General features: G+C 37.1%; 4 protein-coding genes and 1 non-coding gene across 6 annotated transcripts; 1 reads left to right on the top strand and 4 right to left on the bottom strand.

Moving 5' to 3' along the window:
• Positions 1 to 20879: 20879 nt before the first annotated feature.
• LOC115969977 lies at positions 20880 to 22309 on the bottom strand. Its single transcript, XM_031089619.1, has 2 exons — positions 21713 to 22309; positions 20880 to 21119 (listed from the first exon to the last, which is right to left on the bottom strand). Exons 1-2 carry the CDS (start codon positions 22184 to 22186, stop codon positions 21072 to 21074), a joined length of 522 nt encoding a protein of 173 aa, XP_030945479.1. The 5' UTR covers positions 22187 to 22309; the 3' UTR covers positions 20880 to 21071.
• Positions 22310 to 29567: 7258 nt separating this feature from the next.
• Positions 29568 to 31055, bottom strand: LOC115970552. The gene is made up of 2 exons (XM_031090170.1): positions 30228 to 31055; positions 29568 to 30068 (listed from the first exon to the last, which is right to left on the bottom strand). The coding sequence occupies exons 1-2, from the start codon at positions 31053 to 31055 to the stop codon at positions 29568 to 29570; spliced, it is 1329 nt and encodes a 442-aa protein (XP_030946030.1).
• Positions 31056 to 36915: 5860 nt separating this feature from the next.
• TRNAV-CAC lies at positions 36916 to 36989 on the bottom strand. The gene has a single exon. It is a non-coding gene; the product is annotated as a tRNA-Val (tRNA).
• A 1797-nt stretch (positions 36990 to 38786) lies between these two features.
• LOC115970958 (kinesin-like protein KIN-14J) lies at positions 38787 to 49206 on the bottom strand. 2 transcript variants are annotated; one of them, XM_031090599.1, is made up of 22 exons: positions 48860 to 49206; positions 47804 to 47951; positions 47546 to 47703; positions 47314 to 47412; positions 46708 to 46951; positions 46163 to 46290; positions 45970 to 46053; positions 45775 to 45852; positions 45559 to 45651; positions 45451 to 45480; positions 44427 to 44768; positions 44266 to 44347; positions 44072 to 44167; positions 43753 to 43929; positions 43519 to 43625; positions 43251 to 43429; positions 42918 to 43082; positions 42573 to 42826; positions 42289 to 42452; positions 40646 to 41205; positions 39820 to 39944; positions 38787 to 39095 (listed from the first exon to the last, which is right to left on the bottom strand). In XM_031090599.1, the coding sequence occupies exons 2-22, from the start codon at positions 47898 to 47900 to the stop codon at positions 39034 to 39036; spliced, it is 3324 nt and encodes a 1107-aa protein (XP_030946459.1). In that variant the 5' UTR covers positions 47901 to 47951; positions 48860 to 49206; the 3' UTR covers positions 38787 to 39033. The 2 variants fall into 2 exon arrangements, with proteins under 2 accessions (XP_030946459.1, XP_030946460.1); XM_031090600.1 differs by lacking the exon at positions 48860 to 49206 and having other exon boundaries at positions 47546 to 47582; positions 47668 to 47703; positions 47804 to 47826.
• A 17601-nt stretch (positions 49207 to 66807) lies between these two features.
• LOC115971851 (tyrosine--tRNA ligase 1, cytoplasmic-like) lies at positions 66808 to 71412 on the top strand. Its single transcript, XM_031091929.1, has 10 exons — positions 66808 to 67277; positions 67379 to 67526; positions 67914 to 68203; positions 68291 to 68387; positions 69395 to 69500; positions 69612 to 69694; positions 69832 to 69977; positions 70192 to 70297; positions 70633 to 70692; positions 70888 to 71412. Exons 1-10 carry the CDS (start codon positions 67150 to 67152, stop codon positions 70906 to 70908), a joined length of 1185 nt encoding a protein of 394 aa, XP_030947789.1. The 5' UTR covers positions 66808 to 67149; the 3' UTR covers positions 70909 to 71412.
• The last annotated feature ends 245 nt before the right edge of the window (positions 71413 to 71657 follow it).

Below are 71657 nucleotides of genomic sequence, written 5' to 3'. Positions count from 1 at the left end.
TCTCTTCATCAAGTTAACTTCTGTTGGAAAATAATTGAACATGCCCTCCACAAGAAGTGTTTGATCTTACCAGGCACCTTAAGCTTCCATATCCTAGACCACAAGCCCGCCACCCCAATTCTGGTTGAACCCGAGGCTTTTTCAATTCTTGCCTCTTCACAAATAAGCTTATAACCCGATTTCACCAAATAAACTCCATTCTTTTCCAAAGCCCAGTAAAGAAAATCCGGTTGAGACAAAGCACATAGAGGTATTGCTTTTATTTGCTGAGCTTCAAAAGGGAGGAAAGAGTTGTCAATCACTTGCACCTTCCAACTACACGTGTCTTGTGCAATCAAATCTGCCACACACGTCTCACTACCCAGACCCGAGGAGCAAGAAGCAATTTTGCCACCCAAAAGTCCTGGTAGCTAGCTATCTTTGAAGACCTTAATGGACCTTCCATCCCCCGCTCTCCACTTTGCACCCATTGTAACAACTCTTCTTGCCCTTAATATACCTTTCCCAGCAAAGGAACCCGACTTTTGCTTAGCATAAAAAATGGAGCCACTGGGAAAGTATTTTGTATCATGAATAAGTTGCCATACCTGCTTTGCCAACATTGTATCATTGAACTTTGCCAGCTTCTTAGAACCCACCCTCCCTCATTTTTTGGTTTGCAAAGTGTTTTCCAATTCTTCCAATGAATCTTCCTTCGTTCCCCATGTTGTCCCCACCAAAATTTCCTAACTAACATCTCAATATCCCTACAAAGGCCAAGTGAGAGTTTGAAACATCCCATTACAAAAAGTGGGTATAGCCTGGACAACCGGCTTCAAAAGCACTTCTTTTCTTGCTTGTGATAAAAGTTTCTCTTTCCACCCTTGTAATTTGTCCCATACTCTATCTTTTATATAGTTCAAGCTTGCTCTCATAATTTTTCCAACCACTGCAGGTAGCCCCAAATACTTCTCATATTGTTTTATTTCTGGCACACCGAGTAGTACTTTGATGGAATTTTTAGTATCCTCTCTAACTGATTTGCCAAAGAAGAGAGTAGTCTTCTCGGAATTTATTTGTTGACCCGAGGCTTTTTCATACACCTTTAAAATGGCTTGTATGGTGTTAACCTCCTCCAATTTTTCTCGACAAAAGAGGAGACTATCATCTACAAAAAAATAAGTGAGAGATTTTTGGGCCTCCCCTACATAGAGAGTATCCTTGAATTTTTTTCATCATTTACAGTGATGAGTCAGAAATTTACGATCGTCATTAAGATGATACCGTCATTAACCAAGGGATGATGTCAGGCATTTATTACACTCATTAATGACAACACGTAACGAACAGAGCAACGGTCACAGAATGAGCTATGAACTTTAGACAAAGATTTTGTAACGCACTAACCGTTGAACATAAATACAGCAATTTATTGCCCCTTGATTAGGCACTCAACTATAAACGAGAAGGTAACAGAAGTAAAAGGTACACACAAATACGCTACCAAAAATCACTCTCCAATTTATTTCTCTCTAAAATCTTTGTCCCTTACTAACTTAAGCCTTGAGGTGGTTTGGCTAACACCACACCAACGTGTTATTCTTCCACCCAACTCATTTTGCAGGTTTTCCTCCAGTAAAGACAACCCTAATCATAACATTGTCCATCCGCTACGACGAGAAGCTCAACTGCTGATTTTTTTGCATCATCATACAGCATGTTGTATCAGACCATTTAAACCTTCAGAGCATAATAAAAACAAATAAGGAGATAGAGCATCCCCTTGCCTCAAACCCCTAATTGGAACAATATGACCCATTGGCTCCCCCATTGACCATAATAGAAAAAGATACTAAACTTATACACTCATAAATCCACCCACTCCATTTAGAATGGAATCCCATCCTCTCCATAACTTTCATCAAAAAGCCACTCCACCCTTTCATGGGTTTTGCTCATATCTAGCTTCATAGCCATAAAGCCCATCTTTATGGTTTTCTTCGTTTTCATATGATGTAAGATTTCAAAAGCCACTAAAATATTATCTGAGATGGATTTATCAGTCTAAAAAGCACTTTGAAACTCAGAAATAATATGTGGCATAATTTTTTTTAACCTATTTGCTAAAACCTTTGAAATAATTTTAAACAAAATATTATAAAGAGCTATAGGTCTAAAATCTGACACTTTTACCGGACTCTTCATTTTAGGAATGAGTGTAAGATAAGCATGATTCAAACCTGTTGGGATCTATCCAGTATTTAAATAGGACAACACAGCTTCTGCGACATCATCTCCAATATTCTGCTAGTAATGTTGGTAAAAAATTGGAGGCATGCCATCCGGTCTTGGTGCTTTCAGTGGTGCCATCTGATTCAGTTCCATCTCTATCTCAACCCGTGTAAAGTCTCCAATCAGCTCCCTATTCATATCATCAGTGACTAACCGGCTTGTATGTTGTGTAACTTCTTCTAAATCACACGGATTTGATGAAGTAAAAAGATGCTGATAATAGTTTTCCAATAGGCCGGCCACATTATCATCGCCTATACACCAAGCCCCCCTCGAATCCTCAAGACCCAAAATCCGCTTTCTCCTAAAACTTTGCGAAGCTTTATTGTGAAAAAACTTCAACTTTTTATTGCCTGATTTCATCCAATGGGTTTTTGATCATGGCTACCACATATGTTCCTCCTTCACTATCAACCTCGCCAATTCATTTTTTAGTTTCACCAAAATTTCCACATTGTTTCCTTGCAAGGTCAAATCTTCTTCCTCCCTCATTCTTTTCTTTTTTTCAGCAATTTCCCAAGTAATATTTCCAAAGCATTGTTTACTCCACCATTTTAAATTTGCTTAGAACTTTCCCACTTTATTCACCACCCTACACATTGGTGAGCTACCCTTACCCTCTCTTAAAGCTATAGCCATAGTATCATGACAACCCTGCTCCTCCAACCACATCTGCTCAAAATGCCAAGGTTTGTTTTGCCTCACCAAAACCCCACAAGGATGAATTATCAATGGTTTATGATCCAACATCCCACATTCCAAAATCACCACCTTAGTAGCCGGATAATTTTCAAACCAATTCGTAGTTCACAGTGCCCTATCCAATCGTTCCCAAACTGTAACTCCATTAGCAAGGTTTTTGAACCAAGTAAATTTACTACCCACATACCCCAAGTCCATAAGCCCACACTCATCCAACACATCTCGAAAATTTTTCATTTGCATGTATGGTCTCAAACTTCCACCTTTTTTTTCATAAGTCTTTATAATCTCATTAAACTCATCCGCACACAACCAAGGTACCGAAAATCTGCCCTGTAAATTCCTCAAAAGATTCCATGAATCCATCCTCCTCTGAGTCACTGGTTCACCATAAAAACCGGTGAACTCCACCCATCCTCCTTATTTTTATTTATTTGCACATCAATAATGATTTAGAGATGATGATTCAACATCTATCTTAACCCCTTTCTTCCAAAAAAGAGCAAAGCCACCACCCAAATTGACCTTTGAAACACCAAATAATTTCTCATCCGCAATCTGTCTCTAATTTCACCTAGCCTTGCTTCTACCAGCCATGTTTTGGCTAAAAACACCATTGTGGGATCTTAATCCCAGACCAAATCCTTGAACTCTTGAACTGTCTACTGGTTCCCAAGCCCCCGACAGTTCCAACATAAGATACTCATGAGGACTAGTAAGGTTGGGATCTAGCCTCCACCAATTCAAAATTTTTTCTTTCACCACTCTTCAAAACCCTAACCTTTTTTGGTGGTAACTATGAGTATCTTTCCTCCATTGACGTACCCTGTTTCTGCTGGACTTTAATCTCCAAAGATTCAACAGAGACTGACCTGATAGTTTGCAATCCAACTTTGAAGCTTAGGATTTCATCTAAAGCCTCCGTTGTCCCTTGTGAAGAGAGTGGAGGTTCAAACCTTGATGCTATCACCTTAGGAGTGGAGTTTCTATCTGCTTGTATCGTGTTTTTGTGTATTGCACCACCCTTTTGATCCACATCCAGCCCCTCACTCACGAAGGTGTCATATTTTTGTAATTCACAATCAATCTCCTCAATGCATCAACGAAACAAAACATTTGGGCATGCACGTGTTTTCTCCATGATTGACTCCAGCCCAAACTCTTATGTGTGTTTCACTCCCCCTTACAGCGCCTATGGTTGATGATGTGCCCTATTAAAATTTGAATACTAGCTATGCTTAATAACTCCTTTCCCCAATACATGCTCCTGCTTAGCAAAATTTTAAACAGGATTAATGGAATCCTGATTTTTCTCCAAAATATTTACGGCCCCATTAATTGTAGAATGCATTTCTGAGTTGGCAACTAATGATGCTAAGATCATCAGCAGTTGGGTTCAAACAGAGAAACCAATACAGGCTCGTCCAAGTTCCTACAAGGTTAGTGAAAAGAAAAGGGATCCTCTCAGGTGGTCACCGGTGTGGTTCCAGCCACGAAATCTTTGGTGGTAAGTCAGTGAATAGAGCTCAGGAAATAGAGAGAATTTGGTAATGAGAGTGAAAAATGATCAGTGTGTCTGTACCTTGTTTAGGATTTGGTAGGTCCTATAAATAGTCTTTTCTTACTAGCCATTGTCCTTCTTAAATGGTGACTTGAAAGCTTATTTGGTAATGCCTCAGGCCTACTTAATTCAGCGTTAAGGGAGATTCCAACGGTTCATCCCTAATATGTGACCGTCGAGGCATTAAATAGCTGTCTTTATGGCACTCTATCCTCGTCCAAGCTGGCTCCTCTGGACGAGGGTAGTTACCTGACCTATCAGTTGCCCCCCTATTCTGAGATCGTCCTTGCGTGTGATGACAATCTTGAGAATATGAAAGGTCATTTGCTCATATGTGACTCTTAATATTTTTGTTGTGTCTACATTCAATGCGGAGTGGCAAAGCCGTACATGTCGTAGCCATATGGCGCACTCTGTGTGATAAATAGAAGCATTTTGTTCGAGGGACTTTTGCGTTTCCCACCGGTTTTCAGTATTCCAAGTCTAGCTTTTTAAACCCCTTAGCTTTTCCTCTCCTTCTTTACTTTCTCTCTCTCTTTCTCTCTCTCTCTCTCTCTTTCTCTCTCTCTTTCTTGCCATTGTTGCTCTGTGCTTTTCCTCTTTGAACTTTTTGAACTCCATCAACTTTTTCCTTTCTAAGCTTGGTTTTTTCGAGGTATGGTTTCTCTCCCTTTTCTTTTTTCCTTTTATAGCAAAATCTATCTGCCTTTCCTTTTTCGTTTAAGGATAAAAATTCGTACCTTTTTCTTTTGAAGTCTATGATTGAAAGCTCTGAGGTGAGGCAACTTTGTCCCTCTATTTCGTTTTTCTTTGCTCGTCTAGGGGCATCTCTAGGTTCCTTTAGCACTCATTGCCCCCTAATTAAGGGTTTTGTATCTAGTGGTAGTAGTTTAGGTTTTGTGTTGGCTTATTTGCACCCTTTGCTTCATCAGTCTCTAAATTGGTTTAAGGAAATGGTGGGTGAGATGGAAGTGGTGTCTGAGGTGAGGTCCAGTGAGCTTGAGATGGGGTTATCGTCTAGTGATAACCCCATCAAGGCGGGGGGAGATACTACTGCATCTAGCCCTTTGTCATCTGGACAGAGGGAGATTAGGCCCTTCCATGCCCTTAGGGAAGAGTGTGCTCTAGACACTGATACCCTTTTTAGGTTTAAAGATAGTTTTGAATTCCCTGAGGAGGTCAGGATTCTACTTCTTCGTGAAAGGGAAAAAGCTTGTGCTTTCTCACCTAGGGAAGCTTGCTTCTATGAGGTTGCTTTTCGGTGTGGCCTTAGATTCCTCGTCCATCCATTCATCATGGAACTCTTGAATCACTTCAACATCACTCCAGGAAAACTTATGTCAAACTCGTGGAGGATAGTGATTAGATGTATGGAGATTTGGATGGTTGTCACTGAAGGTAATATAATTAGGTTGGACGAGTATGTTCACCTGTATTGTTTGAAGGAGTCCAAGGAGTATAGGTACTACGAGCTTGTGCCCTGGGTTAGGAAAGCGAGGATCATCACAAATCTTCCTTCCTCTTTTTGGTATTGGAAGTACAAATACTTCTTCATGTCTGGAGATGGATGGGAGACCCTTTCTGATGACTTCTGGGGTAAGGTTCCTAAATGGCTTCGTCGGTGAAGGTCCCCGAGGCTAAATGCTTTGTCCTTTGCTTATTTCTTAACAGTTCTTTCTCTTTTCAATTTGATTCGTCACTAACCTTTGCTTGTTATGCATTTGCAGTTAAGGAGCACCCTAGGCTCAAAAGTAGATATAAGGAGCATGTCTAGGTGGCCACTAAGTATGCGAAGAAAATCGACGATTTTGATGACCTTGTCGATCCTCGAACTTTAGCTCGTCATTTCCTTGGTCCAGAGTCTTCTCCCTTCGTCCTGCATGCTATCGAGATTGAAGAAAAAAGTGAGTTTAGTTTTGAGTTTTCTCCGTCTTTTCCTTCTTCTTTTTTTATTTTATATATATCTCCTTTTTGTCGTGCAGAGATGACGACCAAGTTTAATCAAGAGATGTATGCTAGGATGAAGGCCAAAAAGAACGAGCCTTTTTCAAGCTTGGGAAAGAAGGTGGTGCGGGTCGTTGAGAAGGGAACCCCAATCACTCCAGCTACCTCCGTCGTTAAGGCCATGAAGACGGCCTCTCCCACTCCTCATCCAAAGAGGCAAAGGACATTGGCAAAAGGGAAGGAGAAGGTGGGCTCCCAAACATCCAGTGTTTAGGACGATGCTGGTCTTGCCTTGGCAAGGGCTCATTCTGCCATTACTGCTGAAGACTTCAAGGCACTTTTAGGCATCCCTTCTCATGAGGTTGTGAACCGCCATATTCACAAGCTTGTCCAGGTAGACTTCGTTTCATTTGGTTGCATAACTCATGAGTTGGGATGGTTCCTGACGCTTATAACTCTTCTTTTGATTTTTAGGTGCTAGGAAAGACAATTCACATAACTTCTGAGTACCTGAGTCACGAGGAGAAGGTTGTGGTGGTTGGGTTCAAGGTGGAGGCTCTGAAGGTTGAGACTGGGAAGATGAAGAGGGACCTCATTACTGTCATGGATGAAGCCAACTTAGCCAAAGAGAAGGCCAAGGCTCTAGCTAACGAGCTTAGGGTCGAGAAGTAGTTGACAGTGCAGAAAGACGAACAGCTTCAGGCTACAAACCAAAAAGCTAAATCCATCGCTGCCAAGGCTGTTCAAGCCTTTCAACTGACTGAAGAGTACAACACCATGCTCTTTAATTGGTATTACAAAGGCTTCAAGCTCCTTAGGTGGTATCTGGTCAAGCACCCCTTAGGAGTAAACTTGGAGGATCTGGACTTAGAGGAGGTGGACAAAGAGATGGAGGCCGACGAGGCCGCCCAAGCTACTGCTGCTCCCAAAGAGAATGCTCCAGAGGACGATATTACTGATCCGACGATGCTCCTGATGGCGCAGCTGGAGGGGACAATGCCACAACTTGAAGTGCTTTTCTCTTCTACTTTTGAATTTTATAGTTATATACATACATATATATATATATATATATATATGTATATATATATATATATATATATCATGTGCTTGTTTATTTTACCAATGATGGTTGTCTTTCCTTGCTGCACGAGCTTTCTCATATTTTTTTGTTTGCCCTTTGCCATGAGGTTTACTTCCTTTTGCCTTGTCTGGATGATTCATATCTATGTTAGGGGTTGCATCATTTGCTTTGCTTCTCTGGTAGCTTGCATATCTGCCACTTATCTTCGTCAATGATTTATGTGCAATTAAGGAATCTTATAACTTAGCCATTTTTAGGTGATTTACATTCATTCAAGGAATTTTATCACTTGGCTTCATCAGTTATTTACATCCATCTAAGGAATCTTGTCACTTAGTTTCGACAGTGATTTACATCCAGTTAAGGAATTTTATCACTTAGTTATTTTTAGGTGATTTACATCAATTTAAGGAATTTTATCACTTAGCCATTTTAGGTGATTTACATCCATTTAAAGAATTTTATCACTTGGTTTCATCAATGATTTACATCCATTTAAGGAATTTTATCACTTAGCCATTTTAGGTGATTTACATCCATTTAAGGAATTTTATCACTTGGCGCCAAAGTAATGACGCTAAGATCGTCAGTAGTTTATTTGTACATGATTTTCGAGAATGTTTGCTGAATAATAATTTTATTGCTTTATTTTCATCAACAAAGGATTTCTTTCACAATTACAATGGTGATTTGTCTCTAGTGATGATATCTCTGCAAATGCTCAATGTTCCACAGACGTGGCAATCTTTTCCCATCCATCGATTCCAGGCGATAGCTCCCTTGTCTTGAGTAATGGACGATCTTGTAAGGCCCTTCCCAAGTTAGTCTGAGCTTTCCTTATGCTGAGTCCTTTGTTGCTAGTGTGATTCTGCATAAAACAAGATCTCCTATGTTTAGTCTTCTGAGCTTTACTCTTTTGTTGTAGTATTCAGTCATCTTTTGTTAGTACTTGGTTATTTTCTTGGATGCTTCCTCCCTCGTTTCATCCAGGTAGTCCAGGTTGACCTTCAGCTAATCGTCGTTGCTATCTCCTTGAAAGAATTCTCTTCTCACGCTGGTGATTCCCACTTCGACTAGTATTACTTCAGTACTATAGGTGAGCCTGAACAGTGTCTCTCTAGTTGGGTTCTAGCGATGGTTCTGTAAGCCCACAAGGCATTTGGTAACTTTTCTAGGTTGGCTTATATTTCTCGCTGAAACACCTTAAACCCAAGGAATTTTCCTGACAGTACACCAAAGGCACATTTGCTAGGGTTTAACCTCTTTTGGTATTGCCTGAGAGTCGCAAAGGTCTCTTCCAAATAGGGGTGTGTATGGGTCGGGTTGGGTCGGGTTGAGGGGATTTTTTGACCCAACCCACCATGATGGGTCAAAAAAAATCCAACCCAACCCAACCCATCACATAAGTCCAACCCAACCCACATGGGTCGGGTTGGGTCGAGTTGAACCCATGGGTTTGAAATTTTTTATTATTATTATTAAATTGAGTAAAAAAAAAATTAAAATATTAAGAAAACCTAAAAATTAGTATCAATGTAACTCCTTAAAGGCAAACAACACTAATGACTAAACAACAATAGTAATTTATTAGGATTTGTGTGAACTAATTGGCTTTTATATATGATAGGAAGAACTAACTATTTTAAAAAATTTATTAATTATATAATATATTATATATATATATATAAAAGTTCCCTACAATTGATTTAAAAAAATTATTAAATATAAAAATATATTTTAAATATATATTAAATATGGGTGGGTCGGGTTGGGTTTGGCGGGTTTGTAATTTTATGACCCAGACCCAACCCAACCCACCATAAAAAATTTTTTGGTAACCCAACCCAACCCACCAAGCCTTAAAAACCGACCCAACCCAGTGGGTCGGGTTGGGTTGGGTCGGTGGGTTTTCTGCACACCCCTACTTCCAAATGTGTGTCCTCTTCTTTGCTCTTGATGAGCATATCGTCAACATACACCTCCATGTTTCTCCTGATCTGTCTACTGAAGATCTTGTTAACCAACCTTAAGTAAGTGGCTCTTGTATTCTTCAGCTCAAAGGGCCTCACTTTGTAGCAGTAAAGCCCTTGACTGATGATGAAGGCAGTTTTCTCCTGGTCTTCTTCTAATATTTTGATTTGGTTATAGCCTGAAAAGGCAACCATAAAAGTGAGGAGCTTATGCCCAGCGATGAAGTCCACAAGCTGGTCAATTCTTAGCAACGAGAAGCTATCTTTAGGGCAGGCACTGTTTAGGTCGTTGAAGTCGATGCACATCCTCCATTTCCCATTTACTTTCTTCACTAAAATGACAATGGCTAGCCAGTCGGGGTAGTATATCTCTCGGATGAAACCAGCTGCAAGTAGCTTATCCACTTCATCTATGATAGCCTTATTACGTTTGGGGGCAAAGACTCGTCGTCTTTGTTGGACAGGCTTCCTTTCAAGATTGACATTCAGACTATGCTAAATAACTTCCGTAGCTATGCCGAGCATATCCTCGTGACTTCATGCGAAAATATCCAGATTCTCCTTAAGAAATTGTACTAGCTCCCTCTTCCTTTGATTATTCAGGTTCATCCCTATTTTCGTCGTCTTCTCTAGTTCTCCGTCTACTAATTCTACCGTTTCCAAGGCTTCCATCTTCTCCTTCTCTTTTTCCTCGATCATCAAAGTATGGTTCTCCTTGGTGGCTAAAACAGCTTGGTAGCATTCTCTAGCTAACACCTAGTCTCCTTTGACTTCGCCTATGCCGTATTCTGTTGGGAATTTTACCTTCAGGCAGTACATAGACATTGTTGCTTTCCAACAATTGAGTCTCGGTCTCCCGATGATCACATTGTACGATGACAGGCAATCCATAACTAGGAAGTCAAGCTGTTTGGTGAGTTGCAGGGGGGAAGAGCCTGCCATAATCGTCAATGTCACTATTCCTTTGAGGTATACCCAGTCTCCGCCGAAACTAACGAGGGGAGATTTGAATGGTCACAATTTCTTGAGATCCACTTTCAGCTGCTGGAAAGCCAAGAGGTAAATAATGTCAGCAGAGCTGCCATTGTCAATAAGGATCTATCTGATGTTGAATCCTTCTATCATAAGCATAATGACCAGGGGGTTGTCATATGGCTACTTCACACCTCTAGCATCTTTTTCCGAGAATAAGATATCTATACTTGTTCGTCTTCTTTGCTTCAAATGAGGTATCCTGTGAACGATGTTCACAAGTCTCTGTTGGGATTTCCTAAGGGATTTGAAAGATCCACCAATGGATGGTCCTCTAGCGATCGTCTTTATCTCTCCAATCGCGCTTTACAGACAGTTGTATGAATTATCTTCATCTACAGGATGGTTTTCAGATTTCTCTCTACGATCATCCCTAGATCGGATGGACTCGCCCTTTTTCACAAGTTTTTGTAACTTTCCTTTCCGAATCAGTTCTTCTATCTGCTCCTTCAACTCTCTACAATCCTCAGTGTAATGGTCGCGGTCTTAGTGGAAACGGCAATATTTCCTCTTATCTCATACATAGGGCGAGGAATGAAGTGGTTTTGGCCATTTAAGATGATGACCGTCCTTAATTTACACTAAAATTTTGTCGACATGCATTACCAAAGAAGTGAATTTTACCGTCCGCGAAATTTTATCGCCTCTTTATTTATTGCCGTCGGAACTGGTCTGACGATCTTTCCTTTCTCTCTTACGTCCCCTTTGGTCTTCCCTTGCACTTTCTTTTCCTTCAGGCATGCTTTCTTCTTCTATCGTAGCTAAGGCATCTTCTGCATTTATGTACTTCTAGGCTTTCAATAGCATCTCAGCCATTGTCTTCGGTGGGCTCGTCACGAGGGTGACTATGAACTCCTTGGATTTTAACCCTGCTTTGAAAGTGGTTAATTGTACCTTGTCATCCGCTTTATCAACTTCTAGGACTTCTTTGGTAAAACGCTTCACGTATGACCTCGGGGGCTCTTTTTCTCCTTGCTTGATGGCGAGCAGATGGTCCACTGGTCTCTTCTAACGTTGCCCACTGATGAAATGACGCACGAAGGAGTTGCCTAGTTGCTCGAAATTATCAATGGACGTTGTTGCTAGCTTACTGAACCACACTCGCACTGCTCCCCTAAGGGTGGTAGGAAAGAAGCGGCACAAGATTTCATCTAGGGCCTATTGTAGACTCAGAGTCGTCTTAAAGGTAGTGATATGGTCCAGTGGATCTTTCAGGCCATCAAATGATTCTAGATGTGGACGACGAAACTTTGGGGGCAAAGAACACTCTAAGACCTTCGTAGTAAAGGGTGAGTCCGCCCTTCTGACCATCCCGTCCAGATTCCAGTCTGTCTTTTCCTTCATCGCGTTTCTCAGCTCATCCATCTCCTTCCTTATATCTCTGAGGAGATCTGAATTCGCTTCGTCCGAAGAGTTTGGTCGTCGATAGTCATCTCTCTTATGGCTATCTTCGTCATTATTCCTGTTAGTCCTAATCCTTGTGGGTGAACGATTTTCTTCCTGTTGCAGTTGTACCCTCATCTCCTGGTTTTGCCTAGTGAATTCTTCCACGTTGGCTGTTAGTGTCTAAATTTGCAAAGCTAACGTCGCAAAGTCTTATGGTGTATTGGACTCCATCTAGATGTTGGAACCAAACGAGACTACAATTTCAAACAAAGGTCTAAATTTGTCATTCCCACAGACGGCGCCAAACTGATGATGCTAAGATCTTCAGCAGTTGTGTTCGTCTAGAGAAACCAATACGGGCTCGTCCAAGTTCCTACAAGGTTAGTGAAAAGAAAGGGGATCCTCTTAAGTGGTCACCAGTGTGGTACTGACCATGGAGTCTCCAATGGTAAAGTCAGTGAACAGAGCTCAAGAAATAGAGAGAATTTGGTAATGAGAGTGAAAAATGATTAGTGTGTCTGTACCTTGTCTGGGATTTGGTAGGTTCTATAAATAGGCTCTTCTTACTAGCCATTGTCCTTCTTAAATGGTAACTTGAAAGCTTATTTGGTAACACCTCAAGCCTACTTAATTCGCTTAATAGAGGTTCCAACAGTCTCATACCTGATATGTAACTGTTGAGCCATTGAATAGCTGTCTTTATGGTGCTCTATCCTCGTCCAGGCTGGCTCTTTTGGACGAGAGTAGTTACCTGGCCTATCAGTCACTATCACACTATCTCTGTTTAATTCTACATTTAATTCTTCCTCAAACTCCTCAGTTTCCATGTTTGAATTATCCTCAACCTGCACTCCCATTTCCTGATTTCTGACCACCACTGGTGCACTGTGACTCCCTATTCTAGGCCCAACCTCATTTTCCAGCCCTAATTTATCATAAAACCCCGATACATAGATCACACTTTGATTCGTCGGTATATATGGAGATGCTCTTAATGAGGGGCCAAATTGTCTATCTTCCTCCTTGAAAGTTCCCCAACTTTATATCCACAAAGGGTAGTCTTTATCACCATAGGAAAGCCTACCACACCAAAAACAAAAGTTTGGCAATCGCTCATACTTGAATGCCACCTAGTCTTTCTCTCTATTCTCACGGGTTATGACTCTCCCTCGACACAATGGCAACGAGATGTAAACCTTAATTCTTACCCGCATAAAGCTATTGCCTTCCTCAATTTAAGCTCCAATGGACTGGACCACCTCACCAAGGGCTTATAAACCATGAGTGGGGCACATCTCTTGCCGATGTGGGACTAGGATGTCACAGGGTCAAAGCACTCCAAAAATCCCAAACCCCACACTCAATGCTGAGAACAAACCTTGCGAGCTTGGCTCTCCAAAGAGGACAAACAAGCTTGCAAGGGCTGGAACAAAATCCTCCCCTACAACTATAAAACCAAAGCAAACCCCAAATTTTTTTTTTCAAACCCGAGTAGAGGTATGAGCTCTTCTTATATTATTTTCTTCTCCTCTACTATTAAAAATATATATATTTTATGGTTTTTCATGTATTTTTTAAAAAGTAATTTTCGTACATGAACTATCAAACTATCTTTAGCCATTTTTTACAAGATAAAAAAGCTTACAATATTTGAAATTATTCTTTCGAATGTAACCCATCTTTCTCTTATATTTCTCTATTGTTTAGTCATATATATTTTGTTTTGTTTCAATAATTTTTAAGCAGTGAATCATCTAACTCTTTAGTATTTTTTGGTCTTTCAAAAGTTTTAATATCTGCATTTTTTACTTATTTTTTTGCAGTATTTGAAACTATCTGACAAATTTTTTGCAAGTCATTGCACGTTCAAGCAATGGCTTCTTCATCAAATTGTAACACAAATTGAAGTTATACAATAGCAAATCATGCAATGGTGTAGTTTCTTAAATATTTTATAAAATTATTTTAGTCTACCTCACAAATAGGTAGGTTCCCATACATAGTATGGGTTAGCCACTAGTAGACTAAAATGATCAAACTTCAACGAATAAAGGATTACCTTTATACCTTTATAGTTTCGTCCTCGTGAAGCTTAGCAATCAAGGAATAGCAAGTCGTCGCTCTCAAGATAAATAAAAAGAAAAGTTCCTTTCACATGGCTGACTTAAAAAGATCCAATAATTATAAATATATTTATATATATGTAACGACAGGGACATGCTAGGGTATGACTACAATTACTAAAACAACCTTAGCTAAGCTTCTCAAATGTCTAATTTGTCCCTCTAAAATAACACTTCAATTTAGTCTAAGAAGACCAATCCTGCTCCAATTAGTACTCTTAAAAAAAATCAACTTTACATGTTAAATACATTTCCTACTTGTGCTAGAATTAACGTTTCCTACTTGGGCTGGAATTTAAAACCACTAAAACTTATCTCTTTAGTCTCCAAGAAGCCCAGAAAATTTAAATATGCTTCCAAGACTTTAATTCCCAAGTAAATTCAAATTAAGGTTGTATAGATAGGCTAGAAATCTAAAGGATTCCAATAACACTTAAACTCCTAATCCAAATAGGTTTTAATCTCTTATCATTTTCCTTAATTGATAAGGAGACTAAAAGTTTAATATGAATAATTCACAAAATAATTCTCAACATTATATTTTCTTTTATTTATTTTCTTTGTAGATAACATAATATAAATTAAATTTAAATGAGGCGGGTATTACATACTTGGGAAAATTAAGATGGGTTGGTTTGCATAGCAACAATCTGGGAGTTCTACTACAGGTAAGAACAGACCCAGGTGGGGACCAAAGGGGGCCCGGGCCCCCCTGGGTCCTTTTTTTTTTTTTTTACAAATTATATTCATCATTTTTGTAGTTGCCTCCATTGCAAAACCTTAGGCCCCCCTCCAACTAACAACTATCCAACCCAAAAACTTAACAAAAACAATAAAAACATTCACAATGTTGATTGTATATTAGCAACCAAAAAAAAAAAAAAAACTATTTTATCACAAAAACACCATTTGTTATTGGAGAAGGCAAAGCCAAATTTTTTGCAACTACAGTAAACTGGTATAATTATCAGTTAATTGTAGCAATATTTTATTAAGATATCTCTCTACCTTAAATTTTTTTTTTTAAAAAAAAAACTCAAATTCTCTCTCTTCCTTTATTATTTTAATGAGTTGTTTATATCATTTTAAATGAAGTGGTAAAAAAATAAAACATTTGATGTTGGGTGTATTGTAAAGTGAGGTGGTAAAATAAATAAATTAGCTTTTTGAGATATTAAAAGGTAAATTTTTTAACACCACTATGAATGCTCTAACTTAAAAAATATTAAAAATAAATCCTAGCTAGCCTAGTATTTTTTTTTTTTAAACATTATTTTGGTTTTTTTGTTTTCTGTTTTTTTTTTTCTTTGTTGGTAGATGATTGCATTTTAATATATAATAACGATTTTGTGTATTTATAATTTGTTAATACTATATTAATGCTTATTTGGAATATTTTTTTTTTTCTTATACTCCAATTCCCTCTAACTTGTAATCATAGGTCTGTCACTGACTACAAGAGATTTTAACATATTTTCAGTTATGTTCTAGCCTCTTGGTGTTTCTGTATTTTTTTGGAGAGAGAGAGAGAGAGAGAGAGAGGTGGAGAGCTTTGTAGACGAGAACAATGGGATCTGTCAAAGATCTACGATTGGATATGGGTGATAGACTGATAGTACGATCAGATTCCTTTAAAGAGTAAAGACTGAGGAGAGGATTGGAGCATTACGCTAAAAATGTGGCCTCCCTTTTGAGCACTTTTTTGCATCATCATTTTATTTATTTAAATTTATTTTTTGGGCATTATCAAAAGCTAGCATTATCAAAGGGAATTCTGGCATTTTACCCTTAATTTTTAAAAAATTTGGCAATATGCCCCTATTTTCAAATTATATAGGGGCGTGTCCCTACTTTGATACTCGATTACCTTAAAATCGAGTTTTAATTAAATACTCGATTTGTAGAAAATCGAGTTATGCCCGATCAAACTTTAAAAAAAAAAAAAATTTGCATGGAACTTGAGTTCCCAGAAATCAAGTTCCATTCAAAAAAAAATTTAATGTGATCGCCTCATACCAGGTTCAGGGAGCCCTATAGTGGCGTTTTTAAGCCCTATAGTGACATTTTAAAGCCCTATAGTGGCATTTTCCTGCAAATTTTTTTTTAGAAGTGTGTTTGTCCCATGGCAAGTTCAGGGAGCCCTATAGTGGCATTTTTAAGCCCTATAGTGGCGTTTTGGAACTCGATCTCCATAAAATCGAGTTCCATGCATTTTTTTTTTTTTTAAGTTTGATCGGGCATAACTCGATTTTAAACCAATCGAGTTTTTCATTGAAACTCGATTTTAAACCAATCTAGTTTTTCATTGAAATTCGATTTTAAGGTAATCAAGTATCGAAACAGGAGCATGCACTTAAATAGTTTGGAAAAAGGGACAAATTTGCCAAATTTTTTAAAAATTAAAATGCCAGAATCCCCCATTATCAAAAGCTAGTAGGTTAATAAAATTACAATAGTTCATAGTTTGCAAAGATCTAGTTATCATCAATTTGTTTGAGCATTGGTTAGCCTCCCTATAAATATATATGTTCAACAATAATATTAGAGGAGCGTGCTCAGTAGGATCTTGCAATCAATTAACAAATATTCTAGCTTAAGTTTTTTAGAGGAGGGAGAGGGATTATTCATAAAAAATAAAAATAAAAAAACAATAACTTCAGCATCCATTTCAAGTTTCAACAAGAAGAAAGGAGAAATTTGTTGGACTAATAATTTTTTTCTATTTAATTATCTTTAAAATTAATAATATTATTTAATAGTGTTTTATTAGTCAATGCAATTAGATGTTTGAATTTTAATTGAAAAACTTAATGTATTGCACCTAAGTTATGCACTTATCTTTATCAAAATCATATCGATAACAAATAATGTAACTTCCAAGATCATAGGTTTTAAAAAAAAAAATTTAACTCCCAAAATCACACATGAAAATGATGTAATTATGACCAAAAACAATAGAAGGAGGAAAAAAAAAAAAAAAAAAAAAAAAAGAGAGGAAGGAAGAGGATACATTTGGACTTATTATTTTAATTATTAGAGGGCCTTTGTTGTAGCATAATCCTCTCTATTTCTCTTCCTTCTCATAATCAATATTTTAATACCTGGATTTGATAATGTATGAAGTTTCACATTAGTTAAAATTTTAAATGACATGGCATTACTACACCTTTAGATTTGTGAATTGTAATAATTAATTCAAATTATAAAATGTACAAATTCAAATGGAGATTATCATTACCCGAGTTAGAGATTGGAAAGTGTTTTAACATGAGTTTTATATTTATAAAGATGTACAATTAGCTTGGAAAGTAACCTATCTATCTTGTATTAGGATCCTCTTTAATTTATTCAAAAAATTGTATGGTTTATTACAAATCTAAAAGTGAATCCTCTATTTGAAATAGATCTGTTTCAAAATACACATTGTATAATCAAATAAATAAAATCTCTAATTGTGAAACATTACTGCCAAAGGGGAGGGGGAAGCATACTAGTTGGATCGGGACACGGATAAACATGTGAGTTCCAAAGAGTATATCATGCAAGCTCGATCTATCAACAGGTGAATTTATCAACCAACAACAACAAGTTTGGGAATCAATATGTAATTTTGTAAAAGTTTAAAGGTCAAAACATGATTTTGGAAAAATTATGGGGTTAAAATGCAATTTTGAGAAAGATTTGGGGTCAATATGAAATTTTGGAAAAGTTTTCAAAATGAAACTTTGGGAAAATCCTGGGTCAAAATATGATTTTTGGGAATTTTTGGGGGTTAAAAACATGATTTTTGGGAACTTATGGTAATTAAAATGTAAATATGCAAAGTTTATGGACCAAAATGCAAATGTGACAAGGTATGGCATAGCACGCAAGTATGAGAAAAGTATGTGCCAAAAAAGCAAATATGAGAAGGTTCATGAGATAATGCGAATATGACAAATTATGGTCTAACATAGGGAAAATTAGAAAGTATGGATTAAAGTATAATTATGCAAAACAAATGATGGCATTTTATTAGTTTAAAGAAGAACTCTCTCTTAAAAAAAAAAAAAAAAAGTTTTAAAGAAGAACATGCAGATGGACCATTTTTGTTGATATGTGGGCTGAAAGTTTATAAAACATGAGATGAGTTTATTTTTAAAAAGGGATGGACATGTTTAAAAATAAAAAATTAAAAAAAAAGGATGGACATGGGCTAAATGCAAATGTGCAGAATCGGGCCTAAGGCTCTAAAGCTAATGGACTTGAACTAATGAAATAAGGGACTAAACTTGGAACAAGCTCCTCACAGATTGAGCCCAAGGCCCAAATCTCAACTGGGCCCAAAACCGAATTGAGTCCATCTGAACCAAACCCAATCCTTATCTTCCCTTCTAACTCGTTTTCACGAAACTCCTCTTGAATCTTCCTCTTCTCTCTCTCTGAACCCCATGGCGTGGCTAAAGCCACTCAAGCTCCTTTCTCCAATCATCACCACCACCACATGGTGGGTCACTCCTCATCAAAGCTCTCTAAACTGTGATCTCTTTGATCTACCAACACAACCTCGGATGGTGGTTTCAGCCCTCGGCACCCCTTCTTTCGACCTCAAACTCACCTCCTCTCGGCCTAATCTCTCTGCTACTCTTTGATCTGGTACCTAGGAGGACCTAATTGGTGCGTGGGTTGAAGATTTGTGAAGGTGGGGTCCTAAAGGTTGAAGATCGGAGTTGCATGACAAAGTTGCGGTGGCGCATGGGGTTGTTTTTGACGGTGCGTTGAGTATATATATAAAAGCACACAGAGGTGCACGCCAATTAACTAAAGTGAGTGTGAGAAATTTTAAAATTTGGAAGAGCTAGAAAATGACCGGATTTTTTTTTCAAAAAAACACTGATTTTCAAACAATTTTGTTAGTTAGCATGTTTTCAAAACTATTTAGGACACTAACATCTCAAGTGCAATAAACTTAATTTCGGTGTTCTAAATCGAGTACTGAACTCGATTTCATAGAACTCGAGCCTATTGGACTCAATTTCGTTTAAATTTCAGAATTCAACTTCAGTTCTTACCTTCAACAAACTCCAGCAAAACCTAAGTTCGATCCGATCCGAGCAAAACCCAGGTGAGCTTCGGTGGGGAACGAGAGATATGGAACAAGACGAAGTGAGAGAGAACCACTGATCCAATCAACTCCAGCAAAACCTTCCTCATAGTTCTGATCCGAGCAAAACCCCAGGTGGGTTTTGGGTTTGCTTGGGTTTGTTGATTTCATTGTTTCTCAGTGTTTGATTGTTGGAGAAGAAGAGTTTTCGGAAATGGGTTGTTGTGTTTGATTGTTTGAGAAGAATATTTTTTGGAAATGGGTTTGTGTTTGCTTCTTCGATGTTCTTCATTGTTTTTGTTTTTGTTGATTCAGTACCGCGATTTCAATTTGACAGAAAATGAGTATGATGGACTCGAGTTTAGCATTCCAAAATCAAGTTTATTACACTCAAGATGTTAGTTTCTTAAATAGTTTTGAAAACATGCTAACTAACAAAATTATTTGAAAATCAATGTTATTTTGAAAAAAAAAAAAAAAAAAAACCAAAATGATCTAGTTTTAATTTGAGAATTAGTTTCATATATCAATACAATTTTGGTTTCATGACCTTCCAACTTGTGGTGTTTGGAGTAATGTCCTAGTGTATGCATCCTATTAAGTAGAGGGGGAAAAAAATGCATCAACTATAGTTATTAGCACAATATTTTTTATAAGAATAATATGAAACATAACCAGAATGATCAGTAATAAACAAAACAAACAAAAGCATATAACATAATAACAACTTCTCAAAAAAAAAAAAAAAAAAAAAAAAAAAAAAAAAAACAAAAGCATATAACAAAGATAGCAAATTGTAACGAAATGAATTATTACAGATTCATTTATGATAGAATAAGGAAGAATTTAAAGAAAATAGAGAAGTTACATGACTTACTTGATTAATTAAATGACTCTCAAATATCAACATGAGTAATGTGAAAGACAAAACAAACATTCACAAATTTAGAATGGAAAGACAACAATTTTTTTTTTTTTGAGAAAGCATAAGATATTATAATAAACCATAAATAATAGTAGTCATTCTATATTGAAACAGAATGATAACACCACGAAATAAAGAAACAAAAGACAGCGCAAACAAAGCAGAACAAAATGCAAAAACCAGAAATCCATCACCCTTACTGAATTGCAGCATCCTTTCTACAAATTATCCTATTTTACTATCTCAAAAATTACTTTATCTATTATATCATTCCATTGTATAACAATATTCTGTTTTTACTAATGACCTCTATCTCTCTTCCTCTTCCTCTCTTTCTCCCTCTTCCTTAAAATCAACCAACAATGAACAACCACAACAACGCCACCACCATGCCAAAACCTATTAGCAAGATTAACTGAGGTAATAGAAAATGGTTTTTTTTCATAAGTTGAGAGGAACAAAATTGACGTGGACAACCCTGGAAACACCAGCACTTGAAATTCATCTAAATGACCACCAGTAGTTTCGTTATTGATCCAGCAACAGAAGTATGACTAAAATTTAAAAGTCATTTAGACCAACTTGGACCGCATTCAAAAACAACAGAAAGTTCAACTTCTACATTCATTTCATGGCTTCACCGATTACCAAACCCTGCACAACCATGACCAAATCCGATAATACAAACCCACACCACGCCCATCTCGCCGCCGCAAACCACTAGACCCACGCAACCAGAGCCACGAAGCAAACCCATACCCATAAAAAAAAATTTAAAAAAAAAAAAAAAAAAAAAAAAAAAAAAAAATGTTTTGTATTTAACATCACTAAGCCAAGCAGCGGGCTATAGAAGTTTGATACAATCTGTCACATTATTGATTATTAAGTGGGAAAAGGAAATACCCCATTATTTATGCAAAACAGAACGAAAAGTTCATCCAACGGTCCATATAAACGGAAATCCTCAGTTTCGAATGCTTGCTTCTCAGATTACTGCTGCAACTGAAGCCCCTTCTCCGATTCATTTGTTTCTACATTCTGCATTTAAACAAAAGAAACCAAACCATGAAAACGTCAGAAATGCATAATCCAATTACAGTATTCAATTTATATAAATAAATCAGGGAGAATATATATTAAAAAATAATTACAAGCATAGCAATGAGCGACTCTTATAATAAGGTCCTTTAATTAATTATACAATTTAGTATTCTTCATGCAAGAAATGAAGGGAAAAAGATTAAAAGAGAAAGATATATACGCTCACACTCATAATCAGATCAGATGATCTCACACACACACAGCTCACAGCTGATAACACAGCCCGTCCTCCTCATCACTGAGAGAGAGTCTAGCAATAACCCCCAAACCCAAACAAGAAGCTTGTGAAATTAACCAAAGAACTAAGGTCACTGAGAGAGAGAGAGTCAATTCTTCTCTTTATCGATATTGTACCTAAATCTTCTAATTAAAATAAAAGTGGAAAAAAAAAAAAAAAAAAAAAACAACAACAACAACAACAAAAAGATTTGTAGAGAGAGAAATTATATAAGAATTAAAAATTACTCCAATAAAAAATAAAAACTAGAAATTACATTAAAAAAATAAAAATAAAAAGATATTAATTATACCATTGAGTCTCGGGCTGAATAAAATCGTTCAATAGACTGCTTCTTGCCATCGTTCTTCGGCATAGGGTGGTCATGCGGCGGTGCCTGGTTCAACTCATGAGATCCCTCCGTCAGTCGTGAAGCTTCAGTGCCGCTCTCATGATCCCGCGGTGGAGGCAGAATCGTCTGGTCAGACCGCTCGCCTTCGTCCTGTGGCGATGAAGACTGAATGTTTTGGTTCAACTCCAGAAGTCTACCAGTCTGTCGTGAAGCCTCTGTGTGGCCTTCTTGGTCCGTCTGCTCCTGAGTTCTCATGTTTCGCCTTGGAGATATCTGCAGGTTCGTCGCCGACCGCGTTGCTTGTGCTATGCGTGGTGTCGCAGCCGCCGGACCAAAGAAATGCCAAACTAGTAAGCCAATTACGAAACCAACCGAAAGAGATAAAGCAATCGCACCAGAGAGAATTAAGATCATCTCAGGGGAAAGCAATGACATTTTGAGAGAGAGGAGAGAGAATATTGAATATTGAGAATAGCAGTGAATATGTGTATGGAAGTTTTTGCTCTAAGTTGTTATTATATGCACCTTCTTTAATCTTTAGGCGCCAAAAAAAAAAAATTCCCAAATTATGTGGAGTGTGTAAGAGATTCGGTTTGTTAACCGTTTTGTTTTTTTTTTTTTTTTTTTTTTTTTTTTTTTTATTATTATTATAACGAAAACAGTCCGTTAGAAGATGAGCCAAAATCTTTTGGTTTAGTCCATTGGTGATGGCGAGTAAAACTCACCGTTTTGTTTTTTTTTTTTCAAGCCACGCAATTTCATTTTTTGCTTCTTCTTTTTTTTAATATTTATATGAGTTGGAATACATATATATATATATATATATATATTCTTATTCTAATACAACAAATTTCACAAAATTTTCTAAACCATTGAGGTTTCAATTATAGGTCAAAATAAAATAATAAAATATGAAACTATAATTAGTCACAACTGAAAAATAAATGTTTTATGAAAATGTTGTAACATTTGTTGTTATTACAATATTTTCACAATTGTCGAGATATCAATTTCTTATAAATCAAATAAAAAAATACTAAGTCCACAACATTTTCACATTAATTTTATAACAAATTATAAATGGTAAGCTATTATTGATGGATAAAAAAAGTAATATCAGTTGTGAGTCCATTTTAAAATCAGTATCAACTTGCCATCTAGAATTTATTATGAAAAGATTATAAAAAAAGCATTTCATTGTTTGTGACATTTTGTTGTGTTTCTATACTTCTTTTTTGGTTGAGAAATGCTACGTTTACAACATTTTTACAACAAATCACATGTGGTTAATTGTTATTAGTTTAAATTTGAAACTAACACTAAAATTATTTTTTTGCCTCAACAATAACAACCAGTAATAACCTGTGTGAGAGTGCCCTTTTTTTAGGATACTCAGGCCCAAGGATCCCGGGCCCAAATAAAAAGAGGGATTTGGTGGACCGGGCCTTGACTCACCGCAGCTAACGAGCTGTTTAAGAATTTGTTGAGCCACTTAGAATTTGTTGTAAAAATGTTGTAGACATATCATTTCTCTTTTTGGTTTAGTCAAATTTGGTGAGCCAAAATTCACTGTTTTACACACAATTTTCTTCAATTGGTTTTTTTAATGCATAGTTTAAAATGATTGTCCCAATTAAAAACCAATAATAAGTTACCACCTAGAATTTGTTGTGAAAATATCGTGGACGTAGCATTACTCAAGAATAAAATAACAAAATATAATACCAAACCCACTGTATCTAAAATAAAGGCATTGAGAAAATATAGTGACATTTATTGTGTTCCTAACTTCTTTTTTTTGTTTTTTTTTTTTTTGCTTAGCTAATTTGTTGAGTCAAAATTTATAGTTTTACGAACACAGCGTTTAAAGTTAAAAAAAAATAAAAATAAATAAATAAATAAAAACACATAATTTTACGAACAAGAAAAAAAAAATATGGAAAAAGTACTTTTCCTTTTCCCTTTTATCTTTGTGGTGGTTTCATCCCCCAACTTTAAAGTTGAATAATTTCCTCATTTATATTTTGTAGACAAGTACATAGTCCCTGATGTTACTCTCTTAGTTAAATCCTAACAAAATCTTATAATTCCTATAATATTTCATTGTGCAATATTTAAAATGTCTCACTAAATTTAATGTCCCAAAATTTTCTTCATGTATTTTGAGTTTTATGTGTTAGTCATGCTTAGAAAGTAAAAACGGTGATGTATGATATTCTATTTGTTATATAGAGAACACTAATTTATTAGAGGTTTAAATCTTCTGGATTTATAATTTTATCTAACACAAACTTCAATGACATATGTCTTTTGTTATCTTGTTCTTTTTTATTTGCTTTCTTTCTTAAAAAGGTATTTACTAAAAATTAAGTAAACTAAGCATCATAGTTAGGCTCATAAAATAAGATGATAAAGAAGTATGAATAACAAAATATTCATTGCAAATGATCGTAGGTTCTTAATTTGATGAAGAGTTTCAATTGTAGCAAATGGCATCATTTATTGTAAAAATTTAAATATTATGACAATATTTTATCAAAACTTAGTTGTTTATTATTGGAAGAAAACGACATTTGTTATCATTCTTAGTATAATTTTTTCGTGAGTATACATATTGTAAGGACACAATTCTCTGGCGGCCCAATAAGGATGTTGGGCTCGCGCATGAAAGATCCCTCACAATATGATTTGTAGAGAGTGGGCTTGAAAAGCTAGCCGTTGGTCGCGGGGCGGTGCCCGGTCCTGGTTTTAGAGGAATTCGTGTAGAAAAAGGATTTGGGCTTGAACGTTTAAGCCCTACGGCATCGCATCCTATGGGATGGGCCTCCTCGGACTTCATCCGAGGACCGTTGGGGTCTTACCCCGGTTACCCGACGATGGGTTTCTTCTGTAATCTCAGGAGTTGTTGAGATGTTCTCCCCCAGATCGTCTCCCTTTTTCGGAGGTGGGATCTCGCCCCCTTTCTCCTGTGGTTTACTTCCTTATTTTATACTAACTTGCATTCGCTATCCTTCGTCCACGTGTAGGGTCAGTCTTTACAAACACTGACATTTGTCCCATCAGTCCAATCCCGGAATTGTTGGGGATGGTTTGATAAAGCTGCAGAGTACGGCTCTGTCAGGCGCTGGGTCCTATCTGGAAGGGTAGTAAGGATAACCTCCCCAAGGTATCTTGGATCTCCTTACGAATTCGTCCCTATACCAGTTTCACCCCTTTGTTCTGGTGGGACTATGGACCTGCCGAGGACTACGCTGTCCTCGGCTGCCTCTCAAAATTCTTTTGTGCTCTGAGTTGTAGAGCTTGGGCCACAGCTCCCCTCGGATTGGGCTTTCAGACTCTCTAAGGGCAAATGGGCCTGGTCCACGAATTGTTGGGCCCCACACATATCTTTAATAAATAGGCTCTAAAAAATTATCATAGTAAATGAATAGTAATATGTTAAATAACTATTCTAAATTTAAGTATATGATTTCATACTACTTCCAGGCCCTGGTTCCCAGGGTTAGAGTATTCTCTATTATAAGCCTACTCAAATCAGAACAAAACTAGTGGATTCTCTTTCGCCTATCGGCCGGCTTTAAGCAACCTTCGCATTTCCTGCTGAGATCCCAAGTATATGATTTCATACTACTTCCAAAAAAAATTATATCCTAAATTTTCTCAATCAAGGGCCAGCACATGCCTTGCATGTGCAACCCTTACTAGTAAATAAATAAAAGCGAACCAAACACATTTAGTTTCATTATATAGACCCATATTTTGTTTAGTATTTCTAACTACAAAAGTCAATGATGGAACACAAATTCGTCAGTATGAGTGAGCAGACGGAATCCCTTGTAGAATGTGAAGGTTTGCTCGATGAGGACCACCGGTGTGGTGCCTGCCACAAAGTCTCCAATGCCAAAGTTAGGATAACAATCAAACACAGTAAAGAAGTCAAATGTAATTTCAGAGTATTTTTGCATATATCCTCTTCTGTTGGTTGTATGAAAGTTTTATACCTGAGGCCTTAGGGGCTAGCCGTTGGGGCTGTTAATGCTCTCTGAAGTAACGCCCATGGTCCAGTAATGAGACTTTTAAGAGGCTCCCAACGGTCTGCTTGGTCGATTTAGTAACTGCTCAGGTCATTGATTGACTGCATTGAATGACTCCCTGCCTTCGTCAGTGATGATGGCTTTCTTCGTTGTTTCTGATGACCTCGTCATGGATGATTCCTTCGTCATTAATGTTATCTTCGTCAGTGGGATGTAGAATCGTCATTCCTGTCAGTTGTCCCCCAGGTTCTGGGGTCGTCGGTGACACGTCATGACGATCACAGAAGATGAAAAGTTTTTCTTGTGACTCTTGGGGTTCTGTTCCGCTTTTAATGCTTAGTGGCGGCACTACACGCAATCATGGCCACGTGGCGCGTGATGATCTGTGGAATTAATGGCATGACCCTTGGGTTTCCCGCTGGTTTTTCAATCGTTTTTGGCCCACATTTAAAACTTCTCCTCTTTAATTTTTCTTCTACTTCTCAGAGAGCAAAGACAGACCAATTCTTCAGAGCATTTTTTTTTGGGGACTTCCTTTCTTCTCCAAATTTCCTTGCGCTGTGCTTCTGCTGTTCCACCATTGGAGGTATGTTTCTCTTTCCTTTTTCTTTCTTCTTTTTCTTCTTTTACTGTAGCATAATTTCTGATTTGCTATTCCCTTTTGCTTCTATTCTGTTGTTGGTCCTTGTTTTTCTTTTGGGGTTTTAGCTTCGTACCTTATTTTTCTGCCCTCCAATTTCTGCATTTTCCATGGTTGATAGCTTGGAGGTTAGGATAGCTTGCCCGTCGATCTCCTTCCTTTTTGCGCGTCTAGGGGGGTCTTTGGGTACTTACCCCTTTTTAGAAAATTTTGTGTACGAAGGCAATAGTCTGAGCGTGGTTTTGGGCGAATTGTTGCCCTTGCTCCGTCAATCGCTTAATTGGTTCGAGGGTTTAGGAGGGAGAGGATTAATGTCTGAGGTTAGGTCTAGTGACCTTGAGACTGGGCTATCATCCAGTGGTGACTCGGCTGAAGGAGATACAGCCGTCTCTGGCCCTCGAGAGGTTAGGGCTTTTTATGCCCTTAATGAGATTTGTGGTCTGGATGACGAGACCGTGAATAGATTCAAGGATAGGTTTCAATTTCCGTCTAGGGTTCGTGTTCGTCTACCCAGGGAAGAAGATAGGGCCTGTCACTTTTTTCCAGGCAAAGTATGCTTTTACGAGTCAACCTTCACCTGTGGGCTTAGGCTCCCCATCCACCCGTTCCTGATGGAACTTTTAGATCACTTTGGTATAGCTCCCAGGCAGCTCATGCCTAACTCGTGGAGGATCGTCATCAACTGTATGCAAATATGGTTGGCCTCCAACGGGGATATGATCAGGATAGGCGAGCTCACCTACCTGTATCGTTTGAAAGAGTCTAAGGAGTGAGGGTATTATGAATTAGTCCCTTGGGAAAGAAAGACTAGGATCGTCAAGGGATTGCCCTCGTCATTCAGGTATTGGAAGTCGCGCTTTTTCTTTGTGTCTGGCGACGACTTCGAGACTCAATCCAGCAGTGATTGGGGTGATATCCTGAGGTTGCTCCGTCGGTGGGGAACCCCGACCTTAGGTGCGTCAGTATTTCTCCCCGTCGTTTCAATTTTGCAAATTTTGAGGCTCTGGTCTTGCTAACTTCTTTGTTTCTTTGTTTCGTATAGTTAAGAGACGGCCTGGACTGAAGAGCCGGTATAAGGAACGCATAGAGACTGCGATTGGGTACGCTGAGACGATTGAAAGTTGGGACGAGCTGGTTGACCCCCGATCTCTTGCATTTTACAATCTCGGTCCTGACCCGTCTCCTTTCGTTCTTCGTCAACTTGGCATTGAAGGCAAAAAGAGTAAGTTTTGACTTCGTCAATGTTTGATTCTTCTTATGTACACTTAAGCAATCTTTGACTGGCATTTTCTTCTTGCAGAGATGACGACAAAATTCAACAAGGATATGTATGCAAAGATGAGATCAAAGAAGGACGAACCACTGTCCAATCTGGGGAAGAAGGCAGTGCGAGTTACCGGGAAAGGTCCTGCTTCCATGCCCCTTAGTATCGTCCCTTCCATAGCTTCCGAAACGACGAGGACTGCCTCCCCGACCGTCTCGATAGAGGAGATTCCTACTCCCGGCTCCAAAAGGCCGCGTGTGGTTGGCAAAGGGAAGGAGAAGACTGATGCTCGTTCGTCCACCATTTGGGATGACGAGACGTTGGCCGTAGAAAGGGCTCATGAGGTCGTCACTCCAGCGGACTTGAAGGCTCTTTCTAACATGTCCCTAAACGATGTGGCTTCTCGTCATGTCCACAAACTCGTCCAGGTATGGAGTTCTTCCTTCTATATTCCATCACCTTCCTTTTTTTATTTCTTTTTTTTCTTTTTTTTTTTTACAGACGACTTCATAATTTCCTCCAGGTGTTGGGAGAGAGCCTCCATATTACCGCTGAATACCTCACTCAAGGGGCCAAGGTGGTGTCTCTGACAACCCGGATGGAGGCCTTGGAGAAAGAGAGCTCTGACCTGAGGACGAACCTGATCACCTCCATGGACGAGGCAACGACTTTGAAGGAGAAGGTCAAAGTGCTGGAGGACGACCTCAGAGTTGAGCGCGAGTTGACTCACGAGAAGGACGAGCAGCTTCTTGCAGCCAAGGAGAAACTTGTGACCATCGCTGCTCGATCTGTGGAGGCTTTCCAGACCACTGACGAGTACAATACTGTGCTCTTCAGTTGGTATTTCAAAGGTTTCGAGCTTCTTCGGAGGTATATGATCAAGCATCCTTCTGGAGTCAACCTGGAGAGTCTAGACTTGGAAGAAGTTGACAAGGAAATGGCTCTGGATGAGGCGGCTTCATCTTCTGCCCCTGGTGATGACGCGCCTGAGCCTGTTGCTGACGTACCGGCCAGTGAAGGCACAACCGATGCCTGATTTGGATACTTAGAAATTTTTTGTTTTATGGTGGGTGCCCGTCTTGTTTTGGGCCTTTTCTTTTTGTAAATCTAATTTCAAAACAGTTAATTTTATTTTGAAAACAATGATAGTGGCCCAGTGGTTATGGGCTGGAATGAAGTGTACTTACTTTTCCTCTAGATGTTTTGGCTGATTTACATCCGTCTACAATTTTGTGCTTTGTTGATTAGTTGTTGCATCTTGTTTTGATTTGATGTACTGCACTCTTTTCTTCGTCAACTGACTCCTGCCACTTGTGACTTTAAGGGGGTGCTGCCTGGGCGACTTATGTCCGTCCAGGCGGGCTCTTGTCACTTTTTTTTTTTTTTTTTTTTTTTTGTCAGTAACTTACATCCGTCAAGGCGGAATCTTGTTACTTAGTCTTTTAACCATACTACGATGGTCGTCGGTAACTTACATCCGTCAAGGCGGAATCTTGTTACTTAGTCTTTTAACCATCCTACGATGGTCGTCAGTAACTTACATCCGTCAAGGCGGAATCTTGTTACTTAGTCTTTTAACCATCCTATGATGGTCGTCAGTAACTTACATCCGTCAAGGCGGAATCTTGTTACTTAGTGATTTATAGGCCTCATGGTCGACCAGTACTGCCTGCGCAAAAACATCAGAGGAATAATACTTTTATTAACTTCAATAACGAATGCATTCGTGTATTACATTTACTCATGGTATTTCTTTAAATGCTCAATGTTCCAAGGACGAGGGAGCTTTTGTCCGTCCATAGTTTCCAGATGGTAACTTCCTTGTCTAGAGTAGTGAATGACGCGATAAGGCCCTTCCCATGTAGGGCCCAGCTTCCCTTAAGTAGGGTCTTTAGTCGCTATAGTGACTTTGCGAAGGACGAGGTCCCCTATGTCCAGACGCCTGAGTTTGACCCTCTTATTGTAGTACTCGGCCATCTTTTTTTGATACTTTGTCATTCTACAGGACGCATTGTCTCTTACTTCATCCAGGCAATCCAGGTTGAACCGCAGTTCCTCGTCATTGAGTCCATCTCTGAAAGTTCCTCGTCTGATGCTTGTTACTCCAACTTCTACTGGGATTACTGCCTCTGTGCCATAGGTAAGCCTGAAGGGTGTCTCTCCTGTAGGGGTTCTGGCTGTAGTCCTGTATGCCCACAGGACACTAGGTAGTTCTTCTGACCAGGCACCTTTTGCTTCGTCCAGCTTGGTTTTGATTATCTTGAGCAGCGTCCTGTTCGTTACTTCCGTCTGTCCGTTTGCCTGAGGATGTCCCGGGGATGAGAACTGATTCTTGATCCCGAGGTCCGAGCAGAAGTCTCTGAAGCCTTGGCTGTCGAACTGCCTCCCATTATCAGATATGATCGTCAAGGGAATCCCGAACCTGCAGATTATGTTTTTCCACACGAAGCTCCAGATCCGAGCCTCAGTGATGGTTGCTAGGGCCTCTGCTTCAACCCATTTTGTGAAATAGTCAATAGCAACTAGAAGGAATTTTACCTGACCTTTACCTTGGGGCAGAGGACCGACGATATCGATTCCCCATTGTGCGAACGGCCATGGGGAGGCTATGGTCGTCATTTTCTCCGCTGGAAGCCGTTGCACATTCCCATACCGCTGGCATCTGTCGCACCTTCTGACGATATCAGCAGCATCCCCCTGCATGGTTGGCCAAAAATACCCCGCTCTTATCACCTTGTTGACTAGGGATCTGGAGCCGGCATGGTCGCCACAAATTCCTCCATGTACTTCTTCCAGGATGTATTTGGCCTCATCCTCGTCGACGCACTTTAGATAAGGCATAGAGAAGCCTCTCTTGTACAAGACGTCATTCAAGATCGTAAACCTGGCTGCTCTCTTCTTGACCTTTCTGGCTTCGTCAGTATTCTGAGGTAGGTGCCCGTCCTGGAGGAAGGATATTATGGGCGTCATCCAGGTGTCTGTGCTCTGGATGGAGAACACCACCACCTCTTCAATACTCAGGTGTTTCTGGATCTCTATTTCCATGTCTGTGCTCGTCTTCCCTTCTTCTGATGACGCTAGTTTTGATACTTCGTCGGCCCCAATATTCTGGCTTCTTGGTATCTGGACGAACTCCACTGTGTCGAACTCTTGAGTTAGTTGCCTTGTCAGTTTAAGGTATTTCTGCATCCTTTCTTCCTTTGCCTCGTACTCTCCACTGATCTGTCCGATTACCAGCTTTGAATCACTTTGGATCAGCAAGTTTTTGGCACCAAGAGCTTTCCCAAGCCTCAAGCCCGTCAATATTCCTTCATACTCGGCTTCGTTATTGGTGGCTGGGAACTTCAGTTGAACCCCATATTTCATCACTTCTCCGTCGGGGGTGGTTATGACGACCCCTACTCCCCCCCTCTTTTGGGCTGACGAACCATCTGTCTATATTGTCCATTTATCAACTTCGTCTGTAATTCCATCTTCGTCTGGAAGAGTGAATTCAGCGATGAAATCAGCCAGAGCTTGTGCCTTGATAGCTGCTCTTGGATGGTACTTGATGTCAAATTGGCTGAGTTCGATTGCCCATTGGACCATTCTCCCTGCTGCTTCTGGTTTGTTCATTGATTTCTTAATTGGTTGATCCGTCATCACAAGGATAGGATTTGACTGGAAATACGGCCTGAGCTTGCGCGAGGCTACTATAAGTGCAAACGCAATCTTTTCGATCCTTGGGTACCTGAACTCAGCTCCTTGAAAGGCTTGGCTGACGTAGTACACCGGGAGTTGCTTCTTGCCTTCTTCTCTAATCAAGGCCGCGCTTACTGCCGAGGCTGACACCGCCAGGTACAAGTATAGGTTCTCCCCTCCTTTGGACGGGCTCAGGAGAGGTGGACTGCTCAGGTATTGTTTCAGCTCTTGGAACGCTGCTTCGCATTTGTCGGTCCAAGAAAAAGCCTGCTTGAGGGTCTTGAAGAAGGGCAGGCATTTGTCTGTGGCCCTAGAGACGAACCTATTAAGAGCTGCTATCCTTCCTGTAAGTTTTTGTACATCCTTGACGGTCTTGGGTAAGGCCATGTCAATGATAGCTCGTACTTTCTCTGGATTTGCTTCTATTCCTCTCTGGGACACCATGAATCCCAAGAACTTTCCCGAGGCTACCCCAAAAACACATTTGCTTGGATTCAACTTCATCTGGTGTTTTTTCAGGGTTGCAAAAGTCTCCTCCAGGTCGTCCAGATGAGAGAGCTCCTCCTTGCTCTTGACGAGCATATCGTCCACGTATACTTCCATGTTCCTACCAATCTGTTGGCTGAACATTTTGTTTACCAATCTTTGGTACGTAGCTCCAGCATTTTTCAACCCAAAAGGCATCACTTTGTAACAGTAGAGTCCTTGGCTTGTGATGAAGGCAGTCTTCTCCTGGTCTTCTTCAGCCATCTTTATCTGGTTGTACCCTGAGAAGGCATCCATGAACGTCAGTAGCTTGTGTCCGGCGGTGGAGTCCACGAGCTGGTCTATCCTTGATAGAGGGAAGCTGTCCTTAGGGCATGCTTTGTTCAGGTCGGTGAAGTCTACACACATTCTCCACTTTCCGTTTGCTTTCTTTACCAGGACGACGTTGGCGAGCCATTCTGGATAATATACTTCCCGGATGAATCCAGCCGTCAAGAGTTTGGTTACTTCCTCTGCTACTGCCTGATCTCGTTCTGGAGCGAAGGTTCTTTGTCGTTGCTGAACGGGCTTCCTGCTGGGGTCCACATTCAGCCTATGCTGGATGACTTCTGGAGATATGCCTGGCATGTCCTCGTGACTCCATGCAAAGACATCTAGATTCCCCTTAAGGAATTTTATGAGTCTCGTTCTCATCTCGGGGCTTAGCGTCGTCCCTATCCTGGTCGTCTTGTCCGCATTTCCTTCTACCAACTCCACTGCTTCCAGGGTCTCCATCCCGTCCTCCTCTTTTTCTTCAATCGTCCACGTGTGGTTCTCCTTTCTTGTCAGTACGGCCTGATAGCATTCCCTTGCCAGGACTTGGTCACCCTTCACTTCACCCACGCCGTTGTCTGTTGGGAATTTCACCTTCAAACAGTAGGTCGACGTCGCCGCCTTCCACTTGTTTAGGGTGGGCCTCCCAATGATGACATTGTAGGATGAGGGGCAATCTACCACCAGGAAGTCTACTTGTTTGGTCAACTGCAATGGGTAGGTCCCTGCCGTCACCGTCAGAGTCACTATTCCCCTGGGGTAGACCTTGTCTCCACTGAAGCTGACGAGCGGAGAGTCAAAAGGGCGGAGCCTTTTTGGATCTAATCTCAACTGCTGGAAGGCTGGGAGGTAGATGATATCCGCTGAGCTCCCGTTATCAATAAGGATCTTTCTGGTATTGAACCCTTCTATATTCAGCACTATGACCAGGGGATCGTTGTGAGGCTGCTTTACTCCCCTGGCGTCTCCTTCATTAAAGAACATGTCTTGGTATGTTCGTCGGTGCTTGGACAGAGGCATGGTGTGGACGTTGTTCACCTGTCTGTGGCATGCTTTCTTGAGTGATCTAAATGATCCTCCTGAGGATGGTCCTCCCGTGATCGTGTTTATCTCCCCGATCACTTTGCGTGGAGGCTGGGACGGATGGTCGTCATCTCGAGTGAAGGATTCATGTTGGGTCCTGTTGTCGTCTCTGAACTTGCTATATTCTCCTTTCTTTACATATTTCTGTAACTTTCCTTTCCGTATTAATTCCTCTATTTGTTCCTTCAGGTCTCTGCAATCTTCTGTGTTGTGCCCGTGGTCTCTATGGAACCGGCAATACTTGTTCTTGTCACGTACGTTGGGGGACGAGTGTAATGGCCTGGGCCATTTGAGATAATGCTCGTCCTTGATCTGCGTGAAAATCTTGTCAACAGGCATAACCAAAGGAGTAAATTTTACCTGACGAGGATTTTTGTCGTCTCTCCTTCTATTCCCGTCATTGTTCCGACGTTCTGGTCTGTCTCTCTTTTGCCCTCTGCGGTCGTCTTCCCCTTTGGACTTGTCCCCTAGCCTCTCAGTATCTTTTATGGCAGCTAGAGTATCTTCCGCGTTCATGTACTTTTGTGCCTTCAGGAGCATCTCAGCCATTGTCTTCGGGGGGTTTTTTGCAAGAGAGGCCACAAGGTCTCTGGATCTCAACCCTGCTTTGAAGGTCGTCAGCTGCACCTTGTCATCAGCTTCGTCCACTTCCAGAGTTTCCCGGGTGAATCGCTTGACATATGACCTCAGAGTCTCCTTCTCTCCCTGTCTTATGGTGAGTAAGTAATCTACTGGTCTCCTTGGGCGTTGTCCCCCTATGAAATGGCGCAAGAAAGCACTACTCAGCTGATCGAAGTTGTCTATGGACGAGTTTGGCAACTTAGTAAACCACTCTCTTGCAGCTCCTTTGAGAGTCGTAGGGAAGGAACGACACAATATCTCGTCAGGTGGTTGTTGAAGACCTAGAGTTGTCTTAAAGGTATTAAGATGATCCTGAGGGTCCTTGAGTCCGTCGAATGGCTCTAATTGAGGCAGGCGAAACTTTGACGGCACGGGGCAATCAAGTACCGCTGCAGTGAAGGGCGAATCTGTAGCCCTTATCATTTTGTCTCCGCTCCGGTCTGTCTTTTCTTTGATAGCACTCCTTAGTTCGTCCATCTCTTTCCTCATTTCCCGAAGAAGATCTGAGTTCTGTTCGTCCGGAGTAGTTGGTCTCCGGGGGGTTTCCCTCCGTTGGCTATCCCCCTCTCCCTCCGTGTTACCCTTGGACCGGTTCTCTTCCTGTTGAGCTTGTTGAACCTGCTGGAGTCGCAGTTTCATTTCCTGGTTTTGTCTGGTGAGTTCCTCAATAGTGGCTGCAAGGGTTTGAACTTGCTGGACCAAGGTTGCTGAATCTGGGTTGGATTCCATCTGGATATGGAGAATTGATGGAAACTACGTTTTCGAATGTGAATCTGAAAACTCATTCGCACAGACGACGCCAAACTGATGGAACACAAATTCGTCAGTATGAGTGAGCAGACGGAATCCCTTGTAGAATGTGAAGGTTTGCTCGATGAGGACCACCGGTGTGGTGCCTGCCACAAAGTCTCCGATGCCAAAGTTAGGATAACAATCAAACACAGTAAAGAAGTCAAATGTAATTTCAGAGTATTTTTGCATATATCCTCTTCTGTTGGTTGTATGAAAGTTTTATACATGAGGCCTTAGGGGCTAGCCGTTGGGGCTGTTAATGCTCTCTGAAGTAACGCCCCTGGTCCAGTAATGAGACTTTTAAGAGGCTCCCAACGGTCTGCTTGGTCGATTTAGTAACTGCTCAGGTCATTGATTGACTGCATTGAATGACTCCCTGCCTTCGTCAGTGATGATGGCTTTCTTCGTTGTTTCTGATGACCTCGTCATGGATGATTCCTTCGTCATTAATGTTATCTTCGTCAGTGGGATGTAGAATCGTCATTCCTGTCAGTCAATAAATTGTAAATTTGAGTATGAAAATAAATACCTCCATAGTATTGTAAATTTCGACATAATTATAAAAATTATTCATCATGAAATAGATGTTATACATTCATATATTAAAATTCTACCATATTTATATTTTAAAAGGTTCAATTCAAAAATCTAACCTAACAATAATTTTTTTTTAAATTCTTCAAGAAAGAATTGGAGAGAGAGAGGGAGATTCATCTAAGGGCAGCGTTACTTTTACAACATTTTCATAACACATTCACAACTAATTATTGGTGGTAAGTTGTTATTTATTCTAATTGAATCCACAACTTAAATTAATTTTTTACCCACCAACAACAACCAATAACTACCTACGACTTAGAATTTGTTGTGAAAGTATTGTGAAATTGTTGATCACATAGCATTTCTCTTCATCTAATCCTTCCTGAAGAATCAGAACCTCTCTTTGTCGGTGTTTCTCTAACATCTTAGCCATCCAATCCTTACTCAACGGTCTGAAAAAAGGGTAAAAAAAAAATTGTAACAGGGCTAGAACCTTAGAGGAAAGGCTCTTCACCTTAAGAAGAAACCAGTAGTCTGCCACATCAGTGGAAAATAATACTTGGAACTAAATATCTATAATGCAAGTTACACTATTTGGGCTAAAAAGAAGTAATATGTTCATAAAAATGTGTAGCTAAATAATAGTTTCAATATAGATAAGAACACTTAAGAAAGATAAGATAAGATTATGAATTAAGTCATTTATTCAAAAGCTTAATCGTGCCTCATGTGAAATGAAAGCCAATTAATTTGCATGCGATAGTATATCCACAAACTCCGGAAATCTAGCTCCTCGTGAATCAAACTGGATGCCAGAGAGTTTCAAAACTTATTCAGTCATTTCACACTCCCAGAACAGATGTCCCCTAGTCTCAGCTGCCATGCCACAAGCTTCACAGGTATGATCACCGATTATTCGTCTATGGCAGAGATTAACCTTCATGGGTAGGATATTCTCACACGCCCGCCATGCAAAGCACTTAACTTTGTTGGTACATTTAGAGCCCAGAGGCCTTTCTAGAAATTTCGTCGGTTTTGAACAGTAGAGGACTCACCTAGATCCGGGGTTGAGGACCCACAGTTAGAGTAATATGCTTATATATACTCCCGATTGATCAACTGAAAGCAAAGCATGCCTATAATTTTTCGTATGCTAAAAAAAAGCTTCTGAAATAATTGAGACATTAGGTTAAGCATACCCAAAGATAACTACTACAATTTTGTCTTTCAAATTTAAAGATATGTTAATCTATATTATTTATAAGAGGATCCTTCTCTTTGGGCTTAACTTTTATATAATTTAGAAATACCCTTAAACTTAACATTTAATAAGGAAAAAAACTTGAGGACAACTCGGTAAAAATATATTTCCAACTCCAACTAAAATGTCTACAAAATAAAACACTCTTTTACTAATCAATGTTTTCAAAATAAACTTATCTATTTTTTTTTTTTCAAATGAAAATTATGACCAGTAAAAAATAAAAATAAAAACCTCATCGCAGGTGCATGAGGGTAGTGATTAATGTGAAATAATTAACAACCAAATTAGAGTACATCCTGACTGAATGAATAGCAGTACCGGATTGTGCTCAATTCATACTTCATAGCAAACAAAAATCTCGAAGAAGCGATGGAATTGGTATAGTTAAACAATAAGTGTTCACCTTTCCAATTTTGACCAAAAAAGAGAGAGAAGCCTGACGCACATTGTCTGAGCCCGGGTTCGAACCGGGGTCCTCTAGTGTGTGAGACTAGCGTGATAACCAACTACACCACCCAGACGTCTTGGCACAAATCTGCAAGACTTTATACATCTCCATTAATTAACATTTGAGTCTTGCCTGCAACACTTGAAACTTGAAACTGAGCCTGGAGTTTTTTTAGCAGTTAACCATATCTTGATTGCTTGGAGCCTTAAGTATTGTTAATCAGTTCATATTCCACCACAGAAATTCTCATCATTTTCGCAATCTCAATAATGGCTATTGTAGCGGTAGGGTAGGTTTCATTTGGGGTGTACTTGCAATTATGTCAAGTGTGGCTCAACCATTAGGCCCATTTAGGCAATAGCCTAAGGCCTTAAATGGAAAAAAGACCTCATAAAATAGAATATATTGTATCTCTTTATCCTATAATATGGCACAAAAATATTAAAATAATAATAAAAAGTAATATCACTGAAAAAAAAAAAAAAAAAAAAAACCTTTGATTTTCCTTGGTGATGATCATATAAGAGTACGGCTACAAACAATCAAAATTTCACAATCTACTTAAATAGCAAATTATAAAATATATGACATCACTTTCACATGTTTTTATCATTGATATCCTTATAATTATAAATCAATTATGACCTTGGCTATTAAAATCCATATCTCATGCATACAATATGCATACGTCTCTAAAGTTTTTTTTTTTTTTTTTTTTTTAAATTATGTTTGGCATTCTCCCTTCATTTATATGGATTTTTTAAAATGAATCATTCACATTATGTGACAACACATAACATATAATTGTTAAAAATAACATGACAATTGTATCTAGATTTGGATTTGGTGATGTGCAATTATCCTCTAATGTTAGAGAGAAAATTTAAAAAGGTAGATTTAGGTCGTTGATAAATCGTATGTGGTCATTAAAAAGGATCAACCACTCAGTTACAAACACAAAGAGATTAAAAAGAATTGAAGAAAAGCTTCTATTTTTACTTGGTTTTTATTACAAAGGAATGTTACTCTATATATAGAAAGAATGGAGCAGAATAGAGTATAAGAAAGACAATGTAAAAGGAATTACCTGGAACATGCATAGGTGTTCTCAAGTACAATTATTCCTAAAAACATATCAGACTTATCTTCTTTACTTGCTAGATACAACGATAGAAAGAAATCAAAAAAAGAACATGGACTTAAATGTCCCGAAGTGTCTATTACAACTGTGTATAACTTTTGGACTATATACCATAGATCCTTATCTATTTACATGTTTTGGCACTTCGTTGTTTACTGCACTAACCTCATCCTAGGACTAAGCATAAAACCGCGCGCCTCATGTTATTGTTTAATGATGTTACTTGGGATTGACTTGCAATCAAATTTACTAAAAACTTTTGATGCTTTAGTTTGACTAAAGGACATATTTTCAAGGAATAAAATATCCATTATAACATGATTACCATACCGGTTTTTCCTCATTTAATTTCACTATGGTTTCATGCAATAGTTTCTGAAATTAAAATCATATTTTAGTTCCAAATATACTCCACTAAGTTCTTCTTTTTTAACTATTCACTCGGACTTTAAAAAGAAAAATGGCATGCTTTACATAATGCCATAAAAGGTCAAATCGTGTTTAAAGACAAAATTCAAAGGCCTTTTGTGTTTTGAAGACTTCTAAAAGAAACATGCTATATCTTTGATAATTGCTTTCCCAAAACCCCGACAATTAATGGAGGACTACTTCCTTTTTCTTTTTCTTTTTTTCTTTTTTTTTTTCTTTCAGTGGCAAGAACCTGAACCAACCCCTCCTTTTCTCGATGACCTAAAGCATAGGGCAAATGAAAAAACTGAAACAACTAAATGAAAATGTGCTGGACAGAGTATCGAAACCCAACGAACGGAAGTTGCACTATGATGAAATTATCCTAAACTACTTACTTTACAAAGTGTAAGTTTCCAATCGCCTCTTCCAATGCACTATAAATGGAAGCAGAACATAATCTACAAGTCAGCACAGTAAAGTTAGAATACAAACTACAGTGTAACCCTAACAAGAATACAAGCTAGTGTTGGGCATAAGAATTCGGCCATCCAAATTGCCTTCAAATCTACTGCCACCGTTTGGGGGTCTTTGATACAGAGGAGCTGCCAGCAAAAGCTTTCCTAGCACCTGACATGCATAAGATGGAAGTTGGGTAAATGAGTAGGGCACAAGTGGGGAGAGAAGCCTAGAGAGGGAGAAATTCTTGTATGAGCCAGGCGTATAATAAGATGTATTTGTGAGACTGACATATGGGCCCCACCATATGTTATTTGTGAGACTGACATATGGGCCCCACCATATGTTAGTCTCACAAATATCTTATATGCCGGATGTATAAGATATTTTCCCAAAGAGAGAGGAGCATGGGTCAGATACCAATTACAACAGTAAAATTAAAAAGCTACCATCTAGTAATACAACAACAAACAAAACCTTAATTGTCCCAAAATTTTGGAGTCAGTTATGGATCCTCAATATATTACATTCTACTTTATCTAAAATCATACTTTTTATCACTAATTATTATTTCTACTTATGTGATTTTGGTCTTCCTTTACCCTTATTATTATTATTTTTATTTTATTTTTTCGTTCTCTCAACTTGGACCAACTCACTTTATTTTTACTATTGCATTAGTCGCTCTTCTTTAAACATAACCAAACCATCTTAAGAAACCCTCACTCATCTTTTCATCAATAAGACTACCCCTATTTTTAAGTGGATTTCCTTATTTCGAATCCTAGCATTCCATGTTCACTTATCCATCTTAACATTCTCATTTCAACTACAATCATTTTATAAAGACTAGTAATAAGAGAGAGAAAATACACATCCTCAAAAAAATACATACTTGATGAAACCTTTAAGGTGCTTTTGGTGGTCAAAGAAAGCCGAGATGATTTTGCCTGCCCTAGCTTTTGGGGTGGCTTTGGGAGTTTAGATGGTAAAGTTGGCCTGGGTTCAAGCAAAGGCGACCTGCATTCAAACAAATATAAGGAAATCAGGTGTGATTCATAACTAACAAAGTCAGGTGAAATTGGACTGCATTCAAGCAAATATACATAAACCAAATCACGTGCCCGAAAACAAGCATGCACCCTTACTCCCCCTCCCTACCAACCCACACGGGCCACACACACGAAGGCCCCTTTTTTGGAGCCCCAAACAAAATGTCACTGACCAAACAGCTATAAGAGCTTTCTTTCACAATAATAAATGCAGCAAAAAGCTTCTGGATTTTTTTTTGTTTTTTAAATGCTAGTAACTTTTGTAATTAAAACTAGAGATATGGTATCACTGACAGTCAGGCCAAGATAAGGGACCCTTTAATTAAAATTTAAAGAAGCTCCAATGCAGATCCCAACACTAAAATAAGTTTCACCACAGAGAACATGTCAGATTGCAATGGTCAGGGAAACTTATTCCAAAATCCAGGTTGCAGTAGGGTAGTGGTGCACAATTTAAGATTTACAAAACATTTGTTGCTTCATTGGCATCACAAAGTATTCCTAGAGTCAAAATTCACGTGAAGAAATTTCATATAGGAGAAACATATGCCAATTTCTTTGTTAGTTGCCTAGTAGCAGCACAAGAAAGTTAGTAATCAGGTAGACAACAGCCAGTTCTCTAGCATTAAGAAAAATACACCAACCATTATAAAAATGAATAAGACTTACTTCTCAGTTTTCTGAACTGGAGTCTTCTCAGCTGGGATGCTCTCTGGAGGTGTGCTTTCAGCAGACTTTGCAACTTCAGGGAAAAGAGTGTACTCCACAACACTGGATATGGAGCCATCAGTTTCTGTTCCCATTGAAAGACCACCATCAGAAATATCACTTAATCTTTCATCAGAATCTGCATTCCCAAAGCCCAAGAGCTCAATGTCTTCAGAAAATTGCTGATCAACATCCCCTCCAAATAGCCTCGACTGAGTGGACAATTCCTTCTGATGTCTAAATTCATCCAATGACTGCTGAGAACCAGCTTCAGAATGCTTATCACTGTACTCGGAGCCATTGTCTATATCTGAAGCTGCTTTCTCAATCCGCCCTGTTCCTTTTCCTTCAGACAGTCTTTGGCTATGTTGAGTATCCCCTATGGAAGCTCTTCTTGGAGAGACAGACCCATACCTTAATGAGATCATACCATGCTTCACCCCATTGACATTAGCCTTGGAAAGCTGCAAGCGGTCAATCTCCTCATCTTTCTTTGCAACTACGTCCTTAAGGGATGCCACCTGCAAGATGAAAAGGAAATCAGACTGAACGAATATGGTAGGCCACTGTATAGAGCTTAAGAAGTCAAGAAATCTTAAATCAGGTCCCTTCAAGCTAACAAAGAAACAAAATTTCTTTAAAGCATGCAAATAAAATTGGGATGTGCACAATTATGAGAGCCAAACTTCGGGAGAAAATTCATGGGTGCTTCCTAGCCAGAGAGGAAAAGTTCAATGTGAGCAATCACCAAGTTATTACCAGTGGTGGCCCATGGCCATGCTAAAATGAGTACCAATCAGTGTCACTCTTATGCCCACTTCATGGACATGTTCTGCTGACAAACAATTATAGGCATAGATTGAAAAATAATTTACAGAAGGGCACTCCTTTGCAAATAGAATCACCAACCCATAGATTATCTACTACTCCTGGCCCAATAGTGCTTAAGAATCCTCATGGGCTCAATCCTGTTCACAATTAATTAATGCAAGTTCCAACCCCCTATGTTTTTATTTTTTATTTTTTTTCTTTTGGGGAGCATTTTTGACTGATTTTGCCATAATTAATCAAAAAATTCCACCCAAAACTTAAGAGACATAAAATAGAAGTGGAATATGCATGTAAAATGTCTGGGTATGATGACCAAGACCCATCCCTTACAAGCGCAGTGCAAACTTGACCATCATGATAAAGAATTTCAGTACTAGCAGATTTTGTTTTATGGTAAGTACACACCCAATGGGCCTAAAACCTGCAACTTCACCCTCCATCCCATTATTATGGGAGGAGGAAATGCTATCAACCTAGAGCTCAATGGAAAGAATCTTTATGAGCTACTGGTACAATTTTCTTCAGCCTATTTTACAAACTTACCCTCAATATCAAGTGGAGTTATTAAAATTATTCATGATTGCAACTGATTGCTTTTCATAGGATTGTATAAATGAATATATCCATTTCTATAGCATAACAAAAATATCGATATCCTCATGAAATACCTAGCTTATTGTTTAGAGCACAATGGCATATCAGGATATCTCCAATCAAAAACTATTAAGAGGGAAAAAAGACAATAAAATTGTTAAAACAATGAAAGATCGGACCTGTTCCATCAATTCTCTAACATCTCTTCCCTCTTTGTTGCTCCGAGCAGCGCCTAACTCAACACCAGAAACTCTCTCTGCAAACTTCAGGGTACTTATGGTTTCGGAATATGAATCCGTATCTGGATTAAGCTGTACAAACATAAGGGTTTTTGCTTGACCACCTACAATTTGGAGAAGACAAAAGAAATATGATACAAGACTTGAATAAAAAAGAAACTCATAATTATAATATCAACTCATACGTTATTACCATAGTCAAAGACAAAATATAAGGCAAGTACCTAAGGAACTTTGAAGTACTTGAGTTAATTTGCTGTTTCTATATGGTACATGTGAACTCTTTTGCGCTAGAGCAAATATTACATCTCCAAGAGCTGATAGTGACTTGTTTATATGTTGTGCCTCCCTAAGCCGATCCCCAGTAGCTTCGGACCGATCTACTCTTTCACTACCAGCAAGATCTACCAAATGTAGACTACCACGCAGGACAGCATTAGTCTCCAAGTCCGTTCCTCGAACATGAACAGTCAGAACACTGCACCATATGATTGAATTACAACCATGTTAAAAGAAAATAACAACCGTGAAAAGTAGGTGAGAAAATGACTTAGCATCAAGAATACAACCTATGGGATCTGCTACTTCTTTCATTCAAGGCAGTGGCACCTACTGCTCTATTCATTAACCCAATATGCATAAACTCTAAGACATCTGAAGTAGATTGAACAGAGTGCATGCTAGCCTCAGGGACAGCTAACCCATTCGGTTGGGTAGTGCTCCAAATCCCAAGTGTGTGCAAGTCAAAGGAAACAAAAACCTTTTCAATAACATAATAAGGTGAATAGAAGCAACTAAGAGCACTCAAATTTACTAATCAAATAGAGAAACTTAAAATTAAGAATGAAATCCCAAAAAAAGAAAAAGAAAAACCATAAGGGAAAAAAAAAATTAAAGGATATCTTTTTTGAGGACCATCACTTGAGAGTAGATCACGGACTTGTTCATTATAAATCTCAACCATTTGAACTCCAATTTCATATGCAATGGAGCTTTTCCTGCTTTGGGAGATCTGGAAAAGATCATTTAAGGCCCGATAGTTGACACCCCAATCCTCCTTTGATGATACACTAGGCCCACTCTAAAAGAAACAAGATAAAGGCATAAGGAACAACTTTCGACCATAAAAAATAAAAATTAAAAATAATACAATATAAACAATTTGGATACCATTGTATAGGTCTTTCCTGAGCCAGTTTGTCCATAAGCAAATATGCAAACATTGTATCCGTCAAGGACTGATCGAATCAACGGTTGAGTATCCATAAAGACCTCCTCTATCAACATATAGTATATAAACAAATAATAATTAGAAAATCAATATTTTTTCACTAACAAAGGAATGTAGCAGTTAGAGCAAAAAGTGATGAAAAAGGTAAACATCATTCATTTAGAAATTAATACCTTGCGTAGAAGTTGGATGAAAAACCTTGTTAAACTTGAACATCCTACGGCTGTCTTTTCCTTTAGATGGATTCATAATGACTAATTCACCATTTTCACCAATATATTCAATGGTGGTATGCTTCTTACTTTGTCCAGGAAGGAATGGTCTTATTCGACAATATACTCTAATATTTCCTATATAACAGAGAGAGAAAGAACGAGCTCAAACACTCATACGATGGCATAACCATTTCCATCGTGAACAAAAAGTGTTTTTATTCTTCAATAAAGAATTAAACTAAAAAAAGAGGGGGCAAAACCATACTAAGTGATGTACCTTTTAGATCCTGAACCTCATTATATAACCTACGGTTTTCTGCGAGAACTGCATGGTAATTTTGAGCTGCATCTGCTAGTCCTTCAAGATTCAATCCTATTCAAGAAAAAAAGGACATCATGAGAAAATGCCCAAGTAGTAAATAAACAAATGTCCAAGTAGTAAATAAACAAACTGCGAATCATCAATCCTACCCAAGCATCTGAATTCCTCTGCATAACCTCTTTTTGTCTTCAAGACTTCATGTTTTATGGACTCTAAAGTTGCCCTCGATTCCTAAACAAAATCATAAAGCTGTGTTATAGGATCGCTAAAGACAAGAAATGAAATTAAATCCATGTGTACGAAGGTAAACCTGCAAAGCTCCAAAATGATTATCTATAAAGCTCTTGTAGATTCGCTCTTTCTTTTTCAATCTTCGCAATTTAGATTCAGAAAACTTCTCAAGTTCTTCCACCTTCTTCCTTGAATCTGATAAAAGGCACTCAAATTCTTTTAACCGATTCTCCAACTCAACTTTAGCTTCCTTAGCAGTTGTTTCTAATTGCAAGCAATGATCTTCATGCATCCTTTTGGTCACTTCTAGTTCTTGTTTTAGTTTCATAATCTCGATATCACAATGATCCTTCTGTTTCCTTAATTCTATCATATCATGCTCTTCAAGTTTCTTTTTATTTTCTGTTTTGACTTTCTCAATCTGCAAAATCCAAAATGTAAAGTCACTAACAAAATAACCAATGGTACCTTCTTGTTGTAGCGGCTCTTCCTTTTTGTACAAATTTAATAATAATAATAATAAAATCTAAGACGTATAAATTCACAAACAATCTTCATTACCACTAATAAGGCACAACAGACTGAGCAGGTTTCAACCAAGACCTACTTATCACCCACACTACATTAAATACGTAATATAAACTTACATAGTGGATACACATACAACATAGACTTGCAAACGATATCAAAATGACAAAAATTTGACATATTTGCTTCATAATAATTAACCTTAATATGATTACTTCCTCCAAAAGAGTGGAAATAATAATCTTGAGATTTTTTTCACTTAAAACAATATAATTTCATCATACATTATTATCAACTTGTACAGCTAACTATAAGTACTAGCAGTTCAAGAACTCTTCAAAATAAGTGGCACAGCTAAAATAAACATTCATCAGCAGAAATAAGTTATGAATTACTAAAAATTTAAAGATATCTAATATGTATTAGAAAACATTAGATACAAAATAGGTGTGGATGTCATATGAAATACTTTGGAATGCTCATAATATAACACAGCCATCAAACTCAAGGATCAACAAAAGAAATATGTTTTATCATCTTTGAATATAAAGATAGGACTAAGAACAGAAACACACCTTTATCTGTTGAAATTGATCCATTACAACCTATAGGAAACAAAAACAACAGTTAAAAATCAATTGGGTTAAATGAAATAAAGTGCATAAACCTCAAACTAAAACCACCTCAAATTCTTCAGCGGCTCCTATCGAAAGGGTTTCAAGTACTCTAATTTTTGATTGATATTTCTCCTCACGAGCCTTAAAAAGTTTGTTTTGCTGCAAGCATAAAATAATACAAACACTTTTTTACTCATGAGCAATATAAATATATATATATATATATATATATGTATATATATATTCTTACTAAGCAAAAAATAAATCCATAAATTATTTTACAATTTTTAAGTTTTCTGCTTGGGTTGAAATTCGCTGCTCAATCACTTGCGTAACTTTTCTCAACAGCCATGCCACACACTGGAAAATGGAGGAAAAACACCAGTGAGAGATACAAAATGGAAAAAATAATCATAAAAAAGTAAGTTCATGCATGCTTTAGTTATATAGCATCCTTGCATCCTCTTACTGCCATACATTAGGTACATCCCCATTCTTTCTTTGCATGCTATCGTCTAGAATCTTATTCACTATGTTGAAAAGTGATTGAGTTGATGCATTCTGCACAATAGAATGGCAATAAAACATAAGAACAGCATCAAACTTACAGTTGAACAACAGAAGCAAAAAATAATAATGATAAGAGGGGGGAAGGGGGGGAGCAACTTACATCCAAACTGTTCGACTTGATCATCTCCAAAATTTTGGCATCAGAAGAATCAGCAAAACATCCTTGCTTTAATTGCAACACCTCATGAAACTTAGATCCAAGATGATGTTGTAAAGCATCTGACAACTCTACAAGCAAAAGGGGGGAAAAAGCATGATAAAATAAGCAATAAGAACACTACAAACAACAATTTTCATTTGGCAGGCAGAATGAGATACGTGTCCCCCCCCCCCCCCTTTCAGTGGTTGCTTCTCGTGTCCAAGATAATGAATTGCAATGCTAACCCTCCACTGCCCCCAATTCATACCCCTATCGTAATCCATGCTTCTTAAAGTCCATTGCAATGAACACATCTACTCACTCATTAGTTAAGGCTGCCCGCCACTGCCCTAAGGCCAATTCCCCCAAACAACAACTTGTGCTACATCACATACTTACTGCATTCATGATCTCAACACATCGTCTATTTGAATTTACACATACATTCACCACAATCTAGGCGTCATCCACACATACCCTGTCAATCAAGATAGCAATTAGCATACCTGAAGTACCAGGAAAAGAATGTTGAAATTTGGCTTCAACTGAATCTCTTTGCCAATCCCCTCCATTTTTAACCAAGTGTTGTCCGTGTGATACATCCCCTTGGGAACCAATTCCCTCTAAAGAGCCTACCTCTGATAGATCCCATCTTCTTCTCAAATGATTTTGCACGTTCTCTACCCCAGCATTAGAATTAAAATGCACTCTAAGATTATTAAGGCACTGAAGAACTGGCACCATAGATCCCTGCAAAATCTCATACCATCGACTAAAATGAGTATGAGAAAATTTGAAAGTTGGAAGCAATAAAAAAAAGACCCAGAGTTATAATTTTAGCAAAACCACATAGAGCTGCAAGTCGATTCAAGTTAAAACAATTCAGCAAAAAATAATTGAACTAAGAGCTGCTTTCATAGACCAATACATTTTTAGTATTTCTTTAGGGCTGATGGGTCAATACATATAGTGTTTGTGTAAGGAACCTAAGGTCGAGGCTTAATGTAACAGACCCAAGGCCAAGTCATTGTTGTCAATTTCAGTGAAACTAAATTATATGATTGACTAGTGCAATGAAATAAGGATTCTATATTGCAATACTAGAAACGTACCTGCTCTAGATCTGATAGTTCAAATCCAGGCAATCCTATTTCATTGATAGCTGCCAAGAACTTTTGGACATTTAAGAGAACGGGCTCCAAATTGCCTCTCTAAGTAGGAAAGAAAAAGTTAAAATGGAGCAGTACGACTTAGAAACAGATCCCAAAAGAAAAAAGTCATAAACCTCAATATGATAACATATCCAAACAGGCTATAAACAAACAACACAGAAGGTAATCCTACCATTTCTATCAAACCGGGACTAAGCTTGTTCAACACACTGCATAAAACAGTGCCATCAATCAAGCATGATCTCAGATCCTCCTCAGAAGCTTCCAATGGTAAACTTAAATGAGGAAGCATACCATTTATCCACTCCACCAGAGAAGACTGCTGGTTACCTATATAACAAGTGTAAAACAAGGACAAAGAGGAATATAAAATGCGACTAAGTTATGTGCAAATAAATATGGAGAGAAAGGGAGTATATAACTTGGTTACCTTCGGCCATAACCCTAAAACTTTCCAGCTGTTCAACATATTCACCATGAGCCCCATTTGAATAGCCAAATCCCCCATTCTCATACTGGGAGTTCATGATGAGACCTTCTCAAATGCCTTGTTTCCTTGATCAACTATGGACACAATGCTACAAAGATAGTATTCCGTGCACATAAATTAGAAGAAATTAAATAAAAAATCAACATTAAACGTATGGAACAAAAACTTTTTTGAATAATTGGCTTCAAAAATGATTCAATTTCCTTATTAAAAAAAAAAAAAAAAAAAAAAAGCGATGATTCAATTTATACTTATTTGATCAACTTATACTCAATTTTGATGGTAGGCCATGCACAAAACCAAATTACAAGTAAAGACAGAAACTTCATAAGCAAGCAATTTATTGGTGAAAAATTTACACCCCAGATGATATTAAACTTCGCCACGAATTCTCATAAACACAGTCGGCAAAATGCATCAGATTCTTCAATTAAAGGCCGGTCTTTATCACGGAAATAATCAATCTAAATGTTCAAATTGGAAAAGATAGCAACTTGGTCATCGAGCAAAGTAATTCTAAATTAAATATGTATCTTTTCCATTAATTTTTACTAAATACAATTATTAACCCAAAAAAAAAAAAAAAAACTAAAAGCTCGTGCCTTACAATAATTCTTTTCTTCTCCAACACTTTCTAAAAAAGAAATCCAAGCAAACTCTAGCCCTAGAATCCTTCTGCTTAAAATGAGTTTAATTTACGCATTCTCTGTGTTCAATTCAATAAACAATTAAGTAAACAACAACGAAATTGAGCTTCCTTCTTCTTGATCTCCATTTTCTCAGCCACCAAACAGACCATAATTTTAACACACAAAAAAAAAAAAAGCTTTTTTTGTTTTTTGGCAATGACAATTCTCACAGATCATTCAAATCCACTGACCTACATTTCAGAAAAATAATAACAACAACAACAAATTGGCCATCGGATCTGTACGAAGCCCGAAGATTTGAAGAAATGCGAGACGTACGGACGGAATGTGGATTGAAGATACGAACCTGGAGGATTCATAGTACGATTGTGTGGGAAAATGTGGTTGAGATCTCTTTCGGCAAATCACAGAGCTCTGTGAGAGAGAGGGAGAGAGATCGGAGCTCTGAGTAATGGCGTTTCGTTTCGGACCGATCCGTTACAGAAAGAGAAAGGGCCGAAATTTCTGATCGTTAAATGCCGAAACTCTTGCCCGAGATTTCGGAGACCGGACGGAGCGATGAGAGAGGAGAGAGAGAGTTTGTTGGATTTTCGGTTTTTTTTCTTTTTTCTTTTCGTTTTTTTCTTTTCAGTGAAGATAGAAAGAAACGTTGGGAAATGGGAAGTGTAGAATTGAAATGACTTTTCCTTTACTTTTCTTTTCTTTTTTTTTTCTTTTTCCTTTTGTTTGTATAGTTTGAAAATAGGGCTTGGATTTGAATTTAAATTGCTGTTTTGACACTCTCCACTAATTTTGGAGTGGCGTTCCCGCCTTGTACCTTTCGTGCCTTTGTTTAAACTGCAGGCTTGTTACTTACTAGCCACAAACTAAAAAACGATAAAGGAAAAAGTTGTACTGAGTACGACGATACTCCAGAAGTCAGCGCGTGGAGGTTTTGACCCACGCGCCTGCTGGCCGTATTGATGACATTTTTAAGTCGTTGGTTCGCACGTGAGAGACTGAACCAACTAATAGATAGAAGATGTCAGCATGTAGCAGAGCATAGAAAGAAGTGGAATGCACACTTCACAACCTAGTCCTCCTTCTGTAAAAAATAATAAATAATAAAAATACTTTTTTATTTAAAAAAACTAAACTTTTTTTTTTTTGAGAAAAAAAAAAAACTAAACTAGGATCCAAGACTCCAAGAAATTACAATTTTTTTTTTTTTTTTTTTTGGTGTATCCCATAATCCTTATCCCTACTTCTCCCACCGGCTATTTATCAAAAATGATTAAGTTATAATTTACATTTTTAAAGTTTGGGATAATTTTAATCTTATATTTCCAACTCCACTCAAAAGTTATGGTAACTTTTAAAAGATGCGAAAATGCACTTTTCGTCCCTACATTTTGGACCTTGTTACAATTTGGTCCCTAAATTGATTTAGGTCCTAGGTCAGTCCCTAATTTTCAAAAATCGTTTTTAAAATAGTCATTGCCGTCAACCGAGTGACACAAAATGCTGAGGTGGCAAACGGAGGTCCTAGCTGTCAAATCCATTTATTAAAATAATAATTAAAAAGCCAGCGTGTCCCATTTACACCCACGTGACCCTGCCACCTCATCTCCTGCAGACTTAACCCTCACATGACCCTCACGTGTTCTTGCCACGTCATCTTCCCGCCCAATTAGCCCACACGTGACCCTCTCGTGACTGACTGAACTCATAACTAACCTTCAGTCTTTACTATTCACTCTTCACTCCTTCACCGAAAATCCCAAACCTGGAAACGAAACCCTAACCTATGTCGTCTTCATCCTCGTGTTCTTCCCCAACATCCAACCCAAAACCCATTCCCCTAAAACAGAAAAAAACTCGTTCCCCTAAAACTGAAACTTGAAAACCCATTCCCCTGAAACTTGGAACCGTAACATTTCATTCTCGTGTTCTTCATCCATTTCCCTAAAACTGTAACATTCCCCTGAGAAAATCACTCACAAACAAAAACTCTGCTTCACCCACTCATCAAAACCACATTGAAGAGATGGAATCAAGCTCATCATCCACGGCAAGCCTGAGGAGGAGAGCATCACCCACGTGTTATTGCCCCAACCCTGGTAAACCAGTTGTAGTGGTTTCCTGGATGGAGAACAATCCAGGAAGAAGGTTCTATGGGTGTCCTAATTACTGGGTAAGGTTCTATGGGTGTCCTAATTTCAAATTTTTTTTCTTTGGTTCGTTTTTTTAGTGGATTGATTGATTTGGTTTGAATTTCAAGTTGAACGGAAATGCAAATATTTTCAATGGATTGATGATGAGATTTGTCTGCGTGGTAAGGTCCTTATCCCAGAACAAAGACAGACGATTCTCAGACTCCAGGCTGAAGTTTCAACTTGCAAAAAGAGGGAGAAGTGTTTGGCAGTGTCTCTGATTTTGGCATTGCTGATGTGTGGGATCTGCCTTTGTGTAATTTTTGTTTTGGTGGTTTAGATGGGTGGGTTAGATGGTGATTTTAGTTGTGCTAATTGTGGCATTGCTGATGTGTGGGTTCTGACTTTGTGTAATTTTAGTTTTGGTTAGTTTTTGTGGTTTAGATGGGTGGGTAAGATGGTGATTTTAGTTGTGCTGTTTGTGGCATTGCTGATGAAGCATTTTGTGGAAAACTATATCCCAATTACCTTTGTAATTTCTGTTTGAATGAAATGAAATTATCATGGTTTTGTTCAATGTTATCTGGTTCAATGAAATGAAATGTTATTTTGTTAAATGTTATCTGGTTTTGTAATGAATGAATGTACTTAATGGTCACTGTGTGTAACTTACTAAACTGAAGTTACCAATTCAGTCATTGTGTGCAAACTGCCACTGGAAAATGACTGCACTAATCTGGCATGAGCTGCACATTTGAACTGAACTTATCTGGAAAATACTGAACTGATGTTATTAGTTTCGCATGCACGGGGAAATAATGAACTAGCATGACTGCACTTATCTGTTATTATCTGGAAAATAATGAGCTGCACGTGCAACCATGATGTTACTAGTTTCAAAATACACAATACACATTATGTGTGTGCAAACACAACACATTATTATCTGGAAAATAATGAGCTGCAACTGCACCATTGTGTGCAAACACAATACACAAACCAGACTGCACTATATACATGGTAGACATAAATCTGTCCAAAATACAATTCCCTGCCATAATACACAGATCACAATACATAATTCTTTGACAATACCCAAGCTGTCATACACAAATCACAATACACAAAAACCTTAGCTGCCATACACAAATCACAATACACAAAAACACAAATCACAATACACAAAAACCTTAGCTGCCATACACAAAAACTTCTTTTCCATAATTTAGCCATTGTTCGGGCAACAAAAACAAAAAAGGCCAAAAAGGTCATTGTGCAGTACTTAGCTGCCATTGTTCAACACTACCAAAATATACATAATTCAACCATAAGTACAACCTTTCACACTAACTACCACAAAAAAATTCAAAGATACAAAAAACAAAGAAATGGATATTGCTCAATCTCCACCAACTTATCCCATTGGCCCATGCACAAATGACTGGCTCAATGCTTCTCTATACCTAGATGCATTTCTTGATGCATTCAAAGTCTCACTTGTGACACTCCCCTTCTTTCTATTCTTTGGATTTCCATGTATGTTGCTGCTTAGATTGGATGCTGTACTATTGGGGGGTGCACTGCTTGTAACTCGTCTAGTAGTTGCTGCACTGCTTCCAGCTCTCGTGGTAGGTGATGCCCTTGGTGGATTTGACTCATTGATGGCCACTCCTCCACTTGGCTCATTAGTTGTCTACAAACAACACATACACTCAAGTTAACATTAAAAAATTGAAACAAGTGCAAACAAAAAAAATTAATGCACAAACAAGTATTATACCTGTTTTTTCCTAGAAATCCTGTTGTTTGGACCACCACCACCAGTTGTAGGCAGTGAAGAATTCCCTCCAACCTCACCTTTGCAACTTCTTTTATTGTGGCCTATCTTCCCACATGACTTGCACATCTTGGCAATACCCAACCCCTTACTATGACCCCTTTTTGGTTCATTGGATTCCCTTGCTCTCTTCTTTTTGGGCCTGCCAGGTGACCTTCTCTTTATTGGAGGCTGCACAGGTGGGAGTCCACTTGGGGTCCACATATTCTGACCATTAATGGGATCAATGATGGGCTCATAGCATGCCTTGTATGTGCTGACTTTGTAGCAGTCATTGGTGTATTTCCCAACTGCCTCTCTGTTGAAAAATATGCATGAAATTCCATGGCAGCATGGAATACCAGTGATGTTCCATTTCCTACAGGTACATGTCTTATTCTCCAGGTCCACAATGAAACTTTGTAGCCCACTCTTAACCTCAAATTTTGTGTCAGAAGACCAACAAGCCAACCATTTACTGCAACTCATTTTCTCCCTATGCAATCTTTTACAAACTTTAGGGCACAACTCAAACTCTACCTTCAAAATACTTAGTCTATTTTGTTGAGACCTATTCATCAAATACAATCTAATGTCTTCAAGCTACATACATAAACAACCCACGTATTAGTGCATGCTAAAAAATATATAAATCAAACCAACATACATAAAGTATAGGAAATTTGCATACCATGCTAACAATGGGCTTCCCTCTGAATTTTATTATCCTACTGTTGAAACTTTCACACATATTGTTGAGGACAGTATCACTTAGCCCATCACCCCTGAACATGTGTCTAGCCCATATTGTTGTGGTGTGTCCTTTCAACCAAAAGTATGCACCCTCATCAATTTCTTTCATCTCATTCATTGCCCTCTCAAATTCATGTGCATAAGTTGCTTTTACTGCTCTCCAAAACAATTCTCTAATTAGAAGACCAGGATGTTGCTTCCTCAAATTGTTGTACAAATGTCTACAACAACACCTATGTTCATAAAGAGGCCAGTTATCTGCAAATGACTACACTAATCCCTACCAAATGCAAACAACAAGAAATAAGTATATATACATCACATACAATTGTTGTTCATATTTCTCATGTTATAAACAAACATAAAATATGGAAATACCTTCTATTGGTCGGATATGAATGTTCACCTCTTGCTATCACCAATGTCAGCTAGCAATAAGTTTATAAACCAAGTCCATAAGTCCTTGGTTTCAGCTTCCGCTACTGCCATAGCCAAAGGGAAATATTCTTCATTGGGGTCATTTGCAATTGCAACAATCAGCTGCCCCCCCCCCCCCAACTTGGTTTTAAGATGGCAAGCATCCAATCCAATTATTGGCTTGCAGCCTGCCAAGAATCCCTTCTTACACCCAGCCCAGCAAATGTACAATCTCTCAAAGTATGGCACTCCTATCTGTAAATCTATTTCAGCTGATAACTCTCCCTCATTATAGGTGTGAGTCTTCATCATAATTGTACAATGAGGACTAGATCTCCTCAGTTCTGCACAATAATCCCAGCGCTGATTGTACTGCTCTATGTAAGACTCATCAACAAACTCTTGAGCCTTTTCCCTAGCCCTACTGGCCTTCCCAGCACTAATATTCACCACATACTTCTCATGCACTGCTTCTTGAATATCCTTCAGCTTTATATTAGGTTGTCTCCTCACCTTTTTTATCAACTTCCTAGCAAGGAACTTGGTAGTGCACCTTGGATTTTTGTAGCTCCTGGTACATGTGTGCTCCAAGTTCAAGGTCTTAAGTTGGTAATTCATCTCCCTTGGCAGCTTTGCTAGGTAAGCTGTAAACTTGCAGGGAGGTTGACACTGGGCTCTAACCCTTACTTTATCATTCTTCACAAACTTCACCCCCCATCCACCATTCACTGCATACTCAGTGATAGCATCCTTGAACTGTTGAGGGGAAACAAACAACATATTCTTCTCAAACCTTATGTGTTCAGGATTAGAGACTGGTTTAAACACTAGAAACTTATTCCTCCTAGTGACATTATCCACATGTCCATGACCAGCATCACCATCACCCTCACTGTCACTATCATCAAGCCCTTCATCACCACTAGATGATGACTCAGTCAGACTTAACAGTTCCTCACTGGTGTAATCTGAGTTCACTACACTAGCCCCCATCGGTTCTGGCAATGTTGCCTCACCATCATTGTCCCAGCTATCACTACTATCTTCACCCACATACCGTTGGTTAGGGTTCACTTCTCTATCCCCTTCCATTTCAGCATCACTAGAACTGTCATTACTATCAGTGGTGACAGACCCATCCCCTTGTGGTTCCTCAACAACTGGTTCCTTACCAGGTCTCCTACATCCAAGTATTTCAACATCAGAATCAGAATCAGAATCATTCCTACCCCTATCATCCATATCATCCCTATCATCTCTACCCCTATCATCCCTATCATCCTCATCACCCCCATAGAAGTACTGACCATCAAAATCATCATCACCATCATAGAAGTCATCTCTATCCTCATAAGCAGGTTCCCCATCACTAGAACTGTACCACTCAGGCTCAGGCTCATGCTCAGGCTCTACAACAAGGTCCAATGTCACACCATTACCATTATTAACTAGTATAGGGTCATGTACTGGATGCTGGACATATACATGAATATGTCCATGACCCTCCACCAAAGTAGTCATGAACACTGCATCCTTGTCATCCTTGATCAAGTGGAACATCCTACCCTCCTGATCATCCTCCCTAGGTATTGTGTACCACAACCTACTCACACACGTGTACCCAAAATCTTTACAAATGGTCTAAATTTCCATCTTAGACCACTTATCAGGATCACAGCCATCTACTATCCCCACATCACCCCCCACATACTTCTCATAATTTTCATCAAAATTTCCACCATGATGCACATACAAAGTAAAATACTCGTCCACCCTGCATGCATGAAAAATTATCTACAGAATATTTTATTTCAATAAAGACAAAACTAAACCAAACAGTCAAACATGCATTGACTCTATATATTCTAAACATAAAACAATGCCAAAACATATAACATTTATTGATAACAGGGAACACACATGGTCCACCATGATCCTTAAAGGCCAAACAGAAAAATACAAATAAAAGCATAATAAAGCACTCAAACTGTGGTCCATAATCGATGAGAGAGACAGAAAGAGTTAAAAGTAAGACAGAGACAGATATACACACATTCACACCTTTTCGAAGAGAGTCAGATACACACAAATACACACACAAATAGAAACACACAGAGAGAAATAGCTTCGCACCTCGCAGATTATTAGCTCCGTTGTTCTAACTCAGTATGATTTCTCAGGGGAATGGGTTTTCAGTTTCAGGGGAATGGGTTTTCAGTTTCAGGGAAATGGGTTTCAAGTTGGAATTTGGGGAAGAACACGAGGATGAAGACTACACGGGCTGTTGGGAAAGAACACGATTTGGGATTGTTAGGGTTTCGTTTCATTTCCAGGTGAACACGATTTGGGATTGTTTGGGGATTTTCGGTGAAGGAGTAAAGAGTGAATAGTGAAGACTGAAGGTCGTTTATGAGTTCAGTCAGTCACGAGAGGGTCATGTGTGGGCTAATTGGGCGGGAAGATGACGTGGCAGGAACACGTGAAGGTCATGTGAGGGTTAAGTCCGCGGGAGATGGGGTGGCAGGGTCACGTGGGTGTAAGTGGGACACGCTAGCTTTTTAATTATTATTTTAATAAATGGGTTTGACAGCTAGGACCTCCGTTTGCCACCTCAGCATTTTCTGTCACTGGGTTGACGGTAGGGACTATTTTAAAAACAATTTTTGAAAATCAGGAACTGACCTAGGACCTAAATCAATTTAGGGACCAAATTGTAACAAGGCCCAAAATGTAGGGACGAAAAAGTGCATTTTCGCCTTTAAAAGAAGAAGAAATAAGTTATATTTCACACAACATTCTCTTAAGTAATATGAGACAATTACAAATTTTTTTTTTTTTTTTTTTTTAGAAACAAACAGAGGTACTCCATACCCAAACATTTGGATATTATTTGGATAAAAATCATTTTGTCTATAGATTGTGTTGAGTTTTTAAGTGCGACTTCAACTCAATATAATTTTAATTAGAATAACAAATTTGCTTTAACTCATTCCAACGCACCCAGTTGGGTAGGGACAGGGCAAGCTTTTTGTCCCACATCTCAAATGGGGGCATTCTTTTGCTTAAATTTGATTTATATTATTGTGTTGTTTGATAAAAATTAGTTTGATTTTATGTGATTAATTAAATTGCAATTTTAAGTATGATTTTTAAAGGTTTGGTTTACTCTCGATATTTTTTAAAGTAATCTTTTTTTTGTTTTAATAAGAGAGTGTCACATCATCCACTAACTAAATAAAATATGAAAATTAAAACACATTACCACTTGTCATCATATATTTAAAATAAAATGACATATCAAGTTAAAAAGGTACGGAAAAGATTAATTTTTCTCAACAAACAAAAAAAATGGAAAGATTAATATCAAAGATTATAGGCCATCAAAAGTAAGTATTGTTAATACTGTAGACTCAAGAATAAAGAAGCTAATTAGTGTTGTGCCATGTAACAGAGAAGATTCAACAATTGAAGAAGGTAGGTGAGAGTAGGTGTAATTAGCTTATTTATACTTCAATGTAGGTGTAATTAGCTTATTTATACTTCAATTTCAATTAAATAAGGTAGGTGAGAGTAGGTGAATTAGCTTATTTATACTTCAATTTCATGTTTTCAAACCGCTAAATTTATATAAGACGACAACACTATTTTGGTTCCTACCCTTTGAAGTCATAATTAGTTTGGTCCCTATATTTTGGTGACAATCAATTTGGTTCCTGATATTTTCAACTTGCACTCAATTTGGTCTCTACCGTTAACTCACTAACAAAAAATGCATACGTGGTAAACGGTGTATATGGTTTACATTCTTAAAACTTAGGTGACAACTAAAATAATAATATAAAATGACACATCAGCATATGAGCAAAAAAATAATTTATCAATGATAGGCCAAAAACGTATTGACCCATTGTGATGAATTAATTAATTAATTAGTCAAGTTTATTAATTAATCAAATTAATATACAAACGCATGGTAGCACAAACAAATCACCAATTAAACTAAGTATGCAGCGGAAAATAAATTAACACGGTAATTTGTTTACGAATGGGGAAAACCTATACGGTAAAAACTCCATCGAGTGATTTTAAGGTCACCACTCCCGATAATCCACTATTATCACAACAAGCGGTTACAAGTAAAGGAATCTCAGTACCTTATACCAACCTATAGTTGAACCCTTACCCCAATACCCCAATTGGACTTATTCTATAGTGACAATCTCTCCTTGTAATGCACGGCTCGCAGTACGTGACTAACTAATTAAGCGGATCCCAATACACAACTTCAATTACCAACTAGAGAAAGTTATTGGCTGCAAAATTCTTTAGTTCATCACACGATGAAGATTCAAAAGATGTTTGGTCATAAAACCCTACGGTGCACAAACATAACAACTTCAACACAAGAACAATAAACTAGGGCAAATTCTGTCTTCGGTCACAATTTACTTGAACAAACTTTGCTCAACACTTGTGCAACTTGTGTCCACTTTGACGACCCTTAAAATAATCATTTTATATGTTTAGGGTTGTGAGAAAAAAAAAGCCCAAATATACAATCACAGATTAGAGTCAAAACAAATGAAATTCTGTTTTTTATAAACCTCGACAGATACCCTATCTGTTGAGCTACTATCGAGCCACGGGGTTGAACAGCTCTTCAAGCTCGATAGATGGCTAGCTGTCAAGTTTTAATGACAGGCACTTTTCAGACTTGAATCTTGGACAGACTTGCATAGCTTCAACATTTGATCTTGAAACAAAATTTCTTGAAGTATTAAACACATCCTAGTTTTACCCAAATACAAGTAAAGTGCGTTTTGTCAAAAGATTAGCCAATTACATAAAATAGTGACATATGTTCCTAACAAGTAAATCACATATGTCCTAACAATCAATTTAAATAAATAAATAAAAAATGTGAATTCAAATTTGTTGTTGAACATGAACCCAATCATAACCCAAAAAAATCAAACCCAAATCAAATCCACAAATCTCATCTCTTTGATTCAAGTTGGAAGCTGAAGTCTAAAAGAAGAATAAGGCAAAGAAAGAATAGATGAAGATCAAGATCAAGGTGATCTCACAACTTCTCAAAACCTTCGGCTCCAAACTCTTCAGCTAAAATCTATTTCTAACCGCTTATACTCTCTCCTTGTATTGAAAATTCGAAACTATTACTCTCTCCCACAAACCAAAACATTAAAAAAAAAAAAAAAAAGTGTTAAATCCAAACTCTTCAAACACAAGGTCTTTTTTATATTTTGCTAATAATAATGTGAAAATAAGGGGATTCAATAAAAAAGTTCGATTATTTGTTTGTAGGTTTTTAAGTGTATGCAATTTGAATTCATTTGGATGGTTCAAAGCCATTAGTTCATGTGTTTGACAATTTAAACCCAATGTTTTAAATTTTAATAGTGTTGGGCTTTTTTGTTTTACCTTTTTTAAGGGGTGAAATTGTATTAAATGTGGTAGGTTGGTGGTGTAGAATGATATATGTAAGAACCTAGCATTTAGGCCACAATTCCATGCAATTCATACCAAATTAACCCAATCACCGCACATCTTTGGTGCAGTGATCACTCCACAAGTATAAATGCTTGTGAAGTGTGGGGGGTAAGGGCCAGGGTTCAAGTCTCCAGGATAGAGTTTCGTATACATATACACTTAGATTAGGTTAGAGTATAAATTCTATCTTGTAAAAAAAAAAAAAAAAAGACCAAATTAACCCACAAACCTTCACCTTGATCTTCATCTTCGTCTACTCCTTCTTCGCCTTCTTCTTAAGCTTCCGTTTCCAACATTGATTGAAGAGCTAAGATTCATGGATTTAATTTTTCTAGGCTCTGGGTTCATGTTTAAGAGCAAATCTAAATTCGTGTTTTTTCTTTTAATTTTTTTAATTTCTTTAAATTGATAAATTATTTTGTTTACTCATATGCTGACGTGTTATTTTATATTATTATTTAAGTTGCCACCCAAGCTTTAAGTATGCCAATCGTACACATTGTTTGCCATATAAACATTTTCTATTAGTGAGTTAACGGCAGAGACCAAATTGAGTGTAAGTTGAAAATATCAAGGACAAAATTGATTGATACCGAAATGTAGAGATCAAATTGACAGTGACTCTAAAATATAAGAACCAAAATGATATTTTCGCCTTTACATAATCAAATGTAATAACTAATAAGGAGCTAACATTTTACATTTATTTCTATGCTTGGCAAAAATTAGTTCTTTGGGGGTAAAGATTCATTTTGATGAAAGATTAATAATAGTTTATTTTTGGTAAAATTAATAAATTTTGTATTTAATGATTTTTTTAGAAAAATTATTTATTTAATGACTGTGTTTCGAAATGTCATGACATATTTTAATTAGACCAATTGTAATGATTATACACTTATTTAACATTTAACAAACATGTTTGCATTGGGCATGACGGAATGTCTAGTTTCAAAACTATACTTAACATTAAGGGTACAGATTTGATTTTTTAAATATCATGGGACAAGATCGAAATTACCCAAACTTATAAGATTGTAAATTGCAAATTTTTTTTTTTTTGAGAAATGTAAATTGCAATTTAGTCTTTTAAAATATTTTATTTATTTGGTGGCGTATAAATTCTTAAGTCTTCACTTTTTTTCTTTTTCTTTTTTTTGTATAATTGTATTTTCATAATCTCAAATGTGTATGTTACCAAAAATTTTGTGAAATAATTACGGTGTTGTTCCAATTTAATTTGAGTCTAAGCTTGCCTCTTGGATGGAATGAAAGTCATACCATGTATGCATTAAAAAACACGTGACTTGTGAGAATGATTTCCATGTAAATGTGATTTATTTTGGGTAATTTTTTTGTTTGAGATTATTATTATTATTATTAGTTTGGTAGTTAACAATTAATTAAGGGAAAGTGAAAAATGGACGCAAAGTTGAGTACCTTTTAACCTAGATGGAAAGGGATTTGTCATCTTTTAGTGAAGAGCATTATTTATTATGGTACAACTATTTTAGACAATTATGTAAACCTTTTAGGGGTGGGGGAGGGGGAGAGATTGTCCAATCCTATATATATCACCAATCCAACACTGCAACACCGATTCTAATTTCAAATGAGTGCTTATATTGTTATATTACTTATATATAATACTTCAAAAAGTATACACTAGACAATTCTATTTAAAAAAAAAAAAAAATTATACACTGGACAGAGTGATGAAGCTGAATTTACTAGAGCTGTTCATTTATACTATTGGAAGTTGGAATAATTGGTTTGATCTGGAGTAATTATTTCAACATATCTTAACATATGTAGGTGGGAATAAAATAGAAGATGAAGAAGACCCTACCCTTTACTTTTGGTTCAATGTCACACCTAACATGTTTGAACTTTAACACTATTTATTTTTTTATTTTTTATAGAGAAAATGATAGTAAAGTTTATTAAGGGAAATTATGGTATACAATGTGGAAGAGGAAAGATGGACATTCTTTTAACCAAACAATGGCCTCCTCATTTTCTTTTATAGCACTAGCCAAATCTAAGGCAGCACGATTGCATTGTAATGGTATACTATCAAAAGAAAAAAAAAAAAAAAAAAAACTAACTCTAAGTAAGCTAATATCCTCAATGATCCTAGCAGCTTCTAAAGAGCAAACTTTGTCCGAATTCAAGAAATCCACCAGTTCAGCAAAATTGCATTCCCCGATCACCTTTGAGAAGCTGATACTTTGACAAAACAACAACGCCAATCTCATTACCCTTCACTATGTGCAAAGAGAATTTAAATTTTTCTGAACACGATGACATGATGCTGCTAAGACTTCAACCTTTATTGTTCCTTATCAGAAAACCAAAGCCCACAGTATTGCTCGTTTTTTATTGAGAAATTGCCAAGTCGAGTTTGTGAATTGAATCAAAAATTTGGAACTGTCACCTTGCTGTCTGGAATTTAGTTACCTGAATATTCCTTTGCTGCACTTCCACAAACTTTAGTCTATAAGCACCAGCCCGAGTCCACAAACTTTAACACTATTAAATTAGAATCTAACATATTTTATTTTAAGGATGATATCATTTGGTGTTGGCCGAATGCCGTACCAAATTTTGTTATACATAGATCAATTGATTAAAAAAAGAGGGAGGGGGTGGGGGGCCTAAAATTCTTGGGCTGCATGTTTAGTTAAAATACATTATTTAATCTATTTACTGCATGTTTTGTGTTTGGAAAAATTGCATTTTGTGACATTTGCTCACATTTTCTCAAAAAGGAAATAAACAAGTATTTTTTTAATATTAATTTTTTAAAAGTTTTAAAATGCTAATTTTCGTTCTTACATTAACAAATAAGTTTCCAAAACTACAAGATACCCAATAAAAGGATGAATTAAGATTTAAGACGGACATACTCACAACCACAGACAAGTTTCAACCTCTTGCTTTGAAATTTAATTCATTTCATACTGAATATCATATATATATATATATATATATATCATATCATCATATTATATTATATATAATAAAAGTTGGGTTTAAACGTCGTGGTTATGCTACATGGTTTCACCAAATTGTAGAAATTTTATTAAAATTTTAAATTTTTTAAAAATTAAAAATAAATAGTATATTACCAGGATTCTAATTCATTTTTATCATTAAGTAGTTTATCTTCTTAAAAAAAATAAAGAAATAAAAAATTGCTTCACGTCTGCTTCATGTAAGATTGTAAGTATAGATTAATATTAGATTAATAAAAAAATATACAGATATTATTATTAATTTTTTACAATTTTTTTTTAGCTAAATAATCTCGATACTTATCTACTACTACTTCTCAGTCCTCAAAGTATATCTATTTATAGGGACGGAGTCAGGACTTAGAGTTAGGAAGGGCGGTTTTATCATTAGCTATATGCAATGGCTTTGGCTTTTGGCTCTATTTCTTAGCCAGCAAAAGTTTTCTTTTATTATTATTTTTTATGTGTGTGTAGAGCGTGTCTTTTATTGGTAAGGAAAAATTATTTTGTTTAAAGTTTTTTAAAGGGCTAAGTTGTTTGTTTTTGGTAAAATTTGTTGATTAGTCTCATTTTTTTATTTTTTTTTTATTTTTTTTATTTTTACCTTTGCTATTGCCTATTGGTAATTTTTGTTGCTGGGCTAATATTTTGGGCTTGTATATATATATATATATATATATATTTTTTTTTTTTTAATTTTAGATCTATAAATTTTTTTTATGGACTTTAAAAGGAAAAAAATACTAGATTAACAAATTTTTTTACAAATTTTTGTTGTGATTAGTAGTCATTAGTAAGTAAAAAAGTGCATTGGCCCCCTAGTCCATGAATGGCTCCGTCCATGTCTATTTAACTGACATTACTAAGATAGACTCACATGTTCCTATTCCAATCGAAGCTGAACCCAAAAGCTAGTTTTTATCTGTGAGTTTCTCTCTCTCTCTATAGTTTTGTTTGTCTTTTGTTGGCTTTTCTGTTTGGTTAGAATGATTCTTTTGTGAAATTTCTTGTGCAAGTGAAGTGAGTATTCTAACAATGTGACAATAACCCATGTTTTTATATGCTGATTTCGTAAATGGGAATTCCCCAAATTGGTTTACTTCTAATAATTATGTGAGTTTGATTGTGTGTGTGAGGTTTTATGCGTTAAATTTGATCTGGGTATTTCTTGAATTTACATGGGTGTGTGACTCTTTGTTTGTTGACTGATGATTGGTTATTCTAAAATTCCTCTGTTACTAGATGTTGCAGAGGAGTTTGCATGAGAGTATGAAGATGAAGGCTAGGAAGATTTTCTTGCTTCTTCTTTGTTTGAATGTGATTACCATTGGAGTGGTAAAGAAGCTCCCTTTTGTGTTTTGTTCCTTACATCTTTGATTTTTTTTTTTTTTTTTTTAAATTGCTTCATGTAAGATAGTAGGTAAATTAATATTAGATTAATCAGGACTCTAATTCATTCATATCTCAAATTTAATAAATTAGGACTCTAGTTTATTCTTATCTCTAATTCATTGTTGTCATAAAGGAAGTGTATCTCTGAAAAAGAAATATATATATATATATATACTGCTTCACGAAAGTTTTTTTTTTTTTTTTTTTTTTTTTTTGGTATTAACTTTAACGTAAAAAAAAAAGAAAAAAAAAACACTAATAACAATCTAGCTAATAACGTTAACTATTTTTTTGGGATAAAGTATTTAAAAAAAAAAAAACTAATATGTAATTAACATAAACTTCTTGATTAGGTAACTTCAAGGAATTTAGAGTATTTGATTTTTACTTGGACTCCTTTTCTAGGTGGAGTATGTATATATATACACTGTTAGTTGGTGTAGTTTTTCATTCTCCAACTTATTGTATAGTTTTTATTATTATTTAGGCTTCAATTTTTCTACCTACAATCATGTAGGTATGCATTTTTTACTCTAATTTTTTTATTATAATCAATTAAATACGTTTTATGTATTTGTTGCCTTTTGTTTAAGCTAATTTCCTTATTTTTTTTTCTTTTTTTGAGAGGTTAATTTCCTTATGTTTGATCTAATTCATATGTTAATGGTTTGATTGAATTTAATTATTTTGTTGTCCAATATATATGTAAGTTGTCGTAGTAAATTCCAATCATAGACTATTAAATTTACATACAATTTTGCAATCTATATGGTACTTTGTTTTTTAAACTCTGTTTATTATTATTATTTTTCAGGTTTGTCAAAAAAGATTTCAAGCATCCTAAGGAAGGTTTGTAATCTAGATATAGAACTTTGCATTTTTTTTTAATTAGAACAAAAGTTTTATTTCCCGAATAGTTCTATCTTTAAAAAGTGGTCAATTTTATGTTACTTTGTCTAAAGATTTTAATCATTAATATTATTGTTAACAATACTGCAAATCACTTATATTGTAGATTCATTAGATATAAAATTCATATGCATATAGTTTGATACATGTAACCACAAATGATATTATAGCACAATTGGTACGTTAGAAGATAATTTTGTATTAAGGTGCTACATTTTATATTTGATGGTTGTTATACCAATGCAATTTATTCATTTCGTTATAATAATTACTTATTTGGTTATAATAATTATATATATTCTACAAGTTTTAACATAAAATCGTGCAACACACGGACATTACATATCATATACTATATAATAAAAGTTAGGCTTAGAAGTCATGGTTATGTCATGTGGCTTCACCAGATTGTAGAAACTTTTTAAAATTTTTTAAAATATTTATAAATTTTTTTGGTTTCACACTAATTGTTCATATCAACATTAATTAAAAAAAAAAAAAAATCATAGTACATGTATACAACTCCTAATATCAACCTTTAATTCTATTTTTTATTTTTATTAAACACCTCATTGATAGCAAAATTATAATTGTTCTTATTGATTTTTTTTATACATCTCTATCAATTTTTAGATAAATACAAATACTTAATTATTGTTACCTTTTATTTAAGTTACATATAATTCTTAATTAAACTGTGCATCGCACAGGCATAATACTAGTATATATATATTTGTGGGTTGTCCATCAAATTACTTAATTATAATAAATTCAACATGAGTATTTATAGGATTTAAACCTTAAGCTAACCATACAAAAAAACAATGGTTATTTAACTTGTGGTATATCCACAAAAATGAGCTTGGGCCTTGAATAGAATTGGGCTTAATAAGTGATTCTGCAAATATTTCGTGTTTGTTTGGCGTGATTAATTTTGCTAACTTATTTTACTATTCAGCTTATTTTTACTACTATTCATAGGTTTCACTACACTTTTTAGTACCATTCATGAGTCTCACTGTACTATTTCAGCTAACTTTTACTTTTATTTACAATAATTTCAGCAAATTTTTTTCAATTTTAGTAAAATAAGAGGATCTCAAACAGACTATTCATGTAAAATATATAAAGCATTGGTGTTAAGTCTAATAATGAGTCTGTTTGGATAAGCTGTTTTAAAAAGAGTATTTTCAAAAAATAGCATTTTTAAAACGAGTGTTTTGAAAACTTTTTAAAGTTATATTTGAGCGTTTGGTAAAATATGTTGCTCTAAAATTGTTGTTTTGAGAAAATTACAAAAAAAGGACATGACAAGCTATGCTGCAGTGATAATAATAATAGTAATAATATATATATTTTTATTTAATAATTTAATAATAAGAAAACGTCCCATAAAAAATTTAATAAAGAAAGTAATAATAATAATAATAATATTCTTATCAAAATAATAATAATAATAATAATTTTCAAAAAAAAAAAAAGGTTCTATTTAATAGTGTAATTTATTTTTATTATTACAATAATAAATTACACCAGAAGGACACCTAATTTTTATCTTTCCCAATGTCTACCTCTTACTATAACAAGCTTCTCCTTCACTTTCTGGGAAGCTGGACAAAAATCCTTTATTGGGAATCACAGGGTCTGCATCTAACCTTAGTAATCTCTAAAAAAAATTCATTCAATTGCATCCAAGTTTCTCCAGATCCATCTTCTTTACGTCATCCACAACCTCATCCCATACCAACGTAATTTTTGCTTGCACTCCAATTTTTGCATGCCTAGAATATTCAATTAATGAAAAAAGTTAGAGAGAAGAAATTTCATCAAAGCCGAGCAAAATTAGATAGTGGCAAGGCCTAAAGGAGATAGACGATAGCAAGGTTGTGCCCACAGGTAGCAGGCAAGACATTAGTATTTGTGAAGTTATTTTAGGAATTTCAAGCTTCAACCGACTATGATAGTTGCGGTTTTTTACCTGGTTTTTTAAAAAGCTATCCACCATTGTGTTTCGCAAACGTGAGGTTTTCAAAAACGTAATGCCTAACGCATAGCTTCCAGTGTTTTTGATGAAAAACTCGAGTTTTCATTTAGAAAACGCCCCCACCAACCGGAGCCTAAGTAATAATTATGCATATTCCTTTAATTTACAATATTTAATCCGAGTAATGCAACGAGAAAGAGAGTTTTTTTTTTTTTTGGACGGAGAGCTTTTTAATTCAAAGAGGGTCCAGTTGGGTTGGGCTAAACTCGAAGCCCATTAGCATCTTTATAGACAGTAATAAAGGACTAGAATGTGATGTCATGTGATCACCTTCTAGGGTTTAACTTAAAGCCGTGCTAGCTGCTGCTCTATATATGCCGCTCCACAATTCATCTATAGCCGTACTCTCTCTCTATCTCTATCTCTTTGTAGGGTTTTTGCTTTTGTTAAATGGTGAAGGTGGTAGCGTAGTGAGTGAGTGTGTGATAATAACCGAGCCCAGGCTGCCCATCTAGCTCTTCCAGCCCAGCCCAGCCCATCCCAGCCACCACGACACTAAAAAAAAAAAAAAAAAAAAAGGGTCTAAAAACCATAGTAGCAGCAAAGCAAACGCACTGAAAACACAAGAACCACTCGCAGTCTCTCTCGTCCTCTCCCCGATTCGGTTATCGTTCTGAGATCTGCAACCCCCAAAGTCCAAAACCAATGGCGACGGAAGCACTCGATCAAGATCAAAACCAAGCCGCTGCGGCACCTGAGGCAGAGATTCAATCCCTCGCAATCTCTTCCGCTTCCGCTTCCTCTTCTTCCTCCTCATCCAACCCAACCAACCAGTACAAATCTCTCTCAGAAATTCAACGCGCAATTTCTTTGTTCACTTTTTTTAATTGAAAACTGTGTCTAATTTTGTTTGTTACAATTGAAATTGATGTAGGATGAGCCTGGAGGAGAGGTACCAGATCGTGAGGAGCATAGGAGAGGAGTGTATTCAAGAAGACGAGCTTCGTAATCTTCTCGAAAAGAAACCCGAACCCATCTGCTACGACGGGTTCGAGCCTTCCGGTCGAATGCACATCGCTCAGGTAACCACTGCTTTTTCTATTCATGTCAATGTCTTTTCAGTTTTCAATTATAATTTCTATATTTGAGTTATAAGATGAGCAATGTGCAGTAATGGTTTAGCGATAAAATCACCACTTGTATTAAAGGTTTAATGTTCAATTTAATCATTACCCGTGATAGTGGCGGCATGATTTGAACTCATAATACTATGAAATAATAATGGGACATGTTTGTGTATTTGGCATAACACGCGATTAGAGTCCGTTGACGTTATATTTGTGTATTTGTTGATACTGTCATACTGGCTTTAGAACTGTGTTGCTTTATTGGGTTTTGGTATGATTTATGTTCTGAGGTTAGAGATGGTTTTTTTTTTTTTTTTTTTTTTTTTTTAATTTGTTGTGCAGGGAGTTATGAAGGCAATAAATGTGAACAAGCTGACATCTGCTGGGTGCAGAGTGAAAATATGGATTGCAGATTGGTTTGCCCAGCTAAACAATAAGATGGGAGGTGACTTGAAGAAAATTGATGTTGTTGGGCGTTACCTCATTGAGATTTGGAAGGCCGTCGGGATGGATATTGATGGAGGGAAGGTGGAGTTTCTGTGGTCCTCGAAGGAGATAAACTCGAGAGCTCACGAGTATTGGCCTCTTGTGATGGATATAGCACGAAGGAATACGGTTTCAAGGATAAAAAGGTGAATTATTGTATGATGATTATTATTATTACTTTAACATACTTATGATGTGGTCGTTATTTTTACTTATATTATATTTTGCTGCAGGTGTGGTCAAATTATGGGTCGAAGTGATGAGGAAGAGTTGACTGCAGCACAAATTTTCTACCCATGCATGCAATGTGCTGATGTGTTTTTCTTGAAGGTGCTTCCTTTTTCACTTCTAGTTTGTGAATAGACCATTTGGTTTTGTTGGCTGGCTTGTGCCAAGACAGTACCTTGCACTTCTCATTTGTTTGAATGTTGCATGGATTTCCTCAGATGTCTCTCATTGCTATAAAATTCTATAGGCAATTTGCTGTTGTTTTACTCCTAGGCTATCAACTAGTGCTGTATCTTTATACACGGTGAAATATAATGATTACTGTTTGGAATGTATATAAGCATGGTTGCAATTACATCTCAATCTCAACCAGGCACTTTGTGATTTCAGTCGCCTAAGAGTCTTGTGTAGCTCAATTGGCACATCTTGGTGTTTCTAACGGAGTTAAAAAGACTGTGATCTCAGTCAGAGCCATAAGAAAGTTTAAACTGATTTGAGTATTGGATTTTTTGAGTCTGTTTAAAGTGGGGTGGAAATGAAGGCTAAAAATAGATATTTCTAACCCACCAAGCCACTTATAAAAAATAACAGAAATTGCTGAAATGTAGACATGATTACAAAACTAATTGAAATAGAGAAACCCAAGTTAGTGGAGAGAGGTCAGCACTAAAACGAATCTAATTCATCAAGCCATGCTTGTATAATTTTTACCTAAGCTTCATTTGTTCATCAGTTCTCAGTTCATCCTCCCATACCACTTTGGGGTTATAGGAGCGGAAGTTGTAATAACCTTAACATGGTTATGCCATCTACATGTAAACTAATACTTGATTTGAAGTTTTAACTGATTTGTTATTTATGCAAGTACTAATAACTGCCTAGCTTGCTTGTGTTAATCTGGCTTTCTGGTGGTTTGCTTCCTTGTTCTGCAGACTTCGTTTTTCTATTAGTCTTGTCTTCTGATCCTGTTGCATATGTTTCTCACTATAACACATGTGGTCTTGAAATTTTAAAGAGGGAAAGAGAGGGGGTTGGGGGGATCCTATGTTGATTTTGTGGAAAAACAAATTTTTTTTTTGAACTGTATGAATTTTTTATAAAATAAATAGGCCGACATTTGCCAACTGGGAATGGATCAGCGAAAAGTGAATGTACTTGCAAGAGAGTACTGTGATCACATCAAGAGGAAAAACAAGCCTATTATTTTGTCACACCGTATGTTCCTAATTCTTTATACTGACTATTTCTGTATTTATTTTTGTATCCTGTAACATTTTGTGTATAGTTGTGTGGTCTTTATTTGTTTTGCTTACTGGTGATTTACAGACATGTTACCCGGTTTACAACAAGGTCAGGAGAAGATGTCGAAAAGTGATCCACTATCTTCCATTTTTATGGAAGATGACGAGGTAGGTTGCATGTAAAGGGGTATCAAATTGCCATTTAGGGGGTTGCATTGTGTTTTTTTTATTAGTTGCACATTGCATAAGGATAGTGGATTATAAAACTAGGTTAACCTTAGATTTATTCTGCCTCCATGTTGTAGGCTGAAGTGAATTTGAAGATAAAGAGAGCATACTGTCCTCCAGATATTGTGGAAGGGAATCCATGCTTGGAGTATGTGAAGTACCTCATTTTACCTTGGTTTAAAAAGTTTGTAATAGAGCGCAGTGCAGAGAATGGTGGTGATAAGTAAGTCATAAGGATTTTATTATGAAAGCTTTACTTATTTTATTTAGTTAATGCTAGGACATCTGCCTTTTGACCTAATTCAACCCTTGCATCTTGTTGAAAGTGCATGCTCCTTAAATTAGTACAGTTTCTTGAGCTATTTTTCCAGAATCAATTTTCATTGGGAATATTAACTCAAATTGTTTTCTTCCAATTTATGATGCTCGTTATCCAGGAGCTTTGAAAAGTTTGAAGAATTGGTTGCTTACTATGAAAGTGGAAAGCTACATCCAGCTGATCTTAAACCAGCCTTGGCAAAGGCTTTGAATAAGATACTAGAGGTATATTCTTTCCATTTATCCATTTATCTCTAATTAATGCTTCTTAGGTAGATTGATTCCCCATGACTTCGGGGAGTGATGCCACTGCTTTACACATTTTGGATAAATGATGTTGGGCTTCTGCAAGCCATAACCATCTTGAAGCTATGATTAAATTGCTAGGACCTTAATTTGATTGGCCCACATCCTTTAGGGTATGTTTGGAACTGCCCCATCCAAACATAGGGTGAATTTTTTGGAAGGGTGGGGCTATTGCAAAGTATGCTCAAGGGAGCCTATAATTCATCAAATTTGTTAATTCTGTGGTCTAACTTCTTTGTTCTGTCTGTTTGCAGCCTGTAAGAGAACACTTCAAGAATGACAATAATGCAAAAGATCTTTTGAAAAGGGTTAAGGTATGGTCGATTGACTTTTAAAATTAATTTCTTTTAATAATGAGTTTTGAAAATGTTAAGAGTGAGAATTAGCATTTGCACATATAAATTGTGCCTTGAATCAAGAGACGTTTTGGTTCATTGCATTTCAATTCTAATTATTTTTAAAATAATTCTATTATGGAAACTTAACCAAGTGGTGTTTGGTTTTTGTAGGCTTACAGAGTCACAAGGTAACGTGGAACACAGCCGTCAACTTTTTGCTCCTTCCAAATTGGTGGATTAAAGGTCTGGTATTTGTGAATTGGCTTGTAGCCATTGCACTAGTGGTCAAGCCTTGTTGCAATGACGAGTGCCTTTCACCAAAAGTTGTTGTGGTTTCAACCTTGACCACTCTGAAACCCCACAAATAGTGAAAGCTTTGTGCACTTAGTACTATGACCTTGCAGCCAGTTGTATTCCTTCATAGAGAAACATACTCATTTTAGGCAAGTATTAGATTCTATGTTTTGAAAAAAAAAGTTATTATTAGATACATTTTCAAATTTTCAATTGCATTGGATTCCAACTTTACAGGTGCAGTTTCTATCAACTTTACTATGTTGTTGAAAGAGTGGTGATTAATTCCTCTGCCAAGTGTGGATAATTATGTGACAATTTATTAATGGTGGATAATAAAGTAGTGTTGGTGGTGGATTCATGTGAGAATTAATAAAAACTGCCAATGCATCATTTGTGAAATTTTTTCTTTTTTGTTTGAGGTTGTGAAAAATATTGTGCACATAGCATTAGAGCCCGTTTGGATAGGCTGTTTGCAAAGCCTTAATGTGTGTTTTAGACAAAATGTGATTTTATAAACCGTTTGGCACTTTGGCTCCACAAAAATCAGCACGTTTGCGTTTTCAAAACCCAGATTTTTTGCGTTTGCAAAACATTGCAAAACTCTGCTTTTTCAGAAACGCAGATTGGGTTACCGCTATTTTTTT

The sequence above is a fragment of the Quercus lobata genome, chromosome 12 (genome assembly GCF_001633185.2).
Source record: "Quercus lobata isolate SW786 chromosome 12, ValleyOak3.0 Primary Assembly, whole genome shotgun sequence".
Taxonomy (NCBI): Eukaryota; Viridiplantae; Streptophyta; class Magnoliopsida; order Fagales; family Fagaceae; genus Quercus; species Quercus lobata.
This window is presented reverse-complemented; position numbering and strand designations above follow the sequence as displayed.

Bases quoted from the DNA above. Each gene is read 5' to 3' on its own strand.
- LOC115969977 (XM_031089619.1), bottom strand. From the start codon at position 22,186: ATGTCATTGCTTTCCCCTGAGATGATCTTAATTCTCTCTGGTGCGATT. The intron at 21,120-21,712 runs GTATAATTAATA...GTTTAAATGCAG, and splicing joins ATTCAGCCCGAGACTCAATG to AATGTAGAAACAAATGAATC.
- LOC115970552 (XM_031090170.1), bottom strand. From the start codon at position 31,055: ATGAAATATGGGGTTCAACTGAAGTTCCCAGCCACCAATAACGAAGCC. The intron at 30,069-30,227 runs GTAAAATTCCTT...AATGGGAGGCAG, and splicing joins TGCCCCAAGGTAAAGGTCAG to TTCGACAGCCAAGGCTTCAG.
- LOC115970958 (XM_031090599.1), bottom strand. From the start codon at position 47,900: ATGAACTCCCAGTATGAGAATGGGGGATTTGGCTATTCAAATGGGGCT. The intron at 46,291-46,707 runs GTATGCTAATTG...TTTTGCTTGTAG, and splicing joins TTCTTTTCCTGGTACTTCAG to AGTTGTCAGATGCTTTACAA. The intron at 42,827-42,917 runs GTTGTATTCTTG...CATATGGTGCAG, and splicing joins AGAAGTAGCAGATCCCATAG to TGTTCTGACTGTTCATGTTC.
- LOC115971851 (XM_031091929.1), top strand. From the start codon at position 67,150: ATGGCGACGGAAGCACTCGATCAAGATCAAAACCAAGCCGCTGCGGCA. The intron at 68,388-69,394 runs GTGCTTCCTTTT...TAAAATAAATAG, and splicing joins CTGATGTGTTTTTCTTGAAG to GCCGACATTTGCCAACTGGG. The intron at 69,978-70,191 runs GTAAGTCATAAG...CTCGTTATCCAG, and splicing joins GCAGAGAATGGTGGTGATAA to GAGCTTTGAAAAGTTTGAAG.